Source organism: Nicotiana tabacum, chromosome 11, assembly GCF_000715075.1.
Source record: "Nicotiana tabacum cultivar K326 chromosome 11, ASM71507v2, whole genome shotgun sequence".
Classification (NCBI taxonomy): domain Eukaryota; kingdom Viridiplantae; phylum Streptophyta; class Magnoliopsida; order Solanales; family Solanaceae; genus Nicotiana; species Nicotiana tabacum.
Genome location: NC_134090.1, coordinates 181277052 through 181349140, shown reverse-complemented (window position 1 = coordinate 181349140; position 72089 = coordinate 181277052). Strand labels below are relative to the sequence as shown.

At 38.4% G+C, this 72089-nt stretch overlaps 3 protein-coding genes and 1 pseudogene across 3 annotated transcripts in view; 2 read left to right on the top strand and 2 right to left on the bottom strand.

Moving 5' to 3' along the window:
* Window positions 1-28498: 28498 nt before the first annotated feature.
* Window positions 28499-30975, top strand: LOC107760184 (remorin-like). The gene is made up of 5 exons (XM_075225824.1): window positions 28499-28783; window positions 29447-29491; window positions 29948-30035; window positions 30131-30212; window positions 30635-30975. The coding sequence occupies exons 1-5, from the start codon at window positions 28735-28737 to the stop codon at window positions 30830-30832; spliced, it is 462 nt and encodes a 153-aa protein (XP_075081925.1). The 5' UTR covers window positions 28499-28734; the 3' UTR covers window positions 30833-30975.
* A 118-nt stretch (window positions 30976-31093) lies between these two features.
* LOC107760186 (transcription factor MYB17-like) lies at window positions 31094-34210 on the bottom strand. The gene is made up of 3 exons (XM_016578201.2): window positions 33579-34210; window positions 32445-32574; window positions 31094-31915 (listed from the first exon to the last, which is right to left on the bottom strand). The coding sequence occupies exons 1-3, from the start codon at window positions 33709-33711 to the stop codon at window positions 31282-31284; spliced, it is 897 nt and encodes a 298-aa protein (XP_016433687.1). The 5' UTR covers window positions 33712-34210; the 3' UTR covers window positions 31094-31281.
* Window positions 34211-61145: 26935 nt separating this feature from the next.
* Window positions 61146-68894, bottom strand: LOC107815025 (TMV resistance protein N-like; annotated as a pseudogene).
* Window positions 68895-71346: 2452 nt separating this feature from the next.
* Window positions 71347-72089, top strand: part of LOC107815024 (LIM domain-containing protein PLIM2c-like) — a 3205-nt gene continuing 2462 nt past the window's right edge. The window contains exon 1 of the mRNA XM_016640532.2: window positions 71347-71656. Within this exon, the coding sequence (XP_016496018.1) occupies window positions 71522-71656 (135 nt within the window). The 5' untranslated portion in view covers window positions 71347-71521. The remainder of the gene's footprint in view (window positions 71657-72089) is intronic.

Genomic DNA, 72089 nt, shown 5'->3' with positions numbered 1-72089 from the left:
CACCTAGGTGAAAGTCACTACCCTAGTGCATTTCTACCCATTAGATACAACTCTAGCAATTTTCTCATTAGCATAATTTAGTTCTAATTAGTAGTTGATAATATTAGTTTGTTAAAGAAAAATCAAAAGATGTTTGGAAGTGATATTTGGAACAATTACATGACTCTAGTCTAGTCTAGATAGATACTCGACTCCATTCCTAGCTCCCTGTGGAAATCGATCCTGACCCTCATATCAGGTAAAAGCTATTGCGACCCTCTCTTCCTACTTTTTAGTAGTGTGGAGTAGGCTGCGATCAGGAGCACGAGCAGCACCTTAGGTTGGTTCTTCAGACTCTGAGGGATAGTCAGTTGTATGCTAAGTTTTTGAAGTGTGAGTTCTGGTTGAGTTCAGTAGCATTCCAGAGTCATGTTGTATCAGTAGAGGTTATTCAGGTTGATCCGAAGAAGATTGAGGCAGTCAAGAACTGGCCTAGACCAGCATCAGCCACGGAGATTCAGAGTTTCTTAGGATTGGCAGGCTATTATCGTTGGTTTGTGGAGGGGTTTTCATCTATCGCAGCCCTGATGACCAGGTTGACCCAGAAGGGTGCCTAGTTCAGGTGGTCGGACGAGTGTGAGGCGAGCTTTCAGAAGCTCAAGACAGCCTTGACTACGGCACCAGTATTGGTTTTGCCCACAGGTTCAGGGCCATATACAGTTCATTGTGATGCATCTCGTATTGGGCTTGGTGCGGTGTTGATGCAGGATGGCAAGGTCATTGCTTATGCTTTGCGGCAGTTGAAGATTCATGAAAAGAATTACCCGGTTCATGGTTTGGAGTTAGCAGCCATTGTTCACGCATTGAAGATTTGGAGACATTATCTGTATAACGTGGCATGTGAGGTATTCACGGATCACAAGAGTCTGCAGTATTTGTTCAAGCAGAAAGAGTTGAATTTGAGGCAGAGAAGGTGGTTGGAGCTATTAAAGGACTATGATATCACTATTTTATATCATCCGGGAAAGGCTAATGTGGTAGCCGATGCTTTGAGTAGAAAGTCAGCCAGTATGGGCAGTCTTGCTTATATTTCGATCGGTGAGAGGCCGCTTGCTTTGGATGTTCAGGCTTTGGCCAATCAGTTCGTGGTATTGGATATTTTTGAGCCCAGTCGTATGTTGGCTTGCACGATAGATCTTTCTTCTTTATTGGAGCGTATCCGTGATCGGCAGTATGATGATCCTTATTTGTGTGTCCTTAGAGACACGGTGCAACACGAAGGTGCCAAGCAGGTTACCTTAGGTGATGATGGAGTTTTGAGATTGTAGGGTCGAGTTTGTGTGCCTAATATGGATGGTCTTCGAGAGTTGATTTTAGAGGAGGCCCATAGCTCCTGGTACTCTATTCACGCGGGCGCCGCAAAGATGTACCAGGATTTGCGGCAACATTATTGGTGGTGGAGAATGAAGAAGGATATCATTGCATATGTAGCTCGGTGTTTAAATTATCAGCAGGTTAAGCATGAGCATCAGAGGCCCGGTGGTTTGTTCCAGAAGATTGAGATTCCTGAGTGGAAGTGGGAGCGGATCACTATGGACTTCGTTGTTGGACTCCCACGGACTTAGAGATGGAGTGTCTCCCTCTATCCTTATCCTGTTTGAGTGTCTCTAGCAGAGTTCTATGACTGTTACTCAGTATGAGACCAAGTTTATTGATTTGACTCGTCATGCTCTTCTTATACTTCCCACTAAGAGAGAGAGAGTGAGGAGGTTCATTTAGGGACTCGTTCAGCTCGCTCATCTAGCTAGAGGTGGAGGTAAAAGTGCTAGAGGTGGAGGTAAAGGTGCTAGAGGTGGAGGTTGAGGTGTTAGAGGTGGAGCTCAGGCTGCTAGAGGTGGAGGCCAGCCAGCAGTAGGCCGTCCCAGAGATATATTTCAAAGCAGTGGGGCCCAGCCCCGATGTTATGCTCTTCCAGCCAGACCTGAGGCTGAGGCTTCCGATGCAGTTATCACAGATACGATTCTAGTTTGTAGTAGAGATGCGTCAATTCTATTTGATCCAAGATCTACGTACTCCTATGTGTCATCTTATTTTGCACCGTATCTGGTCATGCCTAGTGATTTTTTGAGTGCTCCTGTATATGTGTCTACACCGGTGGGTGATTCTATTATCGTAGATCGTATCCATCATTCATGTATAGTTGTGATTGGGGGTCTTGAGACTCGTGTAGATTTGTTATTTCTGGACATGGTTGTTTTGATGTCATATTGGGGATAGACTGATTATCACCTTACCACGCTATCTTGGACTGTCATGCCAAGACTGTAACCTTAGCCTTGTCAAGTTTACCTCATTTAGAGTGGAGAGGGGCTCCTGGCCATTCTACATGTAGTGTTATCTCGTATATGAAGGTTTGTGTTTGGCCTATTTGGTATATGTTTGTGATTCTAGTGCTGAGGTTTCTGTGCCTGTTGTTCGTGAGTTTTCCGAGGTATTTCCTTCAGACCTGCCGGATATACCACCCGACAGGGATATTGACTTCGCATTGATTTGGCTCCGAGCACCCAGCCTATTTCTATCCCGCCGTATCGTATGGCCCCGCCTGAGTTGAAAGAGTTGAAGGAGCAGTTGCAAGACTTGCTTGAAAAAGGCTTCATTAGACCTAGTGTCTCGCCTTTGGAGCACCGATGTTGTTTTTTAAGAAGAAAGACGGATCGATGAGAATGTGTATAGATTACCGGCATTTGAACAAGGTTACAATCAAGAATAAGTACCCATTGCCGAAGATTGATGATTTGTTTGATCAGCTTCAGGGTGCCAAGGTATTTTCGAAGATTGACTTGAGATCTGGCTACCATCAGTTGAGGATTAGGGCATGCGATGTCCCTAAGATAGCTTTCCGCACTCGGTACGAGCATTATGAGTTCTTGGTGATGTCATTTGGGTTGACAAATGCCCCAGCAGTTTTTATGGATTTGATGAACCGAGTGTTCAGGCCTTACTTGGATTCGTTCGTGATAGTCTTTATTGATGATATTTTGATCTATTCCCGCAACCGGGAGGAGCATGAGCAGCATTTGAGAGTGGTCCTCCAAAATTTGAGAGATAGTCAGTTGTATGCTAAGTTTTCGAAGTATGAGTACTGATTGAGTTCAGTTGCATTCTTGGGTGATGTTGTATCAGCAGAGGGTATTTAGGTAGATCCAAAGAAGATAGAGGCAGTCAAGAATTGGCCTAGACCAGCATCAGCTACAGAAATCCGGAGTTTTTTGGGATTGGCAGGCTATTATCATTGGTTTGTGGAGGGGTTTTCATCTATTGCAGCCCCGATGACCAGGTTGACCCAGAAGGGTGCCCAGTTCAGGTGGTCGGACGAGTGTGAGGCAAGCTTTCAGAAACTCAAGACAGCTTTGACTACGGCGCCAGTGTTAGTTTTGCCTACAGGTTCAGGGCCATATACAGTTTTTTGTGACGCATCTCGTATTGGACTTGGTGCGGTGTTGATGCAGGATGACAAGGTCATTGCTTATGCTTTGCGTCAGTTGAAAATTAATGAGAAGAATTATCTAGTTCATGATTTGGAGTTAGCATCCATTGTTCACGCGTTGAAGATTTGGAGGCATTATCTATATGGCGTGTCATGTGAGGTGTTCACGGATCACAAGAGTTTGCAATACTTGTTCAAGCAGAAGGAGATAAATTTGAGGCAAAAAAGGTGGTTGGAGCTATTGAAAGACTATGATATCACCATCTTGTATCATCCGAGAAAGGCCAATGTGGTAGCCAATGCTTTGAGTAGGAAGTAAGCTAGTATGGTCAGTCTTGCGTATATTCTGGTCAGTGAGATACCGCTACCTTTGGATGTCCAGGCTATGGTCAATCAGTTCGTGAGGTTGGATGCTTCTGAGCCTAGCCGTGTGTTATCTTGCACATTCATTCGTTTTTCATTATTGGAGCGTATCCGAGATTGGCAGTATGATGATCCTCATTTGTGTGTCCTTAGAGACACGGTGCAGCACGGAGGTGCCAAGCAGGTTACATTAGGAGATGAAGAGTTTTGAGGCTACAGGGTCGAGTTTACGTGCCTAATATGGGTGGTCTTCGGGAGTTGATTTTAGAGATGACCCATAGTTTGCAGTACTCTATTCATCTAGCTGCCGCTAAGATATATCAGGATTTGCGGCAGCATTATTGGTGGAGGAGGATGAAGGACATTGTTGCATATATGGCCCGTTGTTTGAATTGTCAGCAGGTTAAGTACGAGCATCAGAAGCCTGGTGGTTTGTTCCAGAAGATTGAGATTCCCGAGTGGAAGTGGGAGCGTATCACTATGGACTTCGTTGTTGGACTCCCACGGACTCAAAAGAAGTTTGATGTAGTGTGGGTTATTATTGATAGGCTGACCAAGTCAGCATATTTCATTCTAGTGGCAGTCTCCTATTCTTCCGAGAGGTTAGCTGAGATCTATATCCGGGAGAATGTTCGTCTTTATGGTGTGCCCGTGTCTATCTTTTTGAACCAAGGTACACAGTTTACCTCAAATTTTCGGAGAGCAGTTCATCGGGAGTTGGGCACACGGGTTGAGTTGAGGACAATATTTTATCCTCAGACGGACGGGCAGTCCGAGCGCACTATTCAAATTGTGGAGAATATGCTCCGAGCTTGTGTCATTGACTTTGGAGGCTCATGGGATCAGCTTTTGCCTCTAGCAGAGTTTGCCTACAACAACAGCTACCAGTCGAGTATCCATATTGCTCCTTATGAGGCTTTATATGGTAGGCGATATCGGTCGCCGGTTGGATGGGTCGAGTCGGAAAAGGCTCGGTTGTTGGGTACGGATCTAGTACAGGATGCCTTGGACAAGGTCAGGATCATTCAGGATAGGCTTCGTTGAGCTCATTCCAGGCAAAAGAGTTATGTCGACCGTAAAATTCGTGATTTGGCATTCATGGTCGGTGAGCGGGTGTTGCTTCGGGTGTCGCCTGTGAAGGGTGTGATGAGATTTGGGAAGAAGGGCAAGCTTAGCCCTAGGTTCATTGGCCCGTTTGAGATTCTTGATCAAGTGGGAGAGGTGGCTTACAGACTTGCGTTACCGCCGAGCTTATCAGCCGTGCATCCAGTATTTCATGTGTCCATGCTTCGGAAGTATCATGACGATCCATCCCACGTGTTAGATTTCAGCACTGTCCAGTTGGACAAGGACTTGTCCTATAAGGAGGAGCCGGTAGCTATTCTAGACCGGCAGATTTGTCAGTTGAGATCAAAGAGTTTCTCTACTGTTCGTGTTTAGTGGAGAGGTCAACCTACTGAGGCATAGAATTGGGAGTCCGAGTTCGATATGCGGAGCCGCTATCTCCATCTTTTCCCCGACTCAGGTACTTCCTTCTTATGTCCGTCCGAGGACGAATGGTTGTTTTAGAGGCGGAGGATGTGATGACCCGAAAGCGGGTCATCACTTGTTTTAGAAACAAATTCAGTGTTTCGAGGCCTTAAAACCTCCTTTTTACCTCACCTCTATTTGCGTGCGTGGTTCGGATGTATATCCGGAAAGCTTTTATGTGAAAATATGAGAAATAAAAATTTCTAGAGTTAAAAATTTGATTATGGTTGACTTTGGTCAATATTTTGAGCAAACAAACCCAGATCTATGTTCCGACAATACCGGGAGGTCCATAGTAAAATATAGGACTTGGACGTATGCCCGGAAATGAATTCTGAGGTCCCAAGCCTTAGAAATCAGATTTTGAAAGAATTTTTTTTGCTAAATTATCTATGAAATAAAGAAAAGAATTAATGTTTGAAACCATTGGTATCGGGCCCGTATTTTGGTTTTGGAGCTCGGTACAAACTTGTTATAGTATTTAAATGATAATTGTGAAATTTGGTGAAAATGAAGTTTATTTGACGTGATTTGGACTTCCGGTTGAAGAGTTATGAAATTTAAGTGTTCTTGATGAAAATGATGAGTTTTGACAGTTTTACATGTTATTTTCATGATTTGATTGCACGAGCAAGTTCGTATGATATTTTTAGGTTGGTATGCATGTTTGGTTTGGAGCCCGAGGGCTCGGGTGAGTTTTTGGATAGGCCACGGAATGGAATTGAACTTAGGGAGTTGCAGGTTTTTAGCTGGTATGTTGCAGGTCTGCAGGCTTCGCAAATGCGAAGCCTGGCTCGCAAATGCAAGCCCGCAAATGAGAAGACGACCTGTGATGCCTTGGGTCGCAAATGCAACGAGTTTATCGCAAATGCGAATGTCCCTTCACAAATGCGAAAATACCCTGAACTCTCCAGTCGTCGCAAATACGACAATTCCATCGCAAAAAGCGAGTTTGCAATTGCGAACATTAATCGAAAATACAAAGTTAGCAGTCTGAGGGGTTCACAATTGCGAACCCTGGTCGCAATTGCGATACCTGCAACCTGCAAAATCATAACTTAGACGCATTTCAACCATTTTTCAAACCCTTTCAAAATCAAAACACTTATGGGCGATTTTTTAAAGACAAGTACTCTTCCAAATCAATTGTAAGTCATTTCTAACTTGTTTTTATTAATCTTTAACATATTTTCTCATGATTTTAACTCAAATCAAAGGTTTTCATGAGGGAAATTGGGCGTTTTGGGTAGAACCTAGGTTTTTCAAATTTGTGGGATTTGGACCTCGATTTGAGGTCTGATTTCAAAACAAATTATATATTTGGGTTCGTAGGGGAATGGGTAGTCGAGTTTTGGCGAGAACCTCAGGGTTATTTTCATGCATTGGAATTGATTCATTTAGCATTTATTGATATAGTTAAGTAACTTGTGGCTAGGTACGAGCGAATTGGTGGTGGAATCAAGAGATAAAGCGATAGTTTAGACTTGAATTATGTTCGTGGCATCGAGGTAAGTGTTTGGTCTAACCTTAGTTTGAGGGATTAGGAATTGTGTCCTATTTTCTATGTGTTATTTTTTGATTACAACGTATAGGCATGGTGACGAGTATCTATACGTTGGTGTCAAGCATGCCCGTGAGTCTTATACTATGATTAATGTAACTCCGTTTGTATTGTTCATGTCTTATGTGATGATTTCTATTGTTGAGCAAAGTTTGTAGAAGAAATATTGGTATTTGAATATTGAAGAGCGTTGGCTCAAGTTGTAAAAGGAATTGTGGAAGTATAATTGGCAATTGAACCATACAGAGCATTGGCCCAAGTTGTGAAGTGTGTTGTGAAGTAAGTGTGAAAAAGAGAAGAGGATTATTATCTCGTCTCCCTTGCGAGGATGTTGTTGCTTTTAATACTATCTCCCTTGCCGGGATGTTGATGTTTTTGATATTGTTCCCTTGCCGGGATTTTATTGTTGTACTATTGTTCCCTTGCTTGGAAACAGCCTCTCTACCTGCATTAGGTGTTGATACCCAATTTTTTCTTAATTATTTTTTACACTCAAAATACTTTCAAAATAACATATATGTGCATACATAAGCATGCCCAAGTATTTTGGCATTTTTTCCAAATTTTTAAAGATTTTCAAAACCAATTTATTGTCTATTTCAGCAGTGCAAAATCCAATAATTATTCCCAAAATTATTATTTTGGTAAATAATTTATTTTATTTCTCATATTTACACCAAAATATAATTAATGTGATTTTTGTATATATTTTACAAATCTATTTGGTATTTTTTAAGCTAAATTGTATGTAATTGCAATTATAGCCTATCTCACGATTAGTAACATTTTATAATTATAAAATTATTTTCAGTATTTTTAAATTAATATTTATATATTATTAATTGGGTCAGTACTTTTAATTTGCTTTTAAAATTATTTTTTATTATTTTTATATAATAAAAAGGAAAAACTGACTATTTAACATTTAGCCTCATTTCATTTCAATTACAGCCTATTTACATTTCAATTTTAGCCCTTAAATTGACTCAATCCTAACCCCAATCGGACCGACCCATTTTTTATTTTGACCCAACCCATAACCCAATCCAAACGGCCGTACCCGGTTTCCACCTACCCTCTTAGATCTAGGTCGTTGATCATACAGATCAACGACCATAATTCACCCTTCCATAATTAAACCTAAACGACTACCCTAATCCCCTCATTCTCACTTGACCCGCAGCCTTTGAAACCTCTCATCTCTCAAACTCTCTCAAACTCTCTCAAACTCTCTCAAACTCACTCGAAGGTTCTTAAACTCATCTCCCTCTGCTCTTAAACACTTGGTGTTCGAAGTTTTGAGGTTTAACCTCAATGGTGTCCGTTCAGATCCACCTCGATTCAGGGTTCTATGGCCTCTTCGGCCTTGCTCCGGCGTATCCAAACATTATGAGCCTATTTCTGACTTATCCGACTCAGATCGGACCTTTTCCAAGCCTTTCTCGCTTTAGGGTTCCTCTGAAACCCTAGATATTTGAGGTTTTCTTTGATTAAGTTTTCTTAAATCTGTTCTATATATGTGCTCTACTTGAGTTTTTAAACGTTTTCCCTAATTTTTCTTTCAAAAATTACTTCTTTCCGATTTAGGGTTTTTCTGAAAAGCTTAAAATGTTTCTCTGACTTTTCTTCTTCTTTTCTTTGTGTGTATTTGTCTTTACTATGTTCTTATGTTTTCTTTTCTACTATGTTCTTGTGTTTTCCTTTATCATGCGTGTTCTTCTGTGATTTGTTTTTCTACTGTGTTTTGTACCATGCTCGCATGTTTATCTTGCTATATTTTTCTATATGATATTTTGCTATGCTTTTCCGGTATTTTTGTGTTCTTCTACTGTAATTTCCTACTGAGTTCTTAAGTTTTGTTTGCCTTCTACTAAACTCTGTTTAAGTCCCTTCTAAAAGGTTTTCTTAAACACATTTCTTTTACTGTCATGACTATTCTCTCATTATGCTCCTACGCTCTGTTTGCTTTGAATGTTATTTGTATTTGCTTGTCTTCTTATGAGATCCTGAAAAGAAATCTCTGAGCCTGTTGCCTCCTCATCTCTGTATTTGACTCGAGTCGAAAACCCTAGGATGTGGGGGTTTCCTCCGATTTTGGTCATATGATCAAACTAGGGTTCTGTTTGAGGACCCTTGACTATTTCAGACTTATTTCTGGGTTTAGGAACTAAGTGTGAACTTCTTTTGTTTACACACAATTTTGATTCTCCTACACTAGACTCTTCTATTGAATAGCATGACAAATTTCTTCATGTTTAACGTGTCTGTGTGCTTTTATATATAAGGAACCTTTCTTCAAAAGGGCTTTCCAACTTGTGATTGATTCAGAATCCCTTTTAATAGGTCTAATTGATTGTTACTGATTTTCCCCTAATTGAACCTCCCTTTACCTCTCTTTCTGACTTGGTTCATTGGTAATTTCGAATCCCTGATTCCTTGATTTACTAGGTACTAATTGATTTACTGTGTTCTTGCCTTATTTGGGCTAACCGTATATTTTAAAAAATTCTTTCCTTAGTTAAACCCCTATGTATTTACCCCTAATTTCCTACTTTACACAAGATGTTTACTTGATTCTCTTTCCTTAAATGATTGTTGTCCATTACCGTTTGAGTTTGAACTCCTTAATTAAAGGAAGTTCTTATGTTGATTGATTATAATTGATACATAGTTCCATAATTACTACGATTCTTCCCTTACTCTCTACCTGTTTTTCAAACTATAAATACTCGACTCTTTTTCTTTCCACAACACTGAATACACTTCAGAGCTTCACTTAATTCTCACAACCTCTTCTAAAACTTTCTGCACTTTGGCTTTCTCGAGACTTCTGCTTTCATTTGTTTTTCCTGAAACTGGTATGTCCTAGTTTTGATTCTAGCATCAACCCCAATGTGTTTACTTACAAGCTTTTATGTCCATGCCTACTTTACTGATTTGTAGAGTTCCACTTCTATGATAGTATGCTTATGTCTTGCTATTTGTTACTGCAATGAATCCCATTTCCCATACCCCTTTATGTGCTTGAGTTGTGGTTTAAGACATGACAATACACAAAGTTATTGTCCATGGATTAAAACTGGATCCTTTGGATCCTAGGCTCCTTCAATTTCCCATACCCTATTCCGTTATGTGTGTTGAGTTGAGGTATAGCCTGGCAGCATCCAAATTGTTGTCCAGGGATAAACCTGACCTTCAATAGGTCCTAACTCTCTAATTTTAAAGCTGATAGGCAGGTCAGGGGTGTGCCAGAATCCCAATTGTTGGGCATGACCACCAACCTGTCATGGCCTTCCCTAATTCCCCTCTATTGCACTTACACTTACTCCTAGCCTCTAAGTTCTGCCCCCCTCCTATGAGCCTTGCCTTGGGACATTGAGTTCCCTCTGAACTTGGACATTTGAGGGCTGGCTTTTCCACACTGCACTATAATTCAAATTCTGCAATGATATTTGGGGGTGTAAGCATTGCCTGGAGTTCTTGAAGCTCCTTGGAACTTTGACACATCCCAAATAAGAGAAAGACTTTGGAAATCTGATCTTTGGAAGTTGGTTTATTTCATATTTCAGACCTGGGGTCTGAATTAGGCTCCCCTTGGTTGGAATCTTTAATTTCTGATATTTTTTTTCTTTTCTGGTCTGTAATAAACTACTGGGGTGTTAGTGGAAAGGGAGGGGAACTACACATGCAAGGGGTAGATATCATGCCTATAGGGGTTATCATTTATAAAATTCTGCATCTCATCTAGAGATCATGCCTATAAGGATTACTATTTTCTAAAGTTCTGCATTTTATAAATCACTGAAACTCTGCATTCTCGTATAGATACCATGTCCATAAGATTTTCTACATTCTCATATAGATACAATGTTTATAGGATCTTCTGCATTCTTATATAGATACTATGTCTATAGAGTTTTCTGCAATTTCATAATAGATGCCATGCCTGTAAGTCAATTCTAAAATTCTGCATCTTCATATAGACACCATGCCTATAGAACTTTCTGCATTCTGCATCCGTCATTAGGCAAACCTATTATAGGATTTAAATAACTAATCAATTGCATGTAGACAACCTGCCTATAGGATTCCTGCATAAGCAATAACAGTGCTCAAATCAGTAACACCTAGAAAGCATGTCTATAGGAGCTGTTAACTAAACTTGAATCGTCAATTCGTCTAAAATCAGTAGCAATAACGCGTAAACACCTGCAGAACTTATGCTTTTGTAACTAACAAATCTTTTCTGCAATTAGTTTACTCTCTTTGTTTTTTCCTGAAATTGATAGATATCATGCCTATAGGTTCTGTTTAATGCCTAGGTAAGCCTTAGGGTAAAAACTATAATTGCATTAGTCTTTGATAATTACAACCAGCAGGCAGGCCTAATTCGGACTTCTTATCTGAAAATATGTGATAAATCAGCCTTCCTTAATGTTTAAGTTTAATTCAGACCTAATCAGTACGTGTAAGACATGCTAAACTATATGATTTTCTCTGATTTAAGGAGGTTTATTTGAGCCATATCTGCTTACTTGCTTTCCCAATACTTGCTGTATATGTTTTTGAATATCGCCTTAGAATTTTATCCTTTTGAAAACTCTGAAAAAGCCCCAACTCCCTCCCCTTTAGGATTAGTAGTCTCAATACCTCCGAGACTGATAGGATTGGAACTGGTACTAGCATGCAATAAGTAACAAAACTTTCCGCGCTTTAATACCTTAACGGGGTAGGAAGAGTAGATATGGATATGATGACCAATGCGCTAATATCACGTGCGACCCCTCTTCTGAGGAGTGATTGCTGGATATTGCATTTAAGTGATCCATATTAATCATAAACCTAGGACCCCCCTCCCTTTATTTGCTTTCATCTCTTCTTGTAAAACTATTCAAATCTTTTTCATAAATTTCTGCCCTCTCTACTTACCTTCAAAAGTTTTCAACCTAATTGCGATGTTGTATGCAAGTCTTTATTTGAGCCTTGATTGTTTACTTGTAAAGTCACAATTGTAACATGGCCGGGACCACACTAGTGGATCTTGAGGGGTGCCTAACACCTTCCCCTCGAGATAATTTCTAGCCCTTACCCGAACTCTGGTTTTTCCAACTCAAACCATTCTTAAAGTGTCCTAATGCACTATAATCATTAGGTGGCGACTCTTCAACTTCTAAACCCAATTCTCGAAAGGGAATAGAGTTGTCCTCCTAATGTCGTATACCCGATTTTGACCCATAGAAAAAGAGGGCGTCGACATTAGGTAGGGTTAAGGTCTGCGTACAGACTACCCTCCTGTTGGGATCAAACTGGGTTTGTTGTTGTTGGGTTTGTTATTGATTATTGTTCCCTTGCCAGGATTTTATTGTGATTTCATTTGTTTCCTTGCCCTTATTTCTTGGAATTATTGTTTGGGTGAGGAAGAGTGTTAAAGCACAAAGGGTGATGTCGTGTATGATTTTGTGAGGAAGAGTGTAAAAGCACAAAGGGTGATGCTGTGCCGCATGATGTACAATTACGTGCCGATTATATTGATTTTATGGTAAGGACGAGAGTAAAAGCACGAAGGGTGATGCCGTGCAGATTATATTGATTCTTATGGTGAGGACGAGAGTAAAAGCACGAAGGGTGATGTCGTGCACTTGTCCTTGATTTTTCTGATTCTTGTTGATAATTGAGTTCGGTTGTCCTTTACGCTTATTTACTGATTTTTTGTTGTTGCTTGATTTTATTTTGATGTTATTTATTCCCATACCATATTTGCCTTGTGATTGTTGCTTGGGTGAGGAAGAGTGGAAAGCACGAAGGGTGATGCCATGTACTATTTTGGTGAGAGAGTGTTAAAGCACGAAGGGTGATGCCATGCATTATTTTTGTGAGAGAGTGTTAAAGTACGAAGGGTGATACTGTGCACCTGTCTTGATTTTCCTGATTTTTATTGATAATTGTGTTATGGTTTCTCTACATTTAATTGTTGGTTTTCTGTTGATACTTGTTGTACACCGTAGCATAATTCCCGCATCCTATCTTCAATTGAACTGTGGTGATCCTTATATCTATTTGTTGTTCTTCTGTTATTATTCGATGTCCCCCCAACATGTTTTCCCCTCCCATTCCTAACTGTACATTCCTGCTTTTATTTTCTGAAGTATATGATTTAACTGCATAGGTTTAATTGGTAATCTGGTCCTAGCCTCGTCACTACTTCGCCGAGGTTAGGCTAGGCACTTACCAGCATATGGGGTCGGTTCTGCTGATACTACACTCTGCACTGTGTGCAGATCCCGGTACTAGAGCATACGGACCACAACTTTGGGTTGCTGCCCTTGGTCCATTTGGAGATGATCACGCCCAACTATGTCTTATAAAAAGGACTAAGCGGTTGTTGCAAATATAATCCAGTTTACAAGTCCGGAGTCGAATCCCACAGAGAACTAAGGTTTAGCTACATATGTTCACTATCACCAAGAAAACAAGCTTGAACAATTCCTAAGTTATTAATATTAAGGTTCTTATATCTAATTAACTAAATAATTAAATTAGTAGATTAACAACTAAAAATACTACGGGTTGGAGAAAAGATTAAGGAGGTCTAGAGTTATGATTTCCCTAATTGTCGGAATCCTTTCCGCTATGTCTTCTATAATTTTGCGTAAGTATTCTCTACCGATCATGAGCACTCTTATCACCGTAAATCTTTCCGAGTAATTACGACAATTTACTAGATGCACTCTCCCGAGCTATGATAGCTGGCTTTTAATACAGCTCACTTCAGATCGCACCCAAGGCTTCGTTATCCCTAATCCCACCTTTACACCCTTGGTTATTGATTCCTCATATACGTCGGGAGTGATGTTGATCAACAACTACCTAAATATGCACTCTCTCCCGAGTAATACATACTAAATAGGCACAACTAATTGAGGATCCTATCAATTAACTACAACAAGAACGTAGTTGAACAAATAGAGATTATACTACGGCTCAATTATATAAAAATATAACAAGAATTTATCCTATAAAAGGTTCCATCAAAACCCTAGATAACAAATTAGCTATTCATAATAGTATGTAAAACTACAATACTAAAAGTCATAACCAACAATGAAAAATAGGAAGAAGAAGGAAAAACTCGTAGAAGAATTCCCCGCCTTGATCCTATTGTGTCTCTACCTCCTTAGGTCTAAAATATGTCAAAAGTATGTCCAATCTCTCAAAATAGCATTTTTACATGTATTTATACCAAGTAGGGTCGGGCCCAGATGAAAAAACCCTTTCCTGCGCGAACTAGGACTTCGCTCTGTAAAAGTTGAACAGCCGCACTGCAGGCTGCGCCGCACCATGCGGCGCGTTAGTGAATTTTATTAGTAGCCTCAACTTTTCGCATCAGGCAACATTTTAAACTGCTGCGCCGTGCCTTGCGGTGTGGCAGTGTAATTTTCTCAGAGTGAACTTATTTCGTCCTCTTTTAATATCCGGACTTGGTACACGACCTTCGAACACGATCCCGGCTTAATGTATTGGGCTTTTACTCAGACTTCAAAACTCCAAAATGATCAATTTAGCTCCAAATTAACATTTGAGCTCAGGATCACTTCCTGCAAGGCATAAAATACGTATTAAGTGCAATTCACTATCATTTGAACTCAAACGCACGTAAAAAATGCAGTCATTGGCATGTAATACTACGGCTATAATACGGGTTTCTATCCTAACATCAACACCCCACCCTTAAACCGTTGCTCATCCTCGAGCAATCAAACTACACTTTATATAGACACGACCTTTTTAAACAATTCTCCTAACTCATCACACCAAGAATATTTAAAATAGACTAAGCACAAAAGCGTAACATCTTCACCTCAAGATTTGACTCACAAGTACCACGCATTATTCACAACTCACCTACTTACTTTAACGTAGAGATCACTGACATTACCTTTCCTTCATGAATCAAGTGCCCTCACACAACAAAAGAGAGTAGTTCCACACAATAAAATCTAAGAGCACTTACGAACTCAAGATAGAAAGAATTCACTCACTCTCAGAAATAACATTCATATACCACAAAAGATGCACCAAAGGCTTACCCGTAGTGTATTACTCTACTAATCGTGCTCATTCAGTCTAGGATCAAGTAGGACTTTATTTGGTTGTAATGTAGGTTGTGGGGCGGGTAGGATACATTTAGATAGAAGAATGACTACACCTCCCTAAGCACTTTAATACATATACTTTAACATTCAAACCCCATACTTATGTCAAACCAAAACTCCACCTTCACATCAATGTATATTACCCCATACTTCTTTAAGCACAAGCACAATTACATCAAGAGTCACCACTTATCAAGGATTTTTTTTTCACAACAATACAACTTTTTCCCCCTTTCTCTTTCTTTTTTATTCATGTGGCTCTTACTTTTTCAAAATAGTGAAACTTTCTCCTTATTTCATTAGTTCCACTCAAAATCCAAACCAACCACCCCACACTTTAATTTTTACATAGTCCATAACAATTCAAGTGCTCATGAGAGGTTAAAAGGTTCAAATAGATGATTAATTCAAACAAATGGGTAAGGCTTGTAATGTGGTTGCCAAAGAAACAAGATTACAGGCTCAAAGGGGTTAACTACGATACATAATAATTAAGTGGATAAAATATACATATCTGGCTCAACAAAGAAAAGCCTATATCACTTCCAAGACTGAACAAAACCACTATTTCACTTTGCAAATACACAGGGCAAGTTATAGGCATCAAATACAACGCACAGAATAACACACAAACCTCACACACACATGGCACATAACTCACTTAGGATTGGATTCATCAAGACACTCTAGTCAAAGCAGTTAAGCAAAGTTAAAATCATACAATTTAAGGTACTTCTACAATAGTAAAAAATTGAGCCTAAGCGTCACAACCAAAGTACTCACTATTCTCAAGGCATAACAAAGTCAAGAGATATTGCTTCAATTCAAAACACAACACAATGGCTCCTATTCCTAAAAAAAACTCACTACACCCGGTTCAAACAAAACCCTTGGAAAAGAACCGTGGTTTAAAGAAAAATCAAGGGGTAATTGCTACACTACCTAACAAAAGAATTTTTCTTTTGTTTTTTTTAGACTTAAATCCCTCAAGAAAATTTTCTAAGATATCCATCGCCGGGAAAAGTCCAATCTTTACTATTTAAAAAAAATATTCAATTAAACTAATATAATTAAAATAGCATATAAAGTCACATAGACAATCTCCTCACCCCACACTTAAAATTGTGCATTGTCCCCAATGCACACCATACTAATAAGAGGGTAAAAGAAACTCCCTGGTAGGCCCAAGGCCGAAGCACTAGCAGCTCATGGGGTACTCAGACTTCTCCCGGGCTTGGTCCTTCGTGCGGGTACCTCACACTTAGTTCCAACCATCTGGTTTGCTGTTGCATCCTTCCAATAGCTTTGCTTTCCATGCTCCTAGAAAATTAAAAATCGACACTACAAACATAATACAATTAAAATAAAATAAAATAAAATAAAGCAGTAAATCTGGGTTGCCTCCCAACAAGCGCTTGATTTAACGTCGCGGCACGACACGAATCACTTTTTGCCTCCACTTTAAACTTATGAATTGGACCCCTAGTTTTGATTCTACTCTGTGATCATGCTCCTGGGGTGGTAGAACGAATTTGACTAGTCCAATAAAATAATGTAGTATTCTGCACTTCTTGGCCTTTGGATGAGGTGTGTAATCCCGACTTTCTAGCAAGAAGAATTTCAGAATGTAAGCACCTTGTTCCTCATTCCTTGACTCCTCAAGTGGCTCGGACGACTCTATTTCCATATCATCATCCAAACACAATATGAAAAAATGCTTGGAGTGTGGACCAATGCTCTTAACTACATGAACATTGGTAGAGTCAACTAAATATGTATCCTCAATATCCTTGGTTGACTCTAGTATCTCTTCTACGACATCGACATCTTTAAAATCTAGTTCGATTGATTGTTGGTGTTTTACTCTGGCCTTCTCCTCTAGCTCCTCAATTCATGTATCTAATTCACGCTCTTCTTGGATACTATTCACAATATTTGCTTGTTGAGCATTAAAATCTCCAACCAGTTGACTCATGTGAACGTTCAAGTTGTGAATAGTTTCCTCCTGCCTTTCTATCTGCAGTTGTAATTTACTATGTTGTTCCAAAATGCATTTTAACATATCTTCGATCTTCTTTAGGTCAGCTTCCCTGGGTTCTTTGTTCCTATTAACTTCACCAGAAAAAGAAGAACCATCAAAGTAAGGGGTTGGGGGAAGGTAAGAAATATAAACACAACTGTGAAAGTGACCATCTTGACTACCACACATATCACACACATTCCACACATAAGATTGAGTTGGTGCACAAAACTCGTTCTCGGGAATATTTTGATAATCTTGCCATGGGTGGTTTCCTTCACAATATGCATAAGGAGGATTAAAAATAGAATTACCAACATCAAAATTCCCATAATTCCATGATGCCATGTTTCTCAAATAAAACTAAAATAAAAAATAAAAAAATAAAACACTAAAAAATAAAATAAAAGTTCAAACTTGAAACCTAGCAATATGTTCACCTACAACTACACTGTTAGTTCCCCGACAACGGCGACAAAATTTGATCACGCCCAACTATGCCTTATAAAAAGGACTAAGCGGTTGTTGCAAATATAATCCGGTTTACAAGTCCGGAGTCGAATCCCACAGAGAACTAAGGTTTAGCTACATATGTTCACTATCACCAAGAAAACAAGCTTGAACAATTCCTAAGTTATTAATATTAAAGTTCTTATATCTAATTAACTAAATAATTAAATTAGTAGATTAACAACTAAAAATACTACGGGTTGGAGAAAAGATTAAGGAGGTCTAGAGTTATGATTTCCCTAATTGTTGGAATCCTTTCCGCTATGTCTTCTATAATTTTGCGTAAGTATTCTCTACCGATCATGAGCACTCTTATCACCATAAATCTCTCCGAGTAATTACGACAATTTACTAGATGCACTCTCCCGAGCTATGCTAGCTGGCTTTTAATACAGCTCACTTCAGATCGCACCCAAGACTTCGTTATCCCTAATCCCACCTTTAAACCCTTGGTTATCGATTCCTCACATACGTCGGGAGTAATGTTGTTCAACAACTACTTAAATATGCACTCTCTCCCGAGTAATACATACTAAATAGGCACAGCTAATTGAGGATCCTATCAATTAACTACAACAAGAACGTAGTTGAACAAATAGAGATTATACTACGGCTCAATTATATAAAAATATAACAAGAATTTATCCTATAAAAGGTTCCATCAAAACCCTAGATAACAAATTAGCTATTCATAATAGTATGTAAAACTACAATACTAAAAGTCATAACCAACAATGAAAAATAGGAAGAAGAAGGAAAAACTCGTAGAAGAATTCCCCGCCTTGATCCTATTGTGTCTCTGCCTCCTTAGGTCTAAAATATGTCAAAAGTATGTCCAATCTCTCAAAATAGCGTTTTTACATGTATTTATACCAAGTAGGGTCGGGTCCAGACGAAAAAACCCTTTCCTGCGCGAACTAGGACTTTGCTCTGTAAAAGTTGAACAGCTGCGCCGCACCATGCGGCGCGTTAGTGAATTTTATCAGCAGCCTCAACTTTTCGCATCAGACAACATTTTACACTGCTGCGCCGCGCCTTGCGGCGCGGCAGTGTAATTTTCTCAGCGTGAACTTATTTCGTCCTCTTTTAACATCCGGACTTGGTACACGACCTCCGAACACAATCCCGGCTTAATGTATTGGGCTTTTACTCAGACTTCAAAGCTCCAAATTGATCAATTTAGCTCCAAATTAACTTTTGAGCTCAGGATCACTTCCTACAAGGCATAAAACACGCACTAAGTGCAATTCACTATCATTTGAACTCAAATGCACGTAAAAAATGCAGTCATTGGCATGTAATACTACGGCTAAAATACGGGTTTCTAGCCTAACATCAGGAGATCCAAGGTAATCCTGTAGGCGTCCGCATGCCCTGGCGTCTCCCTCTATCCTTTCATCCTGGTTCATTTACGTATTTCAGAAACAGTGTTGTATTTATTTTTCGAACCTTGTTTGTAGTATTCCTAGACTGTCTGTGAAGTTGTGACACCAGTTCTGGATAGTCTTTGTTGTGAAGTTGTGAAGTTGTGACACCAAAAGTCAACCAGCAAAATTAATAAATGATTCTCACGTATATTAACGAATAACACATTACTTCAAACCAAATGAAAATAGTATCAGTTGAAATATGCCATGAAGTTAAGCTTTTTTTTTGAATGATTATGTTTTTGTTTAACCCATTACGTGCGAAGTTGCAGCATACTAATTTATTTAAAGTATCTCCATGAATTTTGAGGAATTTTACTATAAGCTAAAACAGTAAGCAACGAAGAAGCTTATATAAGATGTATGATGTATTGGTTGAATTGTTTGTGGTATATATTACTGTCTTGATGATTATTTACATATTAATAGCATTATCAAACTTATTATTACATCTCTTATACATATATTGTACTTCGGACAACCTAAGCTATGAGAAAGTTCTCCTTAATCTTAATGCGCTTAAAAGAAATGTTGAGGTTAAAAATTCCGGCAATAGCCTGCAAATTCGGGAGAAATTTAAAAATAGCCAGATTTATAAGTGGTCATTCAAAAATAGCCATAGTTTCAAAGGTAATCGAAATTTAGCCACTAAAGATAAATCTGAACGAAAACACTGTTCAAAATTCGGAAGAATACTCCAGCATAATATACTGGAGTTCCAATATAATATACCTGTCCAACATAATATACTGGAGTTTGGAGCACCGGTGCTCCAGTCTCCAGTATATTATACTGGAGCCAGCAAAGTATACCGGTCCAGCATAATATGCTGAAAGTTCATACACAGGTGCACCAAATTCCAATATATTATGCTGGACCGGTCTCTATTGCAGCAAAATAATGGCTATTTTTCATTGACTTGGTAAACGGTAGCTATTTTTGAATGACCAGTCCGAAAACTGGCTAAACCGTGCTATTTTAACTCATAAATCCTACAATAGTTTGTAGGTTCTTGCCTCAATTACAGTCAGACCTCTCTATAACAACATCCATATATAACAGTCATTCACTATAAAAGTCTAGTTTTTCTCAGAATCGATTTTTATGCTATATTTTACCTCTCTATAACAACATTTTGCCTATAACAGCAACATCCATCTTTATGACAGTACGCTCTTTGTAAAATTACCCTCTATAACAGTCATGTAGATTTTCTAAGATTATTACTAATAGATTATTACTAATAATAATGCTAAATATTTAAGCAAATATTTTATAACTTTAATGTACAACTTATAATAGCTATATATATTATCTTAAGGATAGTAGTATGTTCCATGAACATATACACATCAAATATTTTTATAACTAAAGATCTACAAATGATATATCTTGCATTAGAAAAACGCCAAAAGATACTTAAAAGATCTATTTATACCTTTTGAAGTTATGCATATTATTCTTTTTTTATTTGAAGATATACACATGATATATCTTATATTGGACAATTACCAATAATATGTAACTGTAATATATTCGTATTTTTTAATTGTGTGCCTTAGTGTTTAAACATTTGTGCATTTAGTTTAAAAACAATAATAATGTATTAGATTTCTTTAGCATTTAATTCGTGAAATATTTATATCTTTTGAGATTTTGAATTTAAATATTTTATTAATTTTTTATATATAATATTAAAAAAGAAAAACAATTAGTTTTTGGATAATTTTTGTCTATAACAGCCAAAATATATTCAAATGCCAAATGCTATTATAGGTGTCTAACAATCATTCACTATAAAAGCCGAACAATTACGGAACAAACGATACTGTTATAGAGAGGTTTGACTGTAATTCAGCGTGTTCGTTGGTTTTTGGGTTAAAGGAAGTTCCCTTTCCCATTCAAAAGGTGAAGGGGTATTGTTTCCCAATGCTAAAAGGTTAAGGAGGTAACTAGTCTTGTTTCCTTTAATTGCTCTTGTAAGATCCATGTTATTTTCTAAAGAAAGACTAAACATATGATTCAGCTTTTCATTTACATATTTTTGAATATGATCTTACCGAGGAGATGATTAATCATAAACATTAGTAGTATTTATATCAGAAGGTAGAGATTTTTTTTTATCTTGTTTTTCATTTTAAATATTACGTAAAGGAAAAGAGAAAAATTGATTAGTGGAAGAGATAAAGAAGAAAAGAGGTGAGCATATTTTCCACTCCTTTACAGCACCACTAGCACTTAGCGAAATTATAATAATAAAAAAAGGAATTAATTGGTTCTCCATTAAATCACTAATTTTTCTAAAAGTAAACACGTTGAATTAAAAAAAAAAATTGAAAAGAAAAAGGCGAAAGACCACATGAAAAAAGTGTAGAACATATCTTTTGGGAAAAAGTTCTTAAAATTTTTTAATTTAAATTTTTAAAAAGACTTTGTGCAAAAGAAAAATATGTTTGGACAAACATGATTTTTTAAGGTTTTGTTAGTTTTTTATGAAGGAAAGAAATTCTTCTTTAAGTTTTTTTTTTTTGGTTCAAAAAGAAATTTAATCAAACGAGTTATATGGAAAGTTACTCTGTGTTTCACAAATTTCTCGCGTCCAAACTTTGAATGTTAGAAAATTGTGGCAAAAAGATCAGAAATATCCTAATTCACAACTTATAATTGAAAAATAGCCACAATTTCAAAAATAATTGAAATTTGGCTACTTTTTCATGTAAAGATAAAATGTGAACAAAAACACCCTTAAAAATCCGGAAAAATTCCAGCATAATATGTTGGAGTTCGAATTTTTTACACATGATATTCCAGCACAATGTGTGGAATTTCATAATGTGTTGGAGTTTCAATATAATATGCTGAAAGTTTATTATACACATGAGCTCCATAATTCAGTATATTATGTTGTAACTTTCCGTGTTTCAGCTAAAATAATGACTATTTTTCAAAGACTTTGCAAACGTTTATTATTTTTCAATTACTAATCCGAAACTAACTGGGGCATTTGCATCTATATCCGCTTTTTGGGTCACGTTTTAACTTGTGTCCGCTTTGCAAAAAACATTGCAAACGTACCCACTTTTTCGTGTAACTTCAGCATACAGGGCTGAAGTAGCAAAGTCAATCACACAAAACTTCAGCATTCTAGTAGACGGGACTGAAGTAGCAAGTGTGCTGAACCAAGTGTGATGAAGTTTTTGTTTGTAATTGCTGAACTTAAGCATAGTAGCTGTAGTTTTGTTCTCTATTTGCTGAAATTTTTGTTTGTAATTGCTGAAGTTTTTGTTTTTGTAACTGGCGAACTTCAGCTCTAGAGTTGAAGTTTTTGTTTTTGTAACTGGAGAACTTCAGCTCTAGAGCTGAAGTTTTTTGTTTCTAACTGGCGAACTTTAGCTCTAGAGCTGAAGTTTTTGTTTGTAACTAGCGAACTTCAGCCTTCTTAGAGTTGAAGTTTTAACTGACTTTCCATATGATTCGAACGTTAAAAGTATTCACAAATATTTTTTTCTTTTAGGTAATCGAATTCACATGCTGCCTGTAATGACTTCTACTTCCAACATCTGCTGTAGAGAATCTAGGTAATTCTTAACTATTTTCTCCTTTCCCACTGTTGAAGTTTGGCAAAATGCCAAAGTCCCACATTGGTTGGGAGTTAAGTTTGGGGGGGGGGATTTTTCCCCTATAAAAGAAGGCCTAATGTTTAGGATTGAAACACACCTCTCATTTGCCTTCTCATCTGTTTAAGGCATTTGTATCTTCTCTCTTTAGTATTATTTCACTTGTATTTTGGAGTGGAATAAAATATTGGTTGTGTCCGAGGAGTAGGCAAAATTAGCCGAACCTTGTAAATTCTGGTGTTTCCTTTATTGTTGTTTTATTGTCTTATTTATTATTTGGTGGCTGTCATAATTTTTGGTATAGTAGTTGTGACTTATTCACACTATATACATTTGGCTTCCGCAACAATTGGTATCAGAGCCAAGGTACTGTCTAAGTATGCTCTGTGGTTGCAGCATAGTCTGATCTTCCACATCAGAAAAGATTTATCTTGGTAACTGAGTCAAGGTTCTGTCTGAGTATGCTCTGTGGTTGCAGCTTAGTCTGATCTTCCACACCAGAAAGGAAATAATCTTGATTTGTGTCGTCAGCTATTAAATAATATTTGTGTCAAAAATGGGAGACAATAAACAAGAAGAATCTACATCAAGTGTCAACAATACGTCATCATTGGCATCTTCGCTTATGACAAGAATTGTGTCAAATACGAAATTTGCGGTAGAAATATTTGACGGGTCCGGACATTTTGGGATGTGGCAAGGCGAGGTTCTAGATGTCATTTTTCAACAAGGGCTAGATCTTGCTATTGAAGAAAAGAGACCAGATGCTATTGGAGAAGAAGATTGGAGAATTATCAATCGTGTTGCTTGCGGTACCATTCGATCCTACCTTGCTAGAGAGCAGAAATATCCATACACAAAGGAAACTTCTGCAAGTAAATTATGGAAAGCGCTGGAGGATAAATTTTTGAAGAAAAACAGTCAAAATAAATTGTACATGAAGAAGAGACTGTTTCACTTCACCTATGTTCCTGGTACCACGATGAATGAACATATCACCAGTTTCAATAAGTTGGTCACAGATTTGCAAAATATGGATACAACTTATGATGATGGTGACTTGGCCTTGATGTTGTTGGCGTCACTTCCTGATGAGTATGAGCACCTTGAAACTACTCTACTCCATGGAAATGACGAAGTTTCTCTCAGAGAAGTTTGTTCGGCTTTGTACAGCTATGAACAAAGAAAGCGAGAAAAATAGAAGGGCGGAGAAGGAGAAGCACTATTTGTGAGGGGTCGTCCTCAAAGTCAAACGAGGACAAAGAAGGGAAGATCCAAGTCAATATCCAGACCCAGCAAAGATGAATGTGCCTTTTGTCGAGAAAAAGGGCACTGGAAGAAAGACTGTCCGAAGTTAAAGAATAAGGCCAAACATAACAATGGAAAGGCCATTATGGATTCAAATGTAGCTGATTGTGATGATTCAGATTTCTCATTAGTTACAACAGAGTCATCAACATCATCAGACATATGGTTGATGGACTCGGCTTGTAGCTATCATATGTGTCCCAATAGGGACTGGTTCGTGGAATTTCAAGAAGGAGAATATGGAGTCGTCCACACAACGGATAACAGCCCTCTTACCTCATATGGCATTGGTTCAATACGATTAAGGAACCATGATGGAATGATCAGAACATTAACAGATGTTCGATATGTACCGGATTTGAAGAAGAATCTCATCTCTGTGGGAGCCCTAGAATCAAAAGGGTTCAAAATCATTGCAGAAAATGGAGTGATGAGAGTATGCTCCGGTGCACTAGTGGTAATGAAGGCTAATCGAAAGAATAATAATATGTACCGCTATCGTGGCAGTACAATTATTGGGACAGCGACAGTGACATCCAGTGACGACAAAGAGGCAGAAGCAACCAAGCTATGGCACATGCGATTGGGACATGCTCGAGGAAAATCCTTGAAAACTTTATCAGATCAAGGATTGTTAAAAGGAGTCAAGGCTTGCAACTTGGAGTTTTGTGAGCATTGTGTTAAAGGGAAACAGACAAGGGTTAAATTTGGTACAGCGATCCATAATACTAAAAGCATTTTGGATTATGTACACTCTGATGTTTGGGGTCCTTCCAAAACACCTTCATTGGGTGGGAAGCACTATTTTGTAACCTTTGTTGATGATTTTTCCCGAAGAGTATGGGTGTATACAATGAAGAGCAAAGATGAAGTGTTGGGAATTTTTCTCAAATGGAAGACGATGGTGGAGAATCAAACAGGCAAGAGGATCAAGTGTATTCGCACAGACAATGGAGGTGAATACAAAAATGATCATTTCAATAAGGTCTGTCAAAATGATGGCATCGTCTGACACTTCACTGTCAGACATACACCACAACAGAATGGAGTGGCTGAACGTATGAACCGGACCTTGCTGGAGAAGGTACGGTGTATGTTGTCCAATGCTGGCTTGGGCAAAGAATTTTGGGCTGAGGCAATTACATATGCATGCCACCTCATTAATCGTCTACCATCTGCTGCTATTGATGGCAAGACACCATTTGAAAAATGGTATGGAAAGCCTGCTGTAGATTATGACTCTTTGCACGTGTTTGGCTCAACTGCATATTATCATGTGACAGAGTCAAAATTGGATCCAAGGGCAAAGAAGGCTATTTTTATGGGAATTACTTCTGGAGTCAAAGGATATCGCTTATGGTGTCCTATAACAAAGAAAGTAATATTCAGCAGGGATGTTACCTTTGATGAATCTGCTATGGTAAATAAGGTAACAGAAGATACCAAACAAAATAAAGGTGCTTCTAAGTAGGTGGAGTTTGAGGGAAAATTTATTTTTCCTACACAAGAAGCGGAGGAGGAAACAAATGAAGATTACCCTCTGGAAGGAGAGCCAGTAGAGGAGATTCCAACTCAGGAACCTCAACAACAACTAGAATCAATAGCAACCAGCAGGCCAAAAAGAACAATAACGAAACCCGTTCGTCTCATAGAGACGGTTGCTTGTGCAACCTCAATTGTAGCTGATGATGTTCCTACTACTTATAAAGACGCTGTCCAAAGTTCAGAAGAAGATAAGTGGAGGATTGCCATGAATGATGAAATACAGTCCCTTCATCAGAATCATACATGGAGATTGGCCAATCTCCCGAAGGGAAAGAAAGCAATTGGGTGCAAATGGGTATTTGCAAAGAAGGAAGGATTTCCTAACCAAGTAGATGTTCGCTACAAAGCAAGATTGGTGGCCAAAGGATATGCTCAAAAGGAGGGAATTGATTACAATGAAGTGTTTTCTCCAGTTGTAAAACATTCCTCCATTAGAATTATGTTGGCTTTGGTAGCACAATTGGATTTGGAACTAGTTCAGATGGATGTAAAAACTGCGTTTTTACATGGAAACTTGGAGGAGGAAATCTACATGACTCAGCCAGAAGGATTCAAAGTTGCTGGAAAAGAAAATATGGTGTGCAAACTTGAAAAATCGTTGTACGGTTTGAAACAATCTTCTAGACAATGGTACAAACGATTTGACAAGTTTATGTTGCAGCAAGGGTACAAGAGAAGCAAATACGATCATTGTGTATATTTGCGCAGGCTTAAAGATGGTTCCTTTATATATCTTCTCCTATATGTTGATGATATGTCGATAGCTTCCAAGAATTCGGAAGAAATTTATAAGTTGAAGATTCAACTGAAGAAGGAGTTTGAGATGAAGGATCTTGGCGAGGCAAAGAAAATTCTTGGCATGGAGATAATTAGAGATAGACGTTCAAAGAAACTCTGTTTATCTCAAAAGGAATATTTGAAAAGAGTACTTCAACGTTTTGGCATAGATGACAAGACTAAGCCAGTTAGTACTCCACTTGCTTCCCATTTTAAGCTAAGTACTATTATGTCGCCAATGGATGAAGCTGAATGAGAATATATGTCAAAGGTACCATACGCAAATGCTGTTGGTAGCTTGATGTATGCAATGGTTTGCACAAGGCCTGACATTTCACAAGCTGTTGGAGTTATTAGAAGATATATGCACAATCCAGGGAAGGAGCATTGGCAAGCTGTGAAGTGGATTCTACGGTATATTCATAATACTGTAGATGTCGGGTTAGTTTTTGAGCAGGAAGACAATCAGTCTGTAGTTGGATATTGTGACTCAGATTTCGCGGGTGATCTGGACAAACAAAGATCAACTACTGGTTATGTGTTTACTTTTGCAAAAGCACCAGTTAGTTGGAAGTCTACTTTGCAGTCAACAGTTGCTTTGTCTACAACAGAGGCAGAGTACATGGCTATTACAGAGGTTGTGAAGGAGGCAATTTGGCTTCAAGGATTGCTAAAGGAGCTTGGTGTTGAACAAAAAGGTATCACAATTTTTTGTGATAGTCAAAGTGTTATTCAATTAGCGAAGAACCAAGTTTATCATGCAAGGACGAAGCATATTGATGTTCGGTATCATTTCGTATGAGAAATCATAGAAGAAGGAGGAGTCACAGTGAAGAAAATTCATACTACGGAGAATCCTGCTGATATGCTAACTAAGGTGGTGACTGCGATCAAGTTTCAACATTGTTTGGATTTGATCAACATTGTTGAACACTGGAGATTGAAGATGAAGACACAACCAAAATTTGTTATTGAGAATTGAAAATGTGGAATTTTGCCAAGGTGGAGATTTGTTGAAGTTTGGCAAAATGCCAAAGTCCCACATTGGTTGGGAGTTAAGTTTGGGGGTGGGGGGGATTTTTCCCCTATAAAAGAAGGCCTAATGTTTAGGATTGAAACACACCTCTCATTTGCCTTCTCATCTGTTTAAGGCATTTGTATCTTCTCTCTTTAGTATTATTTCACTTGTATTTTGGAGTGGAATAAAATATTGGTTGTGTCCGAGGAGTAGGCAAAATTAGCCGAACCTCGTAAATTCTGGTGTTTCCTTTATTGTTGTTTTATTGTCTTATTTATTATTTGGTGGCTGTCATAATTTTTGGTATAGTAGTTGTGACTTATTCACACTATATACATTTGGCTTCCGCAACACCCACCACCGCCAGAAGAAAGAGGAGGGAAGACAAGGGGGACACAACGAAAAGCTCACCTTTGACGTAAATGGAACTGACACCATCTTGTCAACATGCTTAGAGGGCCAATTTAAACAGAAAAAGCAAAACAAACTCTACCTGATACAATCCTGTATCCACAACAATAATATCTAACTTTGAGGGTGGATATAACTTTGAGGAGGAGAAGGGGGAGGAGAAAGATGGCTGAAGTTGTTTAAAATGTGGGTACAAATTAAAATATTTAAAAAAATAGGTATAGGTTAAATGGGCACGACCAAATAGGACACCCCGTACAATTTTTATAAACTAGCTAGCTCATTCTATTTTCACGGGAACGTTATGACAAGACATGATAGATCAAACACTTGAGCCTCACGTGATAAAAAATCAAATCACTACCTAACTAGAGAGTTGGGTGGAAATTTCTCTTTTTTCTTTTATTTTTGTATCATAACTATGTACAATATTTATGAGTTTAAATTTTAGGCATTGATGATGTAAAAATACTTACACAATCAAGCCGCCTATTACGTAGTAACTACAGGTAAATCTTTATAATAAAATATTTATAGGTAATTTGGCAAAATAATAACTAACCATTAATCACAGGTTAACTGAGACCATAGTATATACCAACTTAAATCCAATTTTTATTTAAAAATATAAAAGAATATGAATTGACAACAAAACTAAAAACTTATTGGACTCTCGCATTTTACGCCCAGCCATTCTAGCAGAACGGAGGAACTAAAAGTTGATTACTTCTTAATAGTCATTTGATCATAAAACACACGTTCTCTACACTGTCTAATAATATACTATCATTTCATATAAAGAAAACAAACCATCTTTAGGCTTTGGAGAAGAAAAGCTCCTTCTTCACCTTCTTCCTTTTTACATACAATACAATAGAAAGAATAAAGCACTTTAATTATTTTTCTCCTTTTCCTTCATTTTTGAGTATTGCTATAGTGAATTTGATTTCCCAATTCTTTTGTGGAAATCACCTTTTTTGTCTATATATATAATTGACCAAAATGGAAGCCACACAACAGCAATAGCCATGGCCGCCAACAATTCTAAAGCTGTCACCGCCATGCCACCACCTCAAAGTAAACCAATCAATTCTCTCTCTCTTTATGTATATCTGCATGTGTTTTCGTTTTCTTGATTTCTTTTGACTCTCTTTTTCCTGCATGCATTATTAGTACAAAGGAAAACGCGTGATTTTCTTGTGTTCTAGTTATGAATTCCAATGGCGCAACGGTAAAGTTGTTGCCATATGACTAGAAGGTTACGGGTTCGAGCCGTAAAAACAGTCTCGGTAAAAATGCAAGGTTGCGTACAATATACCCTTGTGGGGCCCTTCCCCGGACCCCGCACATAGTGGGAGTTTAGTGCACCCGGCTGCCATTTTTTCTAGTTATGAATTCCAAATTAAGGAATGAGTGACCAAAAGGTTGAAATAGGAATAAATACAGTCAAACCTCTCTATAACAATCTCGTTTGTTCCGAATATTTTTGGATGTTATAGCGAAGTGTTGTTATAGAGAACATATATTATAACATAACATAAAAATTGGTTCCGAAAAAGTTTGGCTTTTATAAAAAAGTATTGTTATATATGGATGCTGTTATTGAGAGGTCTGACTGTATAACAAAATGCAAGAATGTCAAATCTATGACCATATTTTGTGTAGACCTTGTTCAATTGATCATATAATTACCAAAATGTTGAGAAATCTAAACATGTTGTCATTTCTTTATCTTGACAGAGACAAATCCATCAACGAAAAACTCAAAAGGATCCCTCGACAGAGGTATGTATATATCGCGGACTAGACCTTAACCACTTTTTACAACATTGTAACAATAGTAGGATGTGCTTCTACTTCTGCGATAATGTCCTAAGGAGTCAAAACTAATGGTGCGAAAAGTCTTAAATTTCTTTGGAATATCTGATTTTTGGAAGTTGAAGGGAAGCCCTGGCAGTAACTAGTAAAGTTGCTGCCATGTGACCAGGAGGTCACGAGTCCGAGCCGTGGAAACAACCTCTTGCAGAAATGCAGGGTAAGACTGTGTACAATAGACCTTTGTAATCCGGCCCTTCACTGTATCCCGCGCATGGCGGGAGCTTTATGCACTGGGCTGCCCTATCTGGTTTTTGGAAGTTTAGTTTGATACTCTAGTGTTTAGTTACCAAATTCACCAACTGAATGATTTTATTCACATTTCAGAAGCTAACAAGTATCCTGTTTCTTGTTTATTTTCCTTAGATACTGCTCTTGCGCAGCTTAATAACGATAAGAAGTCTGCTTTTATCAAAGCATGGGAAGAGAGTGAAAAAAGCAGAGTGGATAACAAGTAGGATTTCTAACTTCCTATATATGTTGTCAATTGTTAGTTATCATACAATTAATTCTTGCTTATGTAGACCAATTGTTTGTGTGATTGAATAGGGCACAAAAGAAGCTATCTAAAGTTGCAGCATGGGAAAACAGCAAGAAAGCACATCTTGAAGCTAAACTGAAAAAACTTGAGGTAAACATGCACAAAGTCTAGTATTCGCATTCTCAACAATTTTTGACATTACATCCTGTAAAGAGGAAAGTATTGGCAAAAAAATTCTCAATCTCAAATTGTTCTGAAGAGCCTTTCAAAATACAAGCTCTTAAACACTTTTAAAGTATGTTTGAAATGACAGAAGTCATTTTCCATGAAATCATTTTACTGGAAATGCATGGCGTGGAACAGCCTCTCTGCCCTCCTAGGGTAAAGGCAAGGTCTGCGTACACACTACCTTCCCCAAATCCCACTTGTGGGAATTCACTGAGTTTGTTGTTGTTGTTGTTGTTGCATGGATTGGAAAAATCCATGTGGTTTAGTTTAGGATACCATTGAGTCAAATGTCTTTTAACCATATAGACTTTTCAGCAATGTTGATAAGCTTGTGGAATTTGCAGGAAAGATTAGAGCAAAAGAAAGCAGAATATGCAGAAAAGATGAAAAATAGAGCAGCTTTAATTCACAAAGAGGCAGAGGAGAAGAAAGCGATGGTTGAAGCTAAACGAGGGGAACAAATTCTTAAAACGGAGGAGATGGCTGCCAAATATCGCGCCACAGGACAAACTCCTAAGAAGTTACTTGGATGTGTTGGATGATTAAAGCTTTTCCCTTGTATATTTTCATGCTTGCTGCTTTTTAGTGTGTATTCTTTTACGCGTCAAGTTTTGTTGTAAGCTTCTAGTCTGTAAAGGATCTTACTAGTCTGCATAGGAAAAACACTCTTGTGCTCTAAAGAATTCAATGTCAATAATAATAATTCCACTTGAGAAGTTTTCACAAAAGCCAGCATTTTCTCCCTTGTTTTAGCTACTCAAAAGATGTACTAACTTACAGAAAATATGCTTCAAACGTGGCGATAGTTGCAAAAAAGAAACATGCCATGCCACTAGGCCTAAATTTGCCCAACATTCTGGCTTACAATAACACATAAGATGGCTCTATTACTATAACATTAATACATAATGAGTCGAAATACAAACCTTTTCTGCATCTGGCCTACTAAACAGAAAATTTTCGACAATTTAGGCTTCCACGACTACCATATTTAGAGAAAGCCAACTCTATGGTCTGCTAAGGAGCAGTTCAAGGAACTGTCACTCAAAAAGCCAAGAAAGCTCATGTCATTGCTACTCGGGAAATCCAAAAGAAGTTGCAATGCTGATTCAGATGAATCCTCCAACTCACTGGAGCTAGAGGTGTCAGATCCTTGCAAGATATCTTCAGTATATGGTTGACTGTCCTTCCACTCGATATCTTCAGCAAGAGTAAGGTCCATCTCAGTTGTGATGCCTGAAGCAGATCCATATTTTGCAGATGAAGATACTTGAGAGGCTGGACTTTGACATTTGTCTTCTGTCTTGAATTTCCTAAATGCTTCTCCTATCTCTGAATTCCATATGCGTAAAAAGTAGTCGGTCTCAGACCTTCCTGCTGACGATGGAACCAAGAGTTGCGATTCCCTGGAGAGACGAGCTTCAGCTTCGAGCCTTGCACTTTCCCATTGTGCCATGTGACGTGCTGAGGTTGATGTAGGCAGTCTTCTCAACAGCCCATTAGAGGGTTCATGAGTCAGAGGATCAATGCCCATAGAAAATAGGCGTTTCTTCAGGTGAGTATTCCATAAGTTCTTTATCTCATTGTCCGTCCTTCCAGGAAGTTGCGATGCGATTGCAGCCCATCTGGATAGAAATTTAGTTTCATAGTTATACAAGTAAAAATTCCAGCTACAGATTCTGTGAAACTACACTGGACTAGGTTCCCTAATACTGGACAAAAGTTCAATTTTGATTACTTGGCATACATGGATCAAATTGATGTTCTATTTGTTGCAGAAACTCTGAGAAATTACTAACAGGAAACTCCAAATAGATTCTAGTAGCTTATCAATTTTTATGAGAAAAAAAAAAAAGGCAGTCCGGTGCACTAAGTTCTCGCTATGCGCGGGGTCCGTGAAAGGGCCGGACTACAAGGGTCTATTGTACGCAACCTTACTCTGTATTTCTACAAGAGGTTGTTTCCCACGGTTCGAACACATGACCGCTTGGTCACATGATAGTAACTTTACCAGTTACGCCAAGGCTCCCCTTCTATCAATTTCTCAAAGAATACCAAAAAAAAACATTTTTAAGCAGACAAAAGAGTAAAATTGAAGACCAATGGAAATGTCACTCATATAGATGTATCAAGATGAAAGTTTCATACTATCACCTGTTGCCAAGAATGCCATGTAACTGTATGACAAGCTTTTCTTCTTCAGGGCTAAAGGGACCTCTTTTGATGTCTGGCCTGAGATAATTTGTCCATCTAAGACGACAACTCTTCCCACAACGAAGAAGACCTAAAAGAAAAAACAATTACAACAATTAATCTCAGACATTAGTAATGCTTTTCCTTCCTTCATTTCCCTCCTCGATGTGTTTTGTAAAAAAAATCTTACATCCCCAAAAAAATTTAAACCGTAGAACAAGAATGAAGTCAAATGAATCAGTATCTGCAAGATACAATACAATACTATGTATTACTGACCTATGTTGCGCAGACTCTCCAAAATATAGCCGCACCCGTGTCAGATCCTTCAGAAATGCACTACTTTTGGAGGATCCGACACGTATCCGGTCACTTTTTTGGTGAGTCCGAGTAACATAGTTAGTGACCAAGATCCAGCAATTTAGCATTTTAGACAGGTTACATATATAATTTAAGCAATGCCCTTTTGATATCTGAATATGTACACACCATGTACCAAATTCACCCCCAAAAAGTGCAAGGTGAATTCTTGTATACAAAGCTGATTTTTCTTCAAAATAGTTACCATAATGTGTTTGAGAAATAAATAACCTATTTTTCCAATGAGTGAACATGATACTAGCAAAGTCTAAATATTTGAACTTGGATAATAAAAGCAGAGGAAATTCACCCTCTCCTCATAACCATTAACATGAAAAGAAAACTCCAATGCTCATTAATAGAGTAGAGAAACAAATGGCTGCTTCACTTTCCTCTTTTAGTTCACTTCATCCAAAGTTGGAAATAGGAAGTATTTCCTCACTTCCCTTCTTCTTACCACATAAACACAGACACAAACAAGATAGGCCACTCAATAATGCTGCCAACCACAAGCTAACATTTAGGTTCAAAGAATTCTAATTGACATATTGCATGATCTAGCTTCTAGGCATGTTTCCCTTACAATCTTAAAGGAGTCCAAAACAAAGCAATTCATTAGTAGCTTGGAAAGTAAGACTTCAAGATCAGTTGACCAGTAGTTATATACAAAGGATTATTGTTTTTCTACACAACAGAACTAAGTATTTACACACAAAAGAGGAGTTGTGAAGAAACCTGCAAGATTTGGAAGACAACGCCAGCTACCATGACCATGCTTCTTGATATACTCAACAAGCTTTTCATCTTCCTCAGGTGTCCATGGTCCTTTCTTTAATCCTTTCTTATCACAACATGGTGTTCTTCCCATCTCTCTCTCTCTCTCTCACACACACACACACACACACACGCAAGTCCTTTGTATTTGTTTCTCAATGTTTACCTTGAAAAACAGGTCTTTAAGCTATGAAGCAAGAGTCTTTTTATGAGTAAAATGGCAGCACGGTGCATAAAGCATCTCGCATTCACGTAGGTCCCGAGGAAGGGCCGCATCCGAAGGGGATGTGATGTAGACAGTCTACTCCCTTCAGTCTTTTTATGAGCGAGGGGAAAAAAAGAAAATGAATGTCAAATGGAGTAACAGTACAAATTGTAGGTCATATATCAATAGGGTAAAAGCATCAACAGGTCTTAAGCTGGCCATGCATTTAATGCCATGATATGATGTCTAAAGAGATACCACTACTATTGTTAGTGTAAATAAATGTATACATAGGTCACATGCTACAAGAAAAATTGAATGATTGATGCAATAGAACAAGAAAGTTGCATTGAATGCATGCCTAATCTTCAATTCTTGAGGTTTGAGAATCTGATCTGAGATAGTATTGGATAGCAAAAGCTTTTGGTTAAATGCACAGTGCACAGACAAATATATATAGAGAAAAAATGAAAAATAGAGGAACACAAAAATGTATAGTGAGCATTAAATCCAATTGAAATCAGCATAGACTTAACTCTGTCTTTAGATTGAGAACAGAGAAATAAAAGCAGCAATTGGTCAACAAGTACTAGTATCTTGTCTGTGAAAGTCTATATTGACACTAATTTATCAGAAATAAATGCATAGGCAACTTAAGTACTACATGTGTATCTATCTACTGTAATTGCTTTGAGTCAAGGTATAGAATCTAACTACACATGAATAGGCTCTTCATTAAGCCTAGCCGGTTAAAAGCTATGTTATAGAGACTCTCCGAACATGTAGTCGGGTGTGTGTCGGATCCTCCAAAAGTAATATATTTTTGGATGATCCGACATGAATGCGACAGTATTTTGGAGAGTCCGTGCAACATAGATTAAAAGAAACAAATCTTCCTATGTCAATGTTGTCATTTGCTACCCTTTTCTATACAGATTGGTTATTTGTAAGCACCAGTTTAGCTGAAAGCCTTTAGCTTCTTTGACCTTTCTAGCGGTATAAAAAGTTACCTCTGTTCAGTTTTATGAATCTTTTATTTAGTCTGCTCCAAAAGAAAATGACATTTTTTTATATTTGAAAACTGTCTAGCTATAAATTCTCATTTTATTCTCAATGACATGTACTTAGAAACACAGAAATATACAACAATAATAATTTCTCAAGTGGGGTCTGGGAAGGGTAGTGTGTACGCAGACTTTATCCCTACCTTGTGAAGATAAAGAGACTGTTTTTGATAGACCCTCAACTCAAAGAAAGCATGGTCACAACAGACGCCAAAGAAATATAGAAGTGAAGAAGCTATAGAAAAAGAAACGGTAACAACAGCCAGTAAAATAAGATAATCGAAGTAAAATAAACAACAAATAATAATAACATCTAAGAATGGAAAATACCAGAAAAGCACTAGTGCTATATTTGAGGGAAAGAGATACAAATATGGAAAAGAAAAACGCTCGACTACTAACTAATCCACTACCTTAATCCTCGACATTCACACCCTTCTGTAGAGGGTCATATCCTCGGTAAGCTGAAGATGTGTCATGTCTTGCCTGATTACCTCACCCCGGTAAGATTACAGATATCAAAAGTTATCCTTTCTGTCTTAAACTTTATGTCAGTTAAACAGTGCTTTATGAAATGAAACAAAGGGAGTAATTGATAAATCGTTTTATCAAAATCGCATCTAATTTAAATTTGAGGATGTAGCAGTACATTTGACACCTAATGTACAGTTTAATCAAGCCATGGAAACAATCTCTTGTAAAAATATAGGGTAAGGCTGCGTACAATAGACCCTCGTGGCCCCGGCCCTTCCCCGAATCCCGCATATAGCGGGAGCTTAATGCACCGGTGGACAAACTTATAAGCAGAAGATTACTTTTCTTGACTTGAATTACATATATTGGGAAATTTTTGGAAAATTACAATACAAACACTGAACTTAAATCAATTTTTATCAAAGAAAAATAGCAGTGCAATGACTCTACATTTACTAACATAAATTCATGGGACCCCTTAAAAAAGAGAACTACAGGAGATGCATTAAATATGAAAGAGAAGAGCAGTTAATGGGAGGATCATGAAATTGCAGAGCATTCATAAATACGAGATGACAAAACCAACATACACCATATATGTAAAACACACATTACCAAGTTTTGGTGGGCAAAGTTGCTAGATATTTGAATAGTCGAGACGTGCGCAAGCTGATTCAAACACCACTGACATAGGAAAAAGAATGTAAAATACACAGTGTAGAACAAAGGGTCATAGAGAAAGAGCATTAATGGAGGTGACAAAGAATAATCAAAGGGGTTGTTTGGTATGATGTATAAGTTATCCCGGTGTTAATTTTATCACTGGAATAACTTATACCTTATAGAAGGTGGGCTAATTAGCACTGGTATAACTTATACCTTCTTCTTAGAAATTATGCAATTGTCATTCTTAATACAACATACCAAATAATGAATAAACAACAATCCCAACATAACTAATCTCAGCATAACTTATCCCAATATAACTATATAAATCGTATTCCAACGAAACGACCCAAAGGAGGGAAGAGCGTAAAGGGAACACTTGTTAGGCAATGAAATGGAAACGTCTTTTTTCTTGTGATAGGTTAACATGGCCTTCGTTTTCTGGGGCTAGGCTAGTAGTCTAGTAGGGGCTAGGCTAGTATTTGAAAAATGAGAAGGTCTATTCTATGTCAGTGAAATGAATGTGGTCAAACCTCATGTTTGCTGTACATGAAAGCCACTATAGGTATAAGTCTACACTTAACAACCCAAAAATTATTGCAAGTGTCCTGGTAAGTGTCTATCAAAGTGACATGATTATATTATCATATATAGTCAAATATACAGAAAATGAAAAAACAATAATAACACACCTCAAATCCAAATTAGTTAGAGTTATCGTATTGCATTGTACTGCATTGTATTGTATTGTTTGATGAATACAACGTTTGGATAGACTATATTGTTTACCGTCATTTCAAGATATCATGCACAACATTGATGAATGAACTTGCAATATTACCAACAAAAAAAAAAGATATGGAGTAGAATTATTATATAAAAAGTATGGTCAAGGATGAAATATAATTATTTAATAATAAGGAAGAGGAAGATGAGAGAAAATATCAAGAAAACGACGCCACCATACACCAAATTCGTCGTTCCATAAGGTGACTCTTTTCGTCCTTACGAAACTATGAATTTAATGATACGATACAATAAAATTTAAGTAACAATCAAAACAAACATTATATTTAAACTAACAATACAATACAATACAATACAATACAATAGGTAACAACCATCCAAACAAGGTGGCGAAGTTAGAAATTTATACGAGAAGATCCGAAAGTAGCAATATTTTAATTTCCTTCACCACTTCACTAGAATTAACTCTCTTATGTGAAGGGGATTTAGTAACTTATACATAATTTTTCTTAAAAAAAATATTTTTGCTTATTTACATAGTATGTAAAGTGAAGAAGTAGATCACGTATATTAATGCGAGGTGCCGGTAAGAATTTTATTTTGAATTTCAATTATTTTATGTTGGTCGCCTCATAATAGCTATCTGTATAGTTATTTGTTTAAGAGAAAATTTCCAAATATTCTTAACGGCTAACTGAAACAAAACCTAAAACTAAACATTGAAATTCAAATTAATGGTATAAAAAATCGAAAAAGAAAACAACAACAACAACATACCAGTATTATCTCACACCGTATGGTCTGGGGATGATAGTGTGTATGCAGACTTTACCCCTACCTTGTGAGGACAGAAGTTGTTTCCAATAGACCCTCAGCTCAGGAAAGCATAAGTACCACATTAATGACAATATAGACAAGAATGACAGTACCGAAAAGTCATACAAAGGCAGAATAAAAACAACAAGATAGTAAGATGATCAACAATGAGAGAAAACAACGGTTAGTCATAAAAATCTACCACCAACAGAAAGCGAGACTGCATGCTAATATTACTGTTAAGAACACTCTAGACTACCTGCTCTAATACCTTAATCCTCGACCTTCATACCTTCCTATCAAAGGTTATGTCCTCGGTCATCTGAAGCTGCGCCATGTCTTGTCTAATCACCTCTCTGCACCTCTTCTTTGGCCTACCTCTACCTCTCTGTAGGCCCTCCAATGTCAACCTCTCACACCTCCTCACCGGGGCGTCTGTGCTCTTCCTCCTCACATGACCAAACCGCCTAAGCCGCGCTTCCCGCATCTTGTCCTCAATAGGGGCCACACCCACCTTGTCGCGAATAACCTCATTTCTGATCATATCTAACCTGGTGTGCCCGCACATCCATCTCAACATCCTCATCTCTGCTACCTTCATCTTTTGGACATGAGCGACCTTGACTGACCAACACTCAGCCCCAAACAACATTGTTGGTTTGATCACCTCTCTGTAGAACTTATCCTTAAGTTTTGGTGGCACCTTCTTGTCACACAAAACAGCAGAATCGAGTTTCCATTTCATCCATCCCGCCCCGATACGATGTGTGACATATTTATCAATCTCCCCATCCCCCTGAATAATAGACCCAAGGTACTTAAAACTTTCTCTCCTAGGGATGACCTGCGAGTCCAGTCTCACATCCCCTTCCCCTCCTTGATTCTCGCTTCTGTACTTACACTCCAAGTATTCTGTCTTGGTCCTGATCAACTTGAAACCTTTAGATTCCAGGGCCTGCCTCCATACCTTTAATAGCGCGTTCACACCGTCTCGCTTCTCGTCAATAAATACAATATCATCTACAAATATCATGCACCACGGCACCTCCTTAGATGTGGCGCGTTAGTACGTCCATTGCCAGAGTAAACAAAAAAGGGCTGAGTGCCGACCCCTGATGCAATGCCATCATAATCGAAAAATGGTCTGAGTCCCCACCTAGTGTCCTCACAAGGGTCTTTACTCCATCATACATGTCCTTAATCAACCTAACTAGGCAATAGGTACACCTCTAGCCTCCAAATATCTCCACAAAACTTCCCTCGAAACTTTATTGTATGCCTTTTCTAAGTCGATGAACACCATATGCAAGTCCTTCTTTCTCTCCCTATACTGCTCAATCAATCTCCTAACAAGGTGGATGGATTCTGTAGTCAAACGCTTTGGCATAAACCCAAAATAGTTCTCGAAAATAGACACACTCATCCTCACCCTTAGCTCTACCACTCTCTCCCAGACTTTCATAGTATGGCTAAGCAGCTTGATACCCCGATAGTTATTGCAATTTTGGATATCACCCTTGTTCTTGTATACAGGAACCATCGTGCTCCACCTCCACTCTTCGGGCATCTTCTTCGTTCTAAAAATAACATTAAATAACCTAGTGAGTCATTCCAAGCCTACCTTGCTTGCACTCTTCCAAAACTCCACCGGAATTTCATCTGGCCATGTCACTTTGCCCCTGCTCATCTTACGCATATCCCCCTTAACTTCATCAACTCTAATCCGCCTACAATACCCAAAGTCACAAGGTCTCCCCGAGAGTTCCAAATCACCTAGTACAATGCTTAGGTCCCCCTCCTCGTTCAAGAAACTATGGAAGTAGGTTTGCCATCTCTGACGGATAAGCCCCTCATCCAACAAAACTCTACCTTCTTCGTCCTTAATGCACTTCACTTGGTCCAAGTCACGCGCCTTCCTCTCTCGCAGCTTGGCTAACCTGAACAACCTCTTATCCCCACCTCGGCCTCGAGTTCCTCATACAAACGACTAAAAGTTGCAGCCTTGGCCATCGTAACTACTATATTTGCCTCATCTTAGCCAACTTATAATGCTCCCTATTCACCCTCATCTCCTCCTCGTCTAAACTTTCCACTAGCTTCAGATACACTGCTTTCTTGGTTTTCACTTTTCTTTGCACCTCTCCATTCCACCACTAATCTCCCTTGTGACCGCCAGAGTAACCCTTTGAGACCCCTAATACCTCACTCGTAGCTTCCCTAATGCATTGCGCAGTCGTGGTCCACATAGAGCTTGCATCCTTACTACTCCTCCAAGCCCCCATAGTCAACAGCTTGTCCCCCAACTCCTGCGCTTTAGCTTTCGTCAAGGCTCTGCACTTGATCTTATGCTGGTTATATATCGCCCTTTTCCTCCTCTTTCTCGTGATCTCAAGGTCCATGACTAGGAGCCTATGAAGGGTCGAGAGGGTTTCACTCGGGGTGACCTTGCAATCCGTACAAAGACTTCTATCGGACTTCTTGCAGAGTAAATAATCAATCAGAGTCTTGACCCATAAACTCCAGAATGTGACCAAGTGCTCCCTCTTCGTCGGGAAACTCGAGTTTTCTATCACCAAATTAAATGTTCTAACAAAGTCCAGCAGAGACGTTCCTCCTCCTTTTCTATCTCCAAAACCAAAACCACCATGCACATTATCATAGCCCCTAGACGTCGCTCCAATGTGGCAGTTGAAATATCCTCCTATGAAAAGCTTCTTGGTATGCGAGATACCATGCACCATCTTATCCAAATCCTCCCAGAAATACCTCTTGACTTCCTCATCCAAGCCTTTCTGGGGTGTGTACGCACTGATTATGTTCAAAGTAAAACCTCCAACAACTAGTTTAATAGTCATCAGCCTGTTATTCACCCTCCTGACCTCCACCACTAGTTAACGAAGGTCCTTATCAACCAAGATACCTACCTCGTTCCTGCCCTCACCCTCCAGAATACCATAGTTTGAAACTGCCCACATCCCGCGTTTTATCTCCTACCCATCTAGTCTCCTGTACACAAGCTACAATACTATCACACACATACACATATATACATGTGTATGCATGTGTGCGAGAGAGATATTATAGCATGGGAACATGATTTAATTTTTTTTCTTCTTTTTCGATTTTATATATATGTATAATAACAGTATTAGTGTAACGACCCGATCAATTGTTTTGAGAGTAATAGCCCTGATCGCCTATCTACTGCTTCCCCCTATCTTTTTTTGCTTATGTGACTTGTCAGGGGGTTTTGTTTTTGATTTCAGAGTATTTTGGGACACTTAGTCCCTAAACGGAAGCTTAAGTCTTAGAATTTTGACCATAGTCAGAAGTGTGTAAAGACGACTCTAGAATGGAGTTTTTTGGTCATGTTAGCTTCGTTGGGTGATTTTGGACTTAGGGACGTATCTGAATTGTGTTTTGGAGGTCTGTAGCTGATTTAGGCTTGAAATGGCAAAAGTCGAATTTTTGGAGATTTTGACTGGTAGTGGACTTTTTGATATCGGGGTAGGATTGGATTTCCGGAAGCTGGAGTAGGTTCTTAGTGTCATTTATGACTTGTGTGAAAATTTTGAGGTCAATCGGACGTGGTTTGGTAGGTTTCAGCATCGGTTGTAGAAATTTGAAGTTTCAAGTTCATTAAGTTTGGATTGGAAGGTAATTCGTGTTTTTAGCGTTGTTTGATATGATTTGAGGGTTCGACTAAGTTCGTATGGTATTTTAGGACTTGTTGGCATATCTGGTTCAGGTCCCGGTGTTCTCGGGTTGATTTCAGATGCTTAACGGATCAAAAATTGGACTTGTGTCATTGTTGAAGTCTTCAGGCTTCTGGTGTTTTCGCACCTGCGGTCGAGAGACCGCAGGTGCGGGTAGCACGTGTGAGAGGAGGGCCGCAGGTGCGGTCTGGAGGAATTGGACTGTGGGCGCAGGTGCGAGAAGGGAGCCGCATATGCGCAACCGCATATGCAGAGAATTGACCGCAGAAGTGGATTCTAGATTTAAGTAGAATTCGCAACTGCGATGGAAATTCCGCAGGTGCGGCGTCACAGGTGCGACAGGTAGCCCGCAGAAGCAAAGATCGCTGGGCAGAAAAGAAGAGTTTTGAGGGTTTTATCCCATTTTTAATTTTGGGACTTTGAGAGCTCGGATTTGGGAGATATTTTGAGAGATTTTCAGAGGAAGATTTTAGGTAATGATTCCTAACTCCCTTATGGATATATTTCACTAATCTATAGTTGGTTTCTTCATTAATTAAGGAATTTGGGTGAGAAATTTGGGTGAAAAGGTTGAAAGTTCTTTAACAAATTTTTTTTATATTTGATTGGGACTTTGATATCATATTTGGATAATTTTTATACGAGTGAACTCGTGAGTGAAAGAGTGTTCATATTTTGTGACTTTTATCCGATTCCGAGACATTGGCCCGGGGAGACCTTTTAGGGCAATTTTCGAATTTCTTATTGAAGTCTTGATTGTATTAATTAGATTAGTCTATTATAGTTGTATTTATGATATGTAATTGCTTTTGGCTAGATTTGGGCCATTCAGAGTTTGACATTCGTGGGAAAGGCATTGTTACTGATTGATTGAGCTTGATTTGAGGTAAGTGGCTCGCCTAACCTTATGTGGGGAAACTTCCCTTAGGATTTGGTACTGTTTTGGTATGTGAGTGTCGTGTACATGAGGTGACGAGTGCGTACACGGGCTATTTGTTGTGAAATTCGATTTTTACCGAGTAATAACTTGTTTCTTCTTATAGAGTTATATCAACATGTGTAGTTATCCTGTTTAGCCTAGAATAGCATGTCTGCGTGCGTTAATGCTTATCTGAACGTTGTGAAGCATGCTTAGTGGATTGTCCTACTTTTTCCTTGACTTGTACTTAGTATAAACTGTAGGATTTTCTCGTTGTAACTATTATATTTCATTATTTGAGCTGCGTATTTATTTGGGGACTACGGAACGGTTATTTCGGGAGATCCCCCTGCATAGTTACTTTAGGGCTACGGGACGGTATCTTGGTAGATCCTCCTGCACATTTACTTTTGGGACTACGAGACGGTATCTCGGGAGATCCCCTGTTGTTATTTCTGTACATTGTACTGTATTATTCTGTGATTTCCTTTTTGTTAAAATTAAGTCTTTTATTATACTGCAATATTTTGTTCTGCCTTATTTTATATATATATATATATATATATATATATATATATATATATATATATATATATATATATATATATATATATATATATATATATATATATATATACACACAGGGAACTGACCTGACCTAATCATTACTCGACCAAGGTTAGGCTTGGCACTTATTGGGTACCGTTGTGGTGTACTCATGCTAGTCTTCTGCACATGTTTTCATGTGCAGATCCAAGTACCTCCTAGCAGTCTCGTTTTTAGTTGCACTGTTGCTGCTGCTTCGGAGACTTCAAGGTATATCTTCTCGTGTCTGCAGACCTCGGAGTCCCCCTTTATCTCTTTTGCGTTGTTCTTCATTACTTCATCTAAATACTAATGTACAGAATAGTTAGATAAATCCTAGAAGCTTGTGACTTATGGTATTCCGAGTCTTTGGATAGTTTTTGTGTATATTAAGAGTTAGTTATTGTATATGTCGAGCGACATCTCTATCGTTTATTAGAATATTTGTTATAGCTAGTTGTCGAACTATGTTTTCATTTCATTATTCCGCAATGTTAGGCTTACTTAGTCGCAGAGACTAGGTGTCGTCATGACATCTAACATAAGGAGGATTTGGGTCATGACAAGTTGGTATCAGAGCTCTAGGTTCATAGGTCATGAGTTACAAGCATGTTTAGTAGAGTCTTGCGGAGACGTTCATATATCTCTTCGGGAGGCTATGGAACTATTAGGAAAATTTCACTTCTTTTGATTCCTTGTCGTGCGAAATTTGTTGACCTCAAAATTTTAAACTTCTGTCTTCTATTCTCGGCCTTTTTGTCCTCTTGAGCCGAGGGTCTTTCAGAAACAGCCTCTCTATTCCTTCGGGGTAAGGGTAAGGTCTGCATACACACTACCCTCACCAGACCCCACTAGTGGGATTTCACTAGGTTGTTGTTGTTGTTATCTTCTATTCTCTCACAGATGGTGATGATACGTACATCCGGATCAGATGACCAGGCACTCGCTCCCCTTACTAGAGCTGTCAGAGGCCGGGGTTGGGATATAGGCCGAAGACGTCTACCTGGTGGAGTCAGAGCACCCGCACGAGTTGCCACAGAGGAGCCCCCAGTAGCTCCAATTGGAGGACCGACACATGAGGTACCTGTTGTTGCACCAGCCCTCTAGGAGACTCTAGCCCAGTTTCCGAGCATGTTCAGCACCTTTGCTCAGGCTGCATTGATTCCACTTGCTACTGCCACATCTCAGGCCAGGAGAGGAGTACAGACTCATGCCGCCTGTACCTAGAGTAGCGGGTTTAAGTCTATCAGATTCCAGAGGTTATACCGATGCCACCAATAGCCTTAGTTCAGCCCAAGGGTAGAGAAGTAGTTTCTGAGGAGGAGGAGCATAGGTTTGAGAGGTACAAGAAGTACTACCCTCCTATCTTCAGTGGTTTGACGACAGAGGATGCTCAGGGCTTTCTGGAGGAGTGCCACCGCATCCTCCATACTATGGGCATAACGGAGTCGAGTAGGGTTTCTTTCACTGCATTTCAGCTTAGAGGAGCAGCCTATCAGTAGTGGCGTGCTTCTGAGTTGGACAGTCCATCTAAGGCAGCTTCACTTTCATGGACTCAGTTCTCAGATATGTTTTTAGGGAGTATCTTCCCCAAAGCCTCAGAGATGCATGGAGCGCCGAGTTTGAGCAGTTGTGCTAGGGTGCTATGACTGTGTCAGAGTATATAGTTCATTATAGTGATTTGGCCAGACATGCACCGACATTGGTTTTTACAGTTTGAGAGAGGGTCCATCGGTTTATCGAGGAGCTCTATCCCAGCATCAAGACTAGCATGGCCTGGGAGTTAGAGATGGTTATTTCATACTAGCAGGTGGTGGGGATTGCTAGGATATTGGAGGGTATGCTTACTCGGGAGAGGGAGGAGAGAGAGGCCAAGAGGTCTTAAGAGACTAGTTCTTATATTGGTACTCGTGCCCCAACTACAGTTCGACATGGTAGGGGCTATGTGAGTCGCCCCATTCGTTCAGCTCTTCCAGCCGCCAGTGGTATTCCGGCTACTTTTAGGCCCCAGGAGCCTTATTATGCATCGCCAGTATCTAGTGTGCCTCATGCACGAAGTGTTTCCAGCGATCAGTCCAGCAAACCTAGCCCGAGCCAGTCACAACAGCCATGTCATCCCATAGCGTTTTTTGAGTATGGCAAAACTTCCATATATATGGTGAGGGATTTCCCCAGACATAGGAGGATTGTACCTCCACAGACTTCTCAGGTACCGCATGCTCTACCGGGTCCTTAGACTATGGTTACAGCACCCGTCACTACTCCACCTGCTCATCCAGCTTGAGGTGGAGATCGGGGAGGTAGAGGTTAGCCTAGAAGGGGAGGCCAGACCAGATACTATGCCCTTTCTGCTCGTACAGAGGCAGTTGCTTCTGGCTCTATCATTACAGGTATTATTTCGGTCTTTCACAGAGATGCATCGGTTCTATTCGACCCAAGCTCCACTTATTCCTATGTGTCATCTTATTTTGCTCCATATTTGTGAGTATCTTGTGATTCTATGAGTTCTCCTGTATATGTGTCTATATCTGTGGGAGATTCTATTATTGTTGACTGTGTGTATCAATCGTGTTTGGTTGTTATTAGTGGTTTTGAGACCAGAGCTGATTTATTATTGCTCAGTATGGTAGATTTTGATATTATCTTAGTCATGGACTAGTTGTCACCCTATTATACTATTCTTGATTGTCACGCCAAGACCGTGATATTGGCTATGCTAGGTTTACCACGATTAGAGTTGAGGGGTATCTTAGATTACACTCCTAGCAGAGTTATTTCATTCTTAAAGCTCAATGAATGGTTGAGAAGGGGTGTGACGCGTATCTAGCTTATGTGAGAGATGTCAGTATTGATGCCCCTACAGTTGAGTCAGTTCCAGTAATGAGGAATTTCCCTAATGTGTTTCCAGTTGATCTTTCGGGCATGCCGCCCGATGGAGATATCGACTTTGGTATTAATTTGTTTCCGAGAACTTAGCCTATCTCTATTCCTCCATATCGTATGGCTCCTCCTAAGTTGTAGGAGTTAAAGGAATAGTTACAGGAATTACTTGATAAGGGCTTCATTAGGCCCAGTGCGTCCCCTTGAGGTTCTCTTATCTTGTTTGTGAAGAAAAGGGATGGTTCCATGCATATGTGCATTGATTATTGCTAGTTGAACAAAGTTACAATGAAGAACAAGTATCCCTTGCCTCATATTGATAACTTATTTGATCAGTTACAGGGTGCCAAACTGTTTTCCAAGATTGACTTACGTTCAGGTTATCATCAGTTGAAGATTCGGGAGCCAGATATCCTTAAGACTGCTTTCAGGACTCAGTATGGTCATTACAAGTTCCTTGTGATGTCATTTGGGCTGACCAACGCCCTAGCAACATTTATGCATTTGATGCATAGTATATTTTGGCCCTATCTTGACTCTTTCGTCATTGTGTTTATTGACAATATTTTGGTGTACTCCCGAAGTTGGGAGGATCATGAGCAGCACCTGAGGGTTGTGCTTCAGACCTTGAGAGAAAATAAATTATATGCAAAGTTCTCAAAATGTGAGTTCTGGTTAGATACCGTGGCATTTTTGGGTCACGCGGTATCGAGTGAAGGGATCAAGGAGGAAGCAGTGTAGAGTTGGCCCAGACCGTCCTTAACTTTGGAGATCCAGAGTTTCTTTGGTTTGACGGGTAATACCGTCAATTTGTTAAGGGATTCTCATTTATTGCAGCACCTATGACCAGGCTGACCTATAAGGGCTCTCCATTCAGGTGGATAGAGGAGTGCGCAGAGAGCTTTCAAAAGCTCAAGACAACTTTGACTACAACCCGGTATTGGTATTGCCTATAGGTTTGGGGTCTTATACTATTTATTATGATGCATCGCGGATTGGTCTCGGCGTGGAGTTGATGCAGGATTGCCTAGGCGTACAGACAATTGAAGGTACATGAAAAGAACTATTCTATCCATAGCCTTGAGTTACCAGCTATTGTTCATGCCTTGAAGATTTTGAGGCATTATTTGTACGGTGTCCCTTGTGAGATCTACATTGATTACCGCAGTTTGCAGCATCTGTTAAAGAAGAAGGATCTTAACTTGCGTTAGTGGAGGTGGTTATATCTGCTTAAGGATTATGATATCATTATTCTATACCATCCCGGAAAGGCCAATGTGGTGGGCAATGCCTTGATTTGCAGGGCGGAGAGTTTGGGGAGCTTAGCATATTTACTAGTAGCAGAGAGGCCATTGGCATTGGATGTTTAGGCCTTGGCCAACTAGTTTGTTAGATTGAATATTTCTGAGCCGGATCGAGTTTTGGCTTGTGTGGTCTCCCAGTCTTCTCTTTATGACGTATCAGGGAGCGTCAGTATGATGACCCCCATCTGCTCGTCCTTAAGGACATGGTTCAGCACAGTAATGCTAATGAGGTCACTATTAGAGATGATGGTGCATTGAGGATGTAGGGCAGGCTATGTGTGCCCAATGTAGATGGATTGTATGAGTTGATTCTCTAGGAGGCTCACAGTTCGCGGTACTCCATTTATCCGGGTGCCACGAAGATGTATCAGGACTTAAGGCATCATTATTGGTGGAGGATAATGAAGAAGGACATAGTGGAATATGTAGCTCGGTGCCTAAATTGCCAGCATGTGAAATATGAGCATCAGCGGCCGGGTGGATTGCTTCAGAAGTTAGAGATTCTGGAGTGGAAATGGGAGCGGATCACTATGGATTTCGTTGTTGGACTCAACAGAAGTTTAATGCAATTTGGGTGATTGTGGACAGGCTGACTAAGTCAGATCATTTAGTGGCGATCTCTAGTGGGTTGGTTCGAGCCGAGCGAGGCTAGATTATTGGGTACAGACTTGGTTCAGGATATTTTGGATAAGGTTAAGGTGATACAGGATAGACTTCGCACATCCCAGTCCAGACAGAAGAGTTATGCGGATTGGAAGGTTCGCGATGTTGCATTCATGGTTAGAGAGCGGGTCTTGCTCCGGGTTTTGCCTATGAAGGGCATTATGAGGTTCGGGAAGAAGGGCAATCTGAGTCCAAGTTTCATTGGTCCATTTGAGGTGTTGCAGCGAGTTGGGGAGGTTGCTTATGAGCTTTCCTTACCTCCCAGTCTAGTAAGAGTTCATCCGATATTCCATGTTTCTATGCTCCAGAAGCATCACGGTGATTCGTCTCACGTGTTGGATTTCAGCTCGGTCCAGTTAGGGAAGGATCTATCTTATGTTGAGGAGCCAGTGTCTATTTTAGACAGGCAGGTTCGAAAGTTGAGGTCAAAGAACATTGCTTCAGTGAAGGGGTCAGCCGGTTGAGGAGGCGACTTGGGAGAGCGAGCAGGATATGTGCAACAGTTATCCTCATCTTTTCACCACTTCAGGTATGTCTCTATGCTCGTTCGAGGACGAACGATTATTTTAAGAGGGGGAGGATGTAACGACTCGGTCGGTCATTTTGAGAGTAATATCCCTGATCCCCTATCTACTGCTTCCCCCGTATCTTTTTCTGCTTATGTGACTTGCCTGGAAGTTTTATTTTTGGTTTCAGAGTATTTTGGGATACTTAGTCCCTAAACGGAAACTTAAGTCTTAGGATTTTGACCGTAGTCAGAACTACATGAAGACGACTCCGGAATGGAGTTACGTCGGTTTCGTTAGCTCCGTTGGGTGATTTTGGACTTAGGAGCGTATCTAGATTGTGTTTTGGAGGTCTGTAGCTGATTTAAGGTTGAAATTGCAAAAATCGAATTTTTGGAGGTTTTGACCGGTGGTGGACTTTTTGATTGGGTCGGATTGGGTTTTCGGAAGTTGGAGTAGGTTTGTGGTGTCATTTATGACTTGTGTGCAAAATTTAAGGTCAATCGGACGTGGTTTGATAGGTTTCGGCATTGGTTGTAGAAATTTGAAGTTTCAAGTTCATTAAGTTTGGATTGGAGGGCGATTCATTTTTTTAGCATTGTTTGATGTGATTTGAGGGCTCGATTAAGTTAGTATGATATTTTAGAACTTGTTGGTAGGTTTGGTTGAGGTTCCGGGGGCCTCGGTTGATTTCGGATGCTTAACAGATCAAAAATTGGACTTGTGTCATTGTTGAAGTCTCACGTGCGATAGGAGGGCCGCAGGTGCGGTCCGGAGGAATTGGCATGTGGGCTCAGGTGCAAGAAGGGAGCCGCATCTGCACAATCGCAGATGCTGAGAATTGACTGCAAAAGCGGAATCTGGTCTTTAAGTGGAATCTGCACCTCCGATAGAAATTTCGTAGGTGCGGCGTCGCAGGTGCGATTGGTAGCCCGTAGAAGTGAAGATCGCTGGGCAGAAAAAAAAGTTTCGAGAGTTTTATCCCATTTTCAATTTTGGGATTTTGAGAGCTCGGATTTGGGCGACATTTTGAGATATTTCCAGGGGAAGCTTTTGGGTAATGATTTCTAACTCTTTTATGGTTATATTTCACTAATTTATAGTTGGGACTTTGATATCAGAATTTGATAATTTTGGTACGAGTGAACTCGTGAGTGAATGGGTGTTCATATTTTGTGACTTTTACATGATTCCAAGAGGTGGGCCCGGGGAGACCTTTTAGGACGATTTTCGAATTTCTTATTAAAGTTTTGATTTCATTAATTAGATTAGTCTATTATATATGTATTTATGATATGTAATTGCTTTTGGATAGATTTGGGTCGTTCGTAGTTGGATATTCGTGGGAAATACATTGTTACTGATTGATTGAGCTTGATTCGAGGTAAGTGGTTTGCCTAACATTGTACGGGGGAACTGCTCTTAGGATTTGGTACTGTTGGGATATGTGAGCTCCGTGTACGTGAGGTGACGAGTGCGTACACGGGCTATTTGTTGTGAAATTCGATTTTTACTGAGTAATAACATGTTTCTTCTTATTGAGTTATACCAGCATGTGTAGTTATCATGTTTAGCCTAGAATAGCATGTCTATGTGCCTTAAATGTTTATCTGAACTCCATGTAACATGCTTAGTGGATTTTCCTGCTTTTTCCTTGCCTTGTACTTAGTTTAAACTATATAATTTTCTTGTTGTAACTGATATATTCCATTGTTTGAGCTGCGTATTTATTTTGGGACTACAGAACGGTATTCTGGGAGATCCCCCTGCATATTTACTTTGAGACTAGGGGACGGTATCCCCAGAGATCCCCTTCCATATTTACTTTGGGACTACGGGACTGTATCCCGGGAGATCCCCTGCATATTTACTTTGGGACTACGGAACGGTATCTCGGGAGATCCCCCTGCATATTTACTTTTGGGATAATGAGATGGTATCTCGGGAGATCCCCTGTTATTATTTATGTACACTGTACTGTTATGTTTCTGTTATTTCCTTCTTGTTAAATTTCAGTCTTTTATTATACTACGATATTTTGTTCTGTCTTTTTGATGTCGTCCAAATCCACTACTAAAAAGTAAATGGTCACGGTCGCATGAAATATAATTTATCCAACTATGAGTTGGGGTCGAATCCTACAGAGAACAATATGTAGGCGATTAGGAATGTAAGAAAATTATCACTTATCGCGCAATGTCAAACGCTTAGAATTTGGTTTGGAAAATATTTATATCTAAATGCGGAAATATAAACTAACTTAGAAAGCAATTAAAATGATCAATGGCTACAAGTATGGTTGCATCGGGATTACACTCGAGTAACGATCTAATGTATTTCATGACTTTACAAATATGAGCTAGTTTACGTTAATTAACCCCCCCCCCCCCCCGTTGTTGATTTCCTTAGTCGTATGTTTCTTATAGCTATGATTTAGTTGTCTCTATCGATCATGAACTCTCCAGCTATCATAACTCTCTCTCAAGTAATTATGATAATTTACTAGACGCACTCTCTCAAGCTACGCTAGCTAGATTCGCATTACAGTTCACTTAGATCGCACTCGAGGTATCATTATCTCTACTCCAACCTCTAAACCCTCGATTATGACTCTCGCCTATACTCCGGGAGTGATGTTGTTCAAACAATTACCTAAATATGCACTCTCTTTCAAGCAGATACATAATAAATAGGCACGGCTAATTGAGGATCCTTTCAACTAACCAAAATCAAAACGTAGTTGAACAAATAGAGATTAACAACCAACTCAAAACTATATTAATATAACAACAAGTTCATCCACAACGGTTTCACCCAAAACCTTAGATTACCCGGTTCACTACTCATACTAGTGTTCATTCAATACATAAGCACAACAAGGTATTTAATCCACACTTTAAACAAGAATATTTTCATAAACAAGATTCAAGTGTTGGATAAAATACTACACACTTAGATATACAATAAAAGCAAGGAAATGAAGAAAGCAACATAAATGGGTAAGAAAATCTTAACCACAAGCATCAAATCTTCAAAACCAAAGTGTGTGTGCAAAGCCCTAGCTTCCAACCTTGTTCTATCAAGCCCTAAGAACTGAAAATATGCCAAAGATCCCGTACAAATGAGTTGAATTGGGTATTAAAGGGTTTGGGGTCAAAAAATGTGAAATTCCAGAACTTCCCCGTTTTCACGCCAGTTTCTTCATCGCGTTCGCGATAACACCTTTGCGTTCGCGAAGGTTTGCTAGAATCATTCTCCGCGTTCGCGTTTGGACCTTTGCGTTCGCGAAGGTTTGGGTAACCATGCATCGCGTTCGCGTTTGGACCTTTGCGTTCACGTTTGGACCTTTGCGTTCGCGTTTGGACCTTCGCGTTCGCGAAAGTTTGGTCAATCATGCATCGCATTCCCGTAGTGTGCTTCGCGTTCGCGAAGGTAACTTTCCTGCTTCTTCGCGTTCGCGTGGTACCTACGCGTTCACGAAGAGCAAATTACTGGCAGGCTCCATGTTGTATATTTTAGCTCCTTTTTACTTGTTTTCGCTTGGTTTCTTCACCATTACTTCTAAATCACATACAACCTGTAAAATAGAAGTAAATGACATTAAATGAACTATTGTATCGGATTTAATATTCAGTAGACTTGTATCCGAATTTCTTAGTTGCTCATGACTTGTGACACCCCGGTTTGGGCTGTGTCGGAATGGTTCTTACTGACACGATTTCTTATCACTCAAACATAGAAAAAGTATAGGTTTAAAGATAAGATAATTTGGTAAAATACCAACTTATCACACCCCCAAACTTGAACTATTGTTTGTCCTCAAGCAATGAAAGCGACAAAACCTCCTCCCAAGTAGTTAACTCAACCATGCATCCATATCATGCCAAGCCAAATAGGTCTACTATAAGCACAAAAATATGACTTCGATTGGTACGAACAATTACTCCAGAGCATATGAATTATCAAGCACTTCTTATGAACTTCATTACACTTCAAGTGCTCAAACACTAATGCAATTCAAAGTAGCAATCAAGTCATGACACTAAAGCTTCAAAATTTTCCTCTCTATCACAATCAACTTTCTTTGGTCATTCCTTCCAATTGAAAATGGGATTAAATTCACAACTTAATTCTCATGTGCCCTCACATTTAAGAGAGGATCCCATACTCATAAATCTTTAATTCAAAACAAAAATGGGACATCAAATGGAAAGAATTAACTCTCTCTCAAAAAGATGTTCAACTGCATACAAGTAGTACCATAGGCTTGCCCTTCATGTATTCCTCCACTAATGTAGACAACCTGGTTCAAAATCAATTAGGACTTAAAGGGTTGTATTTTAGGCCTTTGGTTAAGGTAGGGCACAATTGATGTTAGAGTGACTCTAAACCTCCCCAAGCACTACAAAGTTTACAATTAAAGTCCACTTCCTTCAAAATCATTTTTCATCATTTCTTCACTTTTCATTCTACACCTAGTCTTCCCTTTATTCACAACTTCTTATCAATTTATTCTACATTTTTTTTCTACCTTCCACCTTTTTAAACAACTTCCATATCACAAATTTTCCATTCTTCACCCTCAAACTTAGGCTTTTAACCTATGTTTACATTTTCAAAGTACTTAAGGAGGTAAGGTGCCAAAAGCTAGATCAATACAGAACAAAGGATTAAAGTTTGTAACATGGTTGCCAAAGAATAAGGTTAAAGGCTCAAAATGGGTTGACTAGGGAAAATATTAAAGGGTAGGAAATTTAGGGCACAATGGTGGTCCAAGGAAGGCCTAATATCATTTTTTTTCAAACCAAGTTAGTCTATAATTTTGCCTTGAAGCACATTCCGGGCAAGTTCTAGACTACAAGTACTGCAAGAGAACTCACAATAAATCTCACCACACATGGCACATGAACACTCAAGTGGAATACAAATCCAAAATCCAATTAAAACTAATGACTCAAAGAGGTTGCATTTAGCATAGGAAGCTATTTAGTGAATTAAAGAGCCAAAATTTTGAGTCTAAAAGTCATGACATCATTACTTCAATTATGTTGGTATTTAACAACCAAAAATTCATATGTCGAGGTTTAAATCATGTTGGTACCAAGCAAGCCATAACTTGGTCAATGGGCACAAACCCCAACTCAAACCATTTATTTTTCCTAAATTAACATAAGCTATATATATCTAGTTACAAGACTAATTCCCTTAAGAAAATTGTTTATCTATCCATCATCGGGAAAAGTCAACAAAATTTTTCTATAATTACCTGGTTCAAAAAGAAAACTGGCATCCTTGGAAAAAGAACCGTGGTATAAAGAAAACCAAAGATCTTGCCACTAACATCAAACATACTATAAAAAAAATTAAGAAGCAAGAAAAAACTAACCACAGTACCAATCTGCCATACCCAAAATTATATAAAAACAACAGTTATACAAGAAGCTACCCCCATCTAAAGATGTTGCAATGTCCCCAATGCAACTAAATATGATAGAGTAAAATGGTGTAAGGTGCTCCCTAAATACTGCATCAGTCTGAACTGGAGGTGGTGGGAAATTTTAGCTCCAAGTCCGCATCATCATCATCATCATCTGATTCCTGGGAACCACAAAATGTACTCAGCTTTTGCATCATCCTGGACAGCAGTTTGCTTTTCTTCTTCTCATGCTCTTTAAACTTTCTCTGCCTCTTTTCCATCTTCCCTTGTCGGCGACTCATGTTCTCCAGCCTGTTGTTAATGGCCTCCATCTTGCCTGTCATCTCTTTTAGCTATCTGACCAAATCCGCCATGGATGGTGGGGCAGTAGTCCCAGTAGAAATGCCAGGCCCAGATGGGCCAGTGGGAAGGCCAGCTATAAGCTGCCTAACATGTGCTTCTACCCCATATATCTGGCTGGACAAGTGGCGCATAGTGTGAGAACCGGACTGGAGTGACCCCATGGGGTCACAGGATCCTGCATGGTCAGTGGTAGCCTCAGAGAACTGCCCAAAAGAAGGGGAAGCAACATCAATTCTCCTCTTTTTTTGTTTTTCACTAGGTCCCTTTTTCAGCAAGGGATAGATCATCGGCTTTCCTGGACCTTTCCCAACATCATTGGGGCGTTTAGGTACCCCAGCATCATAGCAAATTCTGGTGATCAAGGATGGAAAGAAAAGGCTCTTGGACCTCCCATGAGTGGCTTCTTCAATTTCTCGGACAATGTGTTCCCCTACATTCACAGGTAGTCTATCCATGATAGCAGCAATCATTAGTGCCCTGTGTGGTGTCACATCAGTGTCATTTGTAGAGGGTGACACTCTTGAACAGATAATGGAGCCCCATGTCTTCGCCTCATCCATGAAGTCGTGAGAATCAACTCCCTTGTGCACTGTCAGCCACTTCGGAACAACCCCATCATGTAGCTTGTTAACTAGCTACTGGTTGCCGTCTGCTCTGGCTCTGTCTCTGTAGGCCTCGTTGTCAGCATTGGGGAGGTCATAAACATCATTGATTATCTCAGAGCTGAAATAGACTTGTACACCCCGCACAGTGGTAACCAAGGCACCTTGGAAGTCGGTCTGCGAGGCGTTTGCATAGAATTCCAAAACTATTGTGTGGTTTGCATTATTTGGTTGCTCAACAAAAAAAATCCACCCGCTCTCTATCAAGCGCGGGTAGAAGCCTGGCATTTTTGCTTCAACTTTCTCCAAGTTTATGCCTCTTTCCCGGACGATGGTCTTGGACATGAGTTCATCGTATTTCCTCTCACATGCTGCAGATAGAAACCGTTCCTGATCAAAGGCTTTCTCTTGTCCAGGTCCAAAGACATGTTCTTGTGCAATTTCATCATGTTCCAGTTCCCTTTTAAGCTCAAAGTACCTACAAAATATACCAACAATGTTAAAAGCTCATACAGACACTTAAAACAATGTATTAGGAAGTATTTAGGCCAAAGAAATGGGCGAAAAAGGTCCTGGGCAGAGCTGTGCGAAGCTACTATTTTTTTGCCATTTTTGGGACTGCCAGGCATTGCTCTTCGCATTCGCGAAGAGTAAAAAAAATTTGCACAGAAATATACCTTCGCGTTCGTGAAGGCCAAAAATTTGCCCCTACTGATTTGCCTTCGCGTTCGCGAAGGTTGTCTTCCTCGCCCAGATTCTATTTTCTTTCAGGTATTTCTTCAAACAGTTGGAGGCCATCTTTTCTTTGTTCGATTTACAGACAATTTAACAACAGATATTGCCCAAAATTTTCGTAAAAACACTCACTCTCAACCAATCTTACCCAGCAAACAACAACTAATTTCAAGCATAAATTTGCAAATTAATGCTCAAAATTTGAGCCCTAAGGACCAACAACTATGGATTTTCTTCCATTGTTTCACAATGCACACCAAGAAGAGAAGAAGAATTGAGAGGAGAGAGAAGAAATTACATACCTTGTGAATGGAGATGAAAAATTGCAATAAACTTGAAGATTATGGAGGAATTGATTTTTAGGGCTTAAGGAGTGAAAGGGGACTGTTTTTTGAGCAAAATGGGTGATTTTCCCATTTCTAGTAGCTGAATTGTATTTACCCTTACCCGACCCTACGTGTTCACGAGGGGTCTACGTGTACGCGAAGGGTAAACTTACCTGCAGGTCGCGAACGCGAGCTGATATCACGCGAACGCGAAGTTTAACTTCGCTGGAGGCCGCGAACGCGAGGTAGTTGTACGCGAGCGCAAAGGGTTAAGTTTTTTTTTTGACCTACGCGTTCGTGGGGTATAGAATGCGAACGCGAAGAGTATTTCTTCCCTGCACTTCAACAGTTCTGGCAGCTACTGGTTTTGGCTCTCCGGAACACTCCGACCTGCTCAAATCAACTTCAAAAAATCTAAAACTTGGCAGATTAGTCACAAATAATATTCTAAGCTATTCAAAAAAAATGACTAAAAGTTTTTAAAAATGATGGGTTACCTCCCACCAAGCGCTGTATTTAACGTCGTGGCACGACGCAAACAACATTACCACTTTTCTCACCACTTGGATGATATGAACTGGGCACCTAGCTTGGAATCAAACTTGTGAACACGAGCGATGGGGGGTGGTAAGTCGATGATCAAGCCAATCCTTAAATTCTCCATTTTGCACTTCTTGGCTCTCATGTGAGGAATGTCATTTTGCTTGCTTGCTTCCTCAAACTGTAAAATGTACGATTGTTGACTTTCCTCCTCGCAATACCTCATTGACTCGTGTAGTTCAATTTCCATATCACCACACAATTCCAATGTTGAAAAATGCTTGGAATGTGACTTCAAACCTTCACTTTGTAATTTTTCTCGGATTTTGACATCCTCTTTTTCCCCCGGATTAGAGTCAATTTCAACCACATTTTCATTTACACCGATTGACTCTAATTCCATATTTTTCTTAGCATCATTAACACTCATGGATTCGGTTGGCGGATGTTCAATTCTTGAATCCTCAAAGTAAAGCTCACTTTCTTCCTCGGAATTTGGATTTTCTTGGATTTCTTCCACACTCTCAAGTTGGTGGGCATAGTGAGCCTCAACCAATATTTGCATTTGATCCTCCAAGGTGCGAATATGTTTATCATTATGAGCCAATCCTTGTTTCAAGTCCTCGAGTGCAAAGTTGTGCTTCTCCTAATTTTCAAGTATGGTCTCAAACATGAGCATCATCTTCTCATTTTGAGCATTTGAGAGTTCTTCTTGGTTTTGTTCAAGTGCCAAGGAAGGATTTTCGGCTTCCACATCTAAGGAAAATTCTTGGCTATTATCAACTTCCGAGGATTTTTGGACCTCTAAAGCTTTAAGCATTTCTCCCATTTGTGAGTGCAACCTTGCAAGTGTCAAGTCATTTTGGAGACTATTTTCCAAAAGCTCCTCCAAAGCACTTTGCTCTTTGTTTCTTCCTTCAAGTAGGCATTCTAACATGAGCTTGAACTCTCCATTTTGATCATGCCCCACTTCTTCCATTTCCATAGCCCAATAATTTTCATCACAAAAAGTAGAATCATCATAGAGGGGGCTTGGGGAAGGGAAGGACAAATAAGCACAATCATCCCAATAACCATTTTGAAAACCACACTTATCACAAATACTCCACTCATGGGTTTGAGATTATGCGTACAATCCACCCCGAGGAGAATTTAAATAATTTTTCCACGAGTGTGGTCCTCCACAATAAGGACAAGGGTCATCAAAGTATGAACAACTACCATCCGACCAATTTTCATTATATGATGCCATTTTTCAAAACTAAGAAAATAAAAAATAAACAAACAATACAAATAGACCAAGGTAAGAAAAATAATTACACAAATATTCACAAGTTTGGACCAAAGCACTTTCGCTTATTTCTCAAACAACCTAAATTACGCCAAATTGTTCCCCGGCAACGGCGCCAATTTTGATGTCGTCCAAATCCACTACTAAAAAGTAAATGGTCACGGTCGCATGAAATATAATTTATCCAACTATGAGTTGGGGTCGAATCCTACAGAGAACAATATGTAGGCGATTAGGAATGTAAGAAAATTATCACTTATCGCGCAATGTCAAACGCTTAGAATTTGGTTTGGAAAATATTTATATCTAAATGCGGAAATATAAACTAACTTAGAAAGCAATTAAAATGATCAATGGCTACAAGTATGGTTGCATCGGGATTACACTCGAGTAACGATCTAATGTATTTCATGACTTTACAAATATGAGCTAGTTTACGTTAATTAACCCCCCCCCCCCCCGTTGTTGATTTCCTTAGTCGTATGTTTCTTATAGCTATGATTTAGTTGTCTCTATCGATCATGAACTCTCCAGCTATCATAACTCTCTCTCAAGTAATTATGATAATTTACTAGACGCACTCTCTCAAGCTGCGCTAGCTAGATTCGCATTACAGTTCACTTAGATCGCACCCGAGGTATCGTTATCTCTACTCCAACCTCTAAACCGTCGGTTATGACTCTCGCCTATACTCCGAGAGTGATGTTGTTCAAACAATTACCTAAATATACACTCTCTTTCAAGCAGATACATAATAAATAGGCACGGCTAATTGAGGATCCTTTCAACTAACCAAAATCAAAACGTAGTTGAACAAATAGAGATTAACAACCAACTCAAAACTATATAAATATAACAACAAGTTCATCCACAACGGGTTCACCCAAAACCTTAGATTACCCGGTTCACTACTTATACTAGTGTTCATTCAATACATAATCACAACAAGGTATTTAATCCACACTTTAAACAAGAATATTTCCATAAACAAGATTCAAGTGTTGGATAAAATACTACACACTTAGATATACAATACAAAGCAAGGAAATGAAGAAAGCAACATAAATGGGTAAGAAAATCTTAACCACAAGCATCAAATCTTCAAAACTAAAGTGTGTGTGCAAAGCCCTAGCTTCCAACCTTGTTCTCTCAAGCCCTAAGAACTGAAAATATGCCAAAGATCCCGTACAAATGAGTTGAATTGGGTATTAAAGGGTTTGGAGTCAAAAAATGTGAAATTCTAGAACTGCCCAGTTTTCACGCCAGTTTCTTCATCGCGTTCGCGATAACACCTTTGCGTTCGCGAAGGTTTGCTAGAATCATTCTCCGCGTTCGCGTTTGGACCTTCGTGTTCGCGAAGGTTTGGGTAACCATGCATCGCGTTCGCGTTTGGACCTTCGCGTTTGCGATGGTTTGGTCAATCATGCATCGTGTTCCCGTAGTGTGCTTCGCGTTCGCGAAGGTAGCTTTCCTGCTTCTTCGCGTTCGCGTGGTACCTACGCATTCACGAAGAGCAAATCACTGGCAGGCTCCATTTTGTATATTTTAGCTCCTTTTGACTTGTTTTCACTTGGTTTCTTCACCATTACTTCTAAATCACATACAACCTGTAAAATAGAAGTAAATGACATTAAATACACGATTTTTTATCACTCAAACATAGCAAAAGTATAGGTTTAAAGACAAGATAAGTTGGTAAAATACCAACTTATCAATAGGCAAATCCATGGAAGTTTATATTGATGACATGCTAGTTAAGAAAGTACAACATGAAACTCAACCCCGACAAATGCGCTTTTAGAGTCGGCTTGGGCAAGTTCTTGGGCTTCATGGTGACGAAGAGGGGTATCAAGATCAACCCCAATAAAATCAAATCCATCGAGGAAACCACCGTAGTAAAATATGTGAAAGTCGTACAATGGTTGACCGGGCGGATAGCTACGCTAGGCCGATTTATCTCGAGGTCATCAGATCGGAGCCATCATAGTTAGATGAATCCTAGAAGCTTGTGACTTATAGTACGAGTCTTGGGAGAGTTTTTGTGTATATTGAGAGTTGGTTATTGTATATGCCGAGCGGCATCTCTATCGTTTATTGGAATATCTATTATAGTTAGTTGCCGAATTTATGTTTCATTTTATTATTCTGTGATGTTAGGCTCACCTAGTCGTAGAGACTAGGCGTCGTCACGACATCTAACGGAGGGAGGATTTGGGTCGTGACAATTAGGTCGCAAGTTACAATGGCGTTTTGGGCTTTGTGTTTTGCATTCTATCCCGTAGGCGGGTGGGTTTAAGTTTTTTATTAATGAGATGTCATTCAAAGTATATAGTTAAAATAGCACGGTTTAGCCAATTTTCGGAGTGGTCATTCAAAAATAGTCAGTGTTTGCCAAGTCATTGAAAAATAGCCGCTATTTTGCTGCAACAGAGACCGGTCCAGCATAATATACTGGAGTTCGGTGCACCTGTGTATGAACTTCCAGCATATTATGTTGGACCGGTATACTTTGCCGGCTCCAGTATAATATACTGGAGACTGGAGCGCCGGTACTCCAAACTCCAGTATATTATGCTGGACCGGTATATTATACTGGAACTTCAGTATATTATGCTGGAGTATTTTTCAGGATTTTGAACAGTGTTTTCGTTCACAATTATCTTTACATAAAAAGTGGCTAAATTTTGATTACTTTTGAAACTGTGGCTATTTTTGATTGACCACTTGTAAATCTGGCTATTTTTGAATTTCTCCCAAGTATATACCGTTCATAACTCCATCATGTACTTTCACCACAATAGGTTAATCTTTTCGAAATGATATCTTTTGCAAGAACTTAACTATCAGTTTACTACAAGTTTAAACCGTAGGCTCAAAATTAAAGTTTGAAAAATTAAAGAACACTCAAGTGTGATTCTTTCAAAATAGTAGGTTCTTTGAACACCATATGGATGGTGGGGAAAGAATTTAAAAAGGGTCCGGTGCACAAAGTATTCCCCGTGCACACAGGGTCCGAGGAACAGTTATATTCTAAGAGATGTGATGTACACAATTTACCCTAATGCAAGCATTTAGTGGTTGTTGCCACAGCTCGAACTCGTGAACCTCAAGATAGTCATACATTGGTTTATCTGCACTTAGCAGCGGCTTCAATCGACCATGTTGCCTAACCTCCTTAATTCTTTCTTCCATCTATTAGATCAAAATGAGCAGTTAACTACTTAGAGATGTCACTTGCTTACTTCCATCAAAACTATCAAGGAAGCTTGTAGTCAAGCTTTCAGCTGTAGTTCCAACAAACTCCACTGCTTTTTAGGTAGACTTCATTGACAATCAGAAACATAGAAGTCACATATAGAAAACAACTGGAATTTAGTAATCTATCGGTCTACTGAAGTTGGAGAAAAACAGCAGAGAAATGTGTAAGAGTTTTGGCTCGTATAATTGTTCACACATAAAAAGAGGGAGCTTTGGCGTAACTCGTAAAGTTGTTGTCATATGACCAGGAGGTCACGGGTTCAAGCCGTGGAAACATCCTCTTGCAGAAATGCAAGGCAAGGCTGCGCACAATAGACCCTTGTGGTCCGGTCATTCCCGTACCCCGCGCATAGCGGGAACTTAGTGCACCGGACTGCCCTAAGTGTTCACATAAAACATCTACAACACATAAATGCTACAAGCTTATAAAACAGAACTTAATTTGAGAATCCTTTGTAATAAAGTAACTGTGCATTTCAAAATCCATGATAAATCTCAAAGTCGGATGCACCTACATCATGCTTGAGTAAAGTTTGATACATGATGTCCATTGGCAAGAGGTAAGTCCTTTTTACAGAAATGAAGAGGGAAAAAGTACGTACTAAACACCTGAATCTGTTAGTTCTTACATATTACATGCATTGTACTGTGATTAAATAGTAAGTTTGAGCTCCTCTGCTTGTTGCTGCTAATTCTCAGAGCATAGACTCATCCAACTACAGCTAGAGCTACCACGAATATTCAGCAGATCATTATCTACTCGGGGTAAGTAGTCATCAGCAATTACATACAGCCCCAATTATCTGCATGATGCCTTCAAGTTTGACTTCTGTTTCTCAATGGAAATTTCTGTTGATTTTGTATCATTTTCTGCTATTTTTAAAGCTCAATCTCTTCCGTATGCACCAAAAGATATACTTATTGAGCAGAAGATACCTCAAGATGCCCATAATACTCTGGTTTTTTCCCATTTGGCATAAATGTGTATATGCCCTAAACTAGCAAAAGGTTCCAATAAAATTCTCGACGCCATGAAATATATTTGGCAGGTTCCTCAATTCCAACATTTCTTTTCTGAACCACGTTTCTTGATTAGAATTTCTGACTCGTCATAATAATCTAAGGGACCCAAATATTATATGAGGTTCAACCATTTTTCCCATGAATGAACCATACTGGGGGGTAATCCTGATAGTATGTGGAATGGTAAACACTGGGTCTTCTACAATTTGGTGGAAGTTTTGGGATCTCTTTAAGCCTCTTGCAGTGTAGCAAGCCCAAATGTCGAAGGCAACAGAGTTGGGTTATGCTTTGAGGCAGATAATCAAAATTATTTCCGTTGAGATGCAATTCTACCAAAGAAGATAAAGATCCAATGTCTTCCGGAAGTCCTCCGTCTACTATATTGCAGTAAGTGAGAGACAGAATTTCCAACGACAATAATCCTTGAGCCACTGAAGGAAAGATAAAGGACTCTTCTCCGTAGAGTTGTTCATTGACGATGGCTCCAAACATCAAGGATTTAAGTTTGTTCAAGCGTGTGATAGAAGAAGGAGGTCGTGAAATTCTAGTACATCTAGCATCAAGTTTCTCTAAGCTTTCTAAATCCCCTATCTCTTCTGGCAAGCTTTTAAGTTCTGAGCATTTCACAAGACATAGAGACTTCAAATTTTTCAACCTACAAATGTTGCTTGGAAGAGTTACCAAAACATTGGAAAACAAGTCTAACTCGGTAAGGGCACTTAGGTATCTAATAAATGATGGTAGTTTTGTTATCCCTGTTCCGCTCATATCTAATTCTGACAAGCAATTCATGCTTTGGGGGATTTCTGGACAATTTTCCAAATGATTGCAGTGTCTTAAGTTCAGATATTTAAGAGATCCCGTGTGAAAAATACTTGGAAGCCTCTCAAGTCTTGTACACCAAGAAAAATCTAACATGATGAGCTTTTTGCAATATCCAAGGGAATGGTGAACCTCTTCGAGATATGCACATCCTGACAGTCTCAAAATCTCCAAATTTGGCATCCCTGTGAAATCTGGTGCGTGCATTAAGCTTGTACTCATGGAAAGATCGAGGGACTTTAAATCTGTCAAATACTGTTCACAAAAATATGGAAAACTGAGCTTATAATGAGGGGGAGCCATGATTTGGCGTTGTCATGCATCATAAATTTGGACATGTCAAAGTAGAAATTATGTTAAGCAAATGTGAGAAAGTCAATGGTTTTTATTCATCACTGAAAGATAGTGATTGTTAGATATAGAGATAACAGGAAGGAAATAATATTCAACTATACTACCTTTTTCTCCATCCATAATTGATGCAATGAACTACGCGGAAGTGCCAGATGAACAAGCCTTTTGGGTTCAAATTTAGCTGGCAATGACTTTAAAGGGTAGACATCCCAGCAAAACCAACGCAAATTGTTTGACAGGTACTCAATGGATCCATCATGAAATTTGATAGGCTTACCACGTGTCAGAATGTGTAATATCCTAAGCCTCTTCATATTTTTCAGAGCCGCTTTGCTATTGATTGAATGGTCCGTGGTACAGTTGATCCAGATTGCTTCCATTGTCTCGCTACCCTGGTAAACAAGATCATTAATATTTGTCTACAGTGGATAATTGAAAATGCAGTATAAGATCATCCCAAATATGGTTACTTTAGTTTCCTTACTCCTCACAGTGTTAAACATGATTTAAGCTGGATTGGTTCAACCTTTAAGGTTCTTAGAGCTTAATCCATTGTACTTCTAAAATCATGGGTTTTGATCTAATACTTGTTCAAATTTAGTGAACTTTCACATACACACACATATATACATATAGGGTGCAGATGAATTCGTTCCTAAAAAGCTACATCTTGACTCTCTCTCTACATATATATAAAGTCCTTTCATTTGTGATATAGACAACTCTATTTGTATGCAAAATTTCACAATTTCAAGGGATTAAATTTATTTCAAGTATTCAAATTTTAAACTTTGAGGCAATGGTTTTTTCTATCATTCTAGCTTTCAACCATTACTTTAACATCTTTTATACTATTACTAATGAAATACATAGATTACTATAACATCTTAAATTTAAGTCAAGTCAAATACGATCTTACAAGATGACCACAGGGGGAGTACTTTTCTACTTAAAATATTATGTCAATTTGTAAACTTTTTAGAATTTCAGTGACGGAGCGAACTCTATATTAAGAAGTTATGTACCAATTTATGCAAATAGAAATTTGACTTGAAGAATGAAACAGGGTAAATAGAAAATGTGGAAACTTGAGGTTCAAGCTTCAAAAAAGTATGAAAATGTATTTGCTGCATCAGGTAGTTCATTTTGCTTTCTGTCGACTAACATACACAAGTGACGTGATTCAAAAATTTAAACAAAACCAGATCCATGTATGCAAGACTGGGAAGGATTTGGAATTTGAATATATCCAATATATCTTCGAATATGAGAGAAAAATTAGTATAATTTTTGAGCATTATTTAGCTTACTTACCATGTTGTTATTCATCAGTTCCACAAAATCTTCTTTGAGCCATAGTCTACTTCGCTTTGCAGGATCCTTTTGCATGGTCACTACATATCTGCCCATTTCTTGTATCAAATCATGCATATCAATTCTACCTTCTTTAGAGATAAACACAAGCGATTTTTCAATTAAGACACTCAAACCAAGAGTAGAACCAAAGTGACAGCTCTTGACGATTTCTTCAACATAATGTTTCTCGTATCCTCGTAGGAAACATGCTATATCTAGAAATATCTCTTGCTCTATGGGCTCCAGTCCATCATAACTTATTTTCAGCTTTTTAAAAATTTCGAAACTGAAATCATTCTTCATCTGTTTTGCAGCAATTCTCCACTCAATTATGCTTCTCTTATGCAAGTAAGAACCCCAAACTTTGAGTGCTATAGGAAGGCCTTTAGCAAGACTTACTACCTCCAATATGAGCTTCTCGTAACACTTATCAGGAACTTCTTTCTTGAAAGCATGTTGATTGAACAATTGAATAGCATCACGGTTAGCAAGTGTAGTTATCTCATATATGGCATCAGTCTTACCAAGCAAATGATTGTTTCTACTTGTAACGATAATTCTACTGCCTTTACCAAACCAACCATGATCTCCAGCTAAGTAATCCAAATGGTCCCCATGATCAACATCATCAAGGACAATTAGAACCTTTTTAGAACGGAGTCTACCGCTATCATGTGCTTTCCCTCATCCTTATTATTGACGTAATCATCTTTGTTTCTCAACAATTTAGAAAGCAGGGTATTTTGCAGAGAATGTATTTGATATCTTGTTTCATTTTCCTTAATATCCGCAAGGAAACAAACAACATCAAATTGATCGGAAAGTTCGTCAAAAACGACCCTTACAATTGCTGTCTTGCCTATTCTTCCCATGCCACAGATCCCAATCATTCGAACACCGTCAGTTTCCATCTCTAGCATGGATTTTACTTGCTCGAGGTGAGTATCTATTCCCACAATATCTTTTCTAGAGGACAAAACAGCATTGCGTAAGCTGGACGAAATTTTGTCAACAATCTGCAAAATGATTTCTGATTCAATCCTGCAATGATGACAAGGTCATAGAAACAGATAAAATTTGCTTGATTGAAAGTGAATATGTAAAAGGAGTAATCACATAGATCAAAAACTTGAAGGCCCGCCTTATTTATCAATATGTCCGATCATCAAAATAAACTAAAAATGAGGCACTAAACTGATTTTCGCCTTTTCTTTTATTTGTGTTTCTACATACAATGAGTTGATTTAGTTTTGATTCTTAACCCATTTTCAGCCTGTTAATCAATTGAGAGGATAGTTATCAGCTAAAGTCATAATGGATTATTATAGTAAATTCCATCTTTAGATTTCATAGAAGCACTATGTATACTTAACTTACCCATCACAGTTATTGCAGACATCGGGACCCTTTATAGTGGCCACTTCATTCAGAGAATTTCGCCATCTTCGCACCTTTTCTATTCCATCATCATCCTTATATTTTGATTCGTGTTCAGCTAAGACTTTAGCAAAGCTCCCCTTTTGATGTCGAACTTCTGATGGATCCACATGATAAAAAACTGGGATGACAATTTGTCCATGTTGCTTCTTGCATTCCATGATTTTCAGTAATTCCATTAAGCACCACGAAGATGAAGCAAAATTCTTTGACAAAATGATAACGGCCACTTGAGACTCTTCAATAGCTTTATCAAGTTCTTGTGGGATTGAAGTCCCATGCTCTACTCTTTTATCATCCAGAAATGTGTGAATTCCACTGATTTTCAAAGCATGGTATAAGTGACTTACAAACGTTTTGCGGGTATCTTCACCCCTAAAACTTAGGAAGACATCATAGTTCCATCGAGGAACTTGTGAAGCACTGGTAACAGAAGAAGATGCCTGCTTTTAGTTGTGTGAAAGAAAATGAATTATAGGAATTTCCGTTGTAGTGCTATTTTTAACAAAGTCTACAGGCAGGAGCCAGGCGCACCAAAGTCTTTAATATAAACCTGCCACTACTCAAAAGAGAAGACATTAGCACTAGAAAACTGTTGTTACCCCAAATAAGCACACCTTTCTCCAACTAATGTTAAGCAAAAAAATATAGTGTCTGGTGTAGATGTATATCCCACTCCGGCACATTCATATATTTTGGAGGACCCTTTAAGCTACTTTCAATCAGAAAGGTCAAGGTAAAGCGAAGGGTCCACTTAATTTTGGCTGAGAAGAGAGATGTTCAACTGTGGACTTTTGTACCTCCTTGGCACAATAGAATGCAGCTTCAGAATATCAGAACACTGCTTAAATTACTTCTAAAATCGAGATAAGGAAATAAGTATCCAGCAACCTTCAAGTAATCCACATTCATAGAACTCCATCACATGTAAAAGACTACAAGCAAGCAGCTAAAAAGGGTTCCAACACATAGAAGTTTGTGTAGATATAGCACAATGTTCATTAATTCTTAATAAACATCCTTCTTGATTGAAAACATAAAGCTACCATCAGTCATAAAAGGCTGTGACCTGCTATAACTCTCATACCTATGATCAATCTATGAAATCAACAAATCCTTTACTCCTCCTTTGAACTTCTTTCTTCCTATGGCTATAGCCTATAGCTGTCCAACCCTCTCAAATGCAAAGATAACTAATAAGAAATGGACCTTGGACCTAACTCAACCCTAAAAGCTAGCTTATGAGGTGAGAATTGTCCAAGATCATACAACAATAATAACCCAAAAGTAATATATTTTCTTGGATAAGTAAGCCAACGGAATTAGACATATAACTTATCTAACAAAAGGAGTATCCAATCATGATTACAGTCTGCAATTAAAACAATATAGTAAATTTAGCGATAAATTAAACCACCTTGTGAAGTATATGTAATTGATAGTAAAAAAGGGGGGAAATATAGTACCTCCAAACTTGCCATATGATATTGGTTGGTGATTCAATCAAGAATTACTGGAGTTAGTTCTTTTCTGCAATTAACAGAGCTTTGTTGGACTGTTTATTGCTGGATATATTCACTTGAGAATTGGGAACCATCTAAGCTTACCAAGATGACAGTAATTCCAACATAATACAAGTCAGCATCGAACGGAAGTTCAAGCAAAGGGCAACAACAAATAGTTAAAGCATACGGAGTTTCCAATGTATTTCTTGTGGTTATATGGTTGTTAGTTTCTTGTCTCTTGGCTTCGGTTATAGAGTTGGTTACTTGTACTTTCCGTTGAATAAGAACATCTGAATCAGAATAAAACAACTGACTATTAAAATGTGTATTAAATTTAAAAATGTACGTCTGAATATTACAATAGATTAAAATTTAAACAAAGGTTAGGCAGGGGAATAAAAGTCCAATATTTTAAACATGGAGGACTATTAGTGCTTCATATGAAAGGAAAGGAATGAAATGCAGTTAACTCATTTGAGATTGAACTCATAGTCATGGCTCAAATTTACCTCAACATGAAAGTGCAGTTCTCAAGCCCAACTAGATTTCAGTTTGAACCTACTTCAATGGAGCTCAAAAGCGAGCCCTACCGAAAAGCATATTATTTGTTATTAATCAACAAACTAAAATGAATGCTGGTACAGGTCAAGACGTGTATATAGACATCTTGGAAAAGCAGTTTAAGGCCCTAAACGTCGCGCTAATATCTTGAGAACCAGAAACTTTGCTATCCAGCTAGAAGATTCTTACAAGCAACTCAAACTAACTTAAAAAGATTTAGCAAGAGAAGTCGTTCAGCTATACAAAACATTGACACCCACTAAAATGCCAATTCAACTATTCTCCAATAATCGATGATTCAATTCTAACTTAACATATTTAATCTAGTTATTACTAGTTCTCAACCAACAACAAGTCCATGATAATTCAGCTCAATCTTATACTCGTCCGACAACTTTCAATATGAACAATATATACCATAAGAACCAAAGACACCAAAAAAGGAAAAAAAAAAAATACAGGCTACAGCTACGCCTCGATTCCAAACTTGTTTGGGTTATACATCCTTACTGTCTATATCACTCCATTTAGAATTGTCGTCAATCCAGTATTCAATAATTTGTCTAACACTAGACTACTAGAGGTCTATATAACTTTGTATGTCTTCTACTTTTTGGTATAATTCTTCTATAAAGACATGTTTTCCTCCAATCATTAATAAAATTTATGAATTGATAAAAAATCTATAATTTCGTCAAAAAGGAAGGAAAAAAAAGAGTGAAGGAACTCTGCCTTCCGTCAGCTGTGTTTGCTGGTTCTGAAAATACTGCTACTGATATGGCGCTGAACGTCTCTGCTGATGATTTCTCTGTTGAAAGATAGGGTTAGCATTAGGATGCATGCTCCGACCGCCACTGCCATGTCCACCACTCATCCACGGCGGCGGATATTTTGATCTCGAATTCATAACCAATATGGTTATCTATGGAGTTCTCAAATCCATAATACTAAAAGGAGACATCATCAACAAGGGAGACTCGAACTCACAACCTCTCGGTTGGAAGTGGGACATCAACCAGAATAAGAAAAGACAGTATAGAAGAATTTTTAAATGTGAATCTTCCGATTATGGCAACCGCCGGCGACCGGAGGCAACGCCAACTTGCAAAGCAATTAATGTGAAGTAGCAGGGCGATTTATAAGTCGCATTCACGATTTAATGTGAAGTATTAGGTGTTGATTTAAAAAATAAGAACTAGGTATAAAGAGTTTTTTTTTTTAAAAAGAATATTTTATGGATAAAATAGTAAATATTTTGGTTAAATTTAAAGTGGTTATAAGCTGAAATTTGATAAGTCGGGAGAGACTAACTTATGGCTTTTGGTTTATTTTTGGCTTATAAACACTTAACTTATAAACACTTTTAATTTTACCAAACGCGTAAATAAGCCAAAAAGTGCTTATAAGCCAGTTTGACCTGCTTATAAACTTAGCCAAATACCCTCTTATAAGCTGCATTACACTATTGTGATTTATAAGTGGTATTCTAATATTGCGATTTTAATAGCTTGTTTGGATGTGTTTGTATTGTATAGTATTATTACTTTAAATATAATATTTATTTTGATTGTTACTTAAATTTTGTTGTATCGTATCGTTTAAATCATTCGTTATGTAACGATGAAAAGTGTCACTTTATGGAACGAGCGATTTGGTGTAATCACGTCGTTTTCTTTTTTCTCTCATCTTGCACCCTTTTATTATTAAATAATCCTATTTTATTCTTTACCTTACTTTTTTATATAATAATATTACCTCGTTTATATTTTCTTTATAATATTGCAACTTTATTCTTCATATTATCAGTGCATGACATCACGAAATGGTGACAAACAATACAATCTATTCAATTATTGTAAATATCAAAACGATACAGTACAATACAATACAATACAATACAATAAAACGATATATAACAACCATCCAAACAAGCTGTAAGTCGCATCAAATCACATTGGTTCCATTCTACTATAGTCGCGTTGGTTGCATTCCAATATAGTCGCATTCCGTTTTTACGATTTATAAGTCGCATTTCTACATTGTGATTTATTCTTATTCGTTGTTATATTCCTGAATCACAATTTACAAGTCGCATTAAAATTGTGATATATAAGTCGCATTCCAAAATACAATTTATAATTTTCATTACGTAATAAGAATTATAAGTAGCATTTCTGAAATGTGATTTACAATTCACAATTTATATATCGCATGTAATTGTATTTTTAAAATACGATGCAAGCTAAAACCATCCGTCGAACGGTTCATTACCTACCTCAAAACGCATGTGAATCACGTTTATCATATTCGCTTTGTATATTCTTTGCAAAAATTACACAATAATAAAAAGTTTATTCACTCGAATGAGCTCTTAAGAATGAGGCGGAGTCACCTTCGTGGAAAAAATACATTGTGTAAGTAGGCAAAAAGAAAATTTTATATATATACTATGTATTGACTCCCCTTAATTTTTCAATATGTTTACTTTTATATATTTTGATACTCCTTAATGAAAATTCTGGCTCCGCCACTGAGTAAACATACTACTAATTAAGTCTGTGATTTTGGTGACTCTTATACGTTAGTAAAACGGGGGTGAAATTCAAAAATAGCCAAATTTACAATTGGTCGTTCAAAAATAGTCCAGTTTCAAAAGTAATTGAAATTTAGCCACTTTTTATATAAAGATAAATCTAAATGAAAACATTGTTCAAACTCTGGAAAAATACTCCAGCATAATATACTGGAGTTCCAGTATAATATACCCTGTCCAACATAATATACTGAAGTTTGGAGCACCGATGCTCCAGTCTCCAGTATATTATACTGGAGCCAGCAAAGTATACTGCTCCAGCATAATATACTGGAAGTTCATACACAGGTGCACCCAGTATATTATGCTGGACCGGTCTCTGTTACAGCAAAATAGTGGCTATTTTTTATTGACTTGGTAAACGCTGACTATTTTTGAATGACCAGTCCGAAAACTGGCTAGACCGTGCTATTTTTACGTAAAACTGTTACTCCCTCCATTCCACAATGAATGACCAATTTGCTTGGGCACACCCATTAAGAAAATACTAAATTCTAGACAAAAATAATTAGTGTGACTAAACTACCCTAAATTAAATATTGAAGCATAATTTAATGTGATGAGTAAAACTTATTTTGGACCAAAATAAAAAGGCAAATTAATCATTTATTGTGGATCGGAGGGAGTAAAACACTCTTACGATAGCAAGAACTTTTAAAAATTATTAATCATAGTATTATTTAAAAGATAAATTCGGGAAAATAGACAGAAGAAAAAGAAAAGAAAATAAAGGAAAGGATAAAGTAGAGTAATGAAAACGGTTCAGCCTAATAAGTTAACTACCTCAAAGAAAGAAGAAAAAAAAACAATATTTGTCGTGGTAAAGAGTTAGAAAAGGGCCTCATTTCACTCCAATTTAAGAGAATTATATCCACAATTTTTTAGAGGTTACTAAATTCCATCAATTTCACCTCCTATTATGTGGATCTCCCAATCACGTGTCGTGTTTTTATCGGTGTAATTCAATAAATTATTTTCTTCAAAAAAAAAAAAATGTGAATAATTCTACATTATCGGTCAGGACAATTTATTCGTTTGTTTGTTTGTTTAATGTCAATGATCAAGAAAGTTAAATATAAGAAGGAAAGATTGGATTATTAAAGTTTTTTTTCTCTGCCATTTCACATTGAAAAATTTATATTGAGAAGAAGAAAAGAAGAGAAAAAAGGAGAAGGAAATGGCATTTACAGGTACATTGGATAAATGCAAAGCTTGTGATAAGACAGTTTATTTTGTTGATTTATTGTCTGCTGATGGAGCTACTTTCCATAAATCCTGTTTCAAATGTAGCCATTGCAAAGGCACTCTTGTGGTATGTTTAATTAATTACCTTTCTCTTACTTTTTTAACTCTTTATTTGCTATACTTCGTGACTTGACAAGTTTTACGTTAACGGTAAATGTACCGCTATATTCTTCCTTTATGTATCGACCCCAATTTATTTGAAATGGATACGTAGTTACTAATATATTTCTTTTGCTCAACATATGGTAAAAGAATCTTGCTTTTTATCGATCTATAGTTTTCCTTGTCTTCTATAATTTGTTTGTGTTATTGCCTTGTTCAGGGGCGAAGAGAGAGTAGAACCTGCAGGTTCGGCCAAATCCAACAGTTTTGGTCCAAATCATATATTTGTCTTAAAAAACTCATTGGATATACGTAAAGTATTAATTCAGAACCAGCAACTTAAAAGATTTAGAATTTCGAACTCACAAATTTTAAATCCGGCCTCTGATTCTTGCCCT

Coding starts and splice junctions, on each gene's coding strand:
- LOC107760186 (XM_016578201.2), bottom strand. CDS start 33,711: ATGGGAAGAACACCATGTTGTGATAAGAAAGGATTAAAGAAAGGACCA. Junction 32,575..33,578: donor TTGTCTTCCAAATCTTGCAG/GTTTCTTCACAA, acceptor TTTTTCTTTTAG/GTCTTCTTCGTTGTGGGAAG. Junction 31,916..32,444: donor CATGGCATTCTTGGCAACAG/GTGATAGTATGA, acceptor ATTTCTATCCAG/ATGGGCTGCAATCGCATCGC.
- LOC107760184 (XM_075225824.1), top strand. CDS start 28,735: ATGGCCGCCAACAATTCTAAAGCTGTCACCGCCATGCCACCACCTCAA. Junction 30,036..30,130: donor AAAAGCAGAGTGGATAACAA/GTAGGATTTCTA, acceptor GTGATTGAATAG/GGCACAAAAGAAGCTATCTA. Junction 30,213..30,634: donor CTAAACTGAAAAAACTTGAG/GTAAACATGCAC, acceptor TGGAATTTGCAG/GAAAGATTAGAGCAAAAGAA.